This window comes from Pleurodeles waltl, chromosome 2_2, assembly GCF_031143425.1.
Source record: "Pleurodeles waltl isolate 20211129_DDA chromosome 2_2, aPleWal1.hap1.20221129, whole genome shotgun sequence".
NCBI classification, from domain to species: domain Eukaryota; kingdom Metazoa; phylum Chordata; class Amphibia; order Caudata; family Salamandridae; genus Pleurodeles; species Pleurodeles waltl.
The window spans coordinates 788397104-788458051 of NC_090439.1; the positions used below are offsets into that span (position 1 = coordinate 788397104).

General features: G+C 43.5%; 1 protein-coding gene across 1 annotated transcript; it reads right to left on the bottom strand.

Annotated features, from left to right (window-relative positions):
* Positions 1-13421: 13421 nt before the first annotated feature.
* Positions 13422-51469, bottom strand: LOC138282626 (aquaporin-4-like). The gene is made up of 4 exons (XM_069220415.1): positions 50814-51469; positions 50105-50269; positions 15752-15832; positions 13422-14939 (listed from the first exon to the last, which is right to left on the bottom strand). The coding sequence occupies exons 1-4, from the start codon at positions 51180-51182 to the stop codon at positions 14745-14747; spliced, it is 810 nt and encodes a 269-aa protein (XP_069076516.1). The 5' UTR covers positions 51183-51469; the 3' UTR covers positions 13422-14744.
* Between the last annotated feature and the right edge of the window lie 9479 nt (positions 51470-60948).

Consider the following 60948-nt stretch of genomic DNA (forward strand, 5'->3'; position numbering starts at 1 on the left):
ATAGAGGGGGCAATTCCATGATCATAGACATGTTACATGGCCATATTCGGAGTTACCATGGTGAAGCTACATATAGGTAGTGACCTATATGTAGTGCACGCGTGTAATGGTGTCCCCGCACTCACAAAGTTCAGTGAATTGGCTCTGAACAATGTGGGGGCACCTTGGCTAGTGCCAGGGTGCCCACACACTAAGTAACTTTGCACCTAACCTTTACCAGGTAAAGGTTAGACATATAGGTGACTTATAAGTTACTTAAGTGCAGTGTAAAATGGCTGTGAAATAACGTGGACGTTATTTCACTCAGGCTGCAGTGGCAGGCCTGTGTAAGAATTGTCAGAGCTCCCTATGGGTGGCAAAAGAAATGCTGCAGCCCATAGGGATCTCCTGGAACCCCAATACCCTGGGTACCTCAGTACCATATACTAGGGAATTATAAGGGTGTTCCAGTAAGCCAATGTAAATTGGTAAAATTGGTCACTAGCCTGTTAGTGACAATTTGAAAGTAATGAGAGAGCATAACCACTGAGGTTCTGGTTAGCAGAGCCTCAGTGAGACAGTTAGGCACCACACAGGGAACATATACATGCACACCTATGAGCACTGGGGCCCTGTGTGACAGGGTCCCAGTGACACATACATATAGGCCACAAACCTATGAGCACTGGGGTCCTGACTAGCAGGATCCCAGTGACACATAACAACCATACTGAAAACATGGTGTTTTCACTATGAGCACTGAGGCCTGGCTATCAGGATCCCAGTGAGACAGTGAAAACAGTGACAAACACCCTGACATACACTCACAAACAGGCCAAAAGTGGGGGTAACAAGGCTAGAAAGTGGCTACCTTCTCACACAAGCACATCTAACCGCAGTGGCCCATTTTTGCAAATTAATAACAGGCAGAGATCCCACCAACTCCCATTACATAAGGGCAGCGATGAAGGGGTGCCACAGGCTAGAAGGGCCTATTGGGGACCGGCAGCGCCCAATTGAATTCAACACACTAAAACAGCTGGTGGGGGTGCTAAAAAACCTTTGCCTGAACAATTTTGAAAGCACTCTCTTCAAAGTGGCCTTCACGCTGGCATTTTTTGGGGCATTTAGGGTAAGTGAGCTAGTGGCCCCTTCCAAAGCGGGGAACACTAGTGCGTGCATACAAAGACAAGACATACAGATAGGCCAAAGGCGCATGCAGATACTGCTATGGAGGTAAAAAAACGACCAATTTGGAAAAGGGGTGAAAGTGGAACTAAGATACCTGGAGGACCGCAAAGTATGCCCAGTGTGCAGCGTGCAGAAGTTTTTAGAGCTGAGGCCGGAGGGGCACGGGGCACTTTTCAAACACGAGAACAGAGAATGCTTGAGCTTATTCCAATTCAAGGTAGTGCTCAAAAGGGCACTGACCAGGGCAGGGCTCACGTCAGGCAAATTTGGCACCCACTCATTCCGGATAGGGGAGGCGACATCAGCGGCACAACACGGCGTGTCAGCGGCAGGTATAAAAGCAATTGGGAGGTGGAGTTCAAACACCTACAAAAGCTACATAAGAAGGCAACATACAAGCAAGCAGAAATAACTACCCCCCACACCCCACCTCACCTCCCCCCACAAACTGAACAAATAACAATGGCGGGGCGAACAAGCGAGAACCTCACTGTCCCCTCCCACATACAGGTTCAGAGCACAGAACGGCATGGGTGATCAGTCACTCCTTTGTGCAGAGAGCCCAAGATTGGTGGGAGTCGAGAGGTCCCACAAAGGAGCAACGCCCAAAACAGACAAGGGTGGAATGGTTCGGTTTCCCAGGCATGAAAATGGAGCACCTCCAAGACAAACTAGGCGAGCTCATAGCCACACAGCACGAGGGGCCCGACGTGGTAATAATACATCTAGGGGGCAACAATCTAGCCCAGCTAGGTAGGAGAGGCCTACTAGAAAGCATCAGGGGGAACCTCCTGAGGGCCGCAAGGCGGCTGCGCAACACAATGTTGATCTGGTCAGAAATCATCCCCAGACGGAAATGGAGGGGGGCAATTTCAGCAGGGGCTATAGACAAATCAAGGAAAAAGCTAAACGTGTCAGTGAAAAAACTTTGCGTCCAAAATGGCTGGAAAAGCATCAGACAAGGGCTAATCAACTTGCAGAGACCAGAATACTTTGCAGAAGACGGGATACACCTGTCTTCCCTAGGGACAGAAGTGTTTTGAAAAAATGTATGGGCAGCATTGCAGCTAGCGGGCTGCAAATAAATGGAGCATGACGGGGGAGCTGCCCATTGAGCGTCAACCCAAAGTCGGCATGGCGGACAAGGAGAGCGAAAGAACAACGAAGGCCACACCCAACACAGCGGGGTGGCAGGGCTACTTACATTAGGATGCCTCACGGCAGGGTAAGGCAGTCGGGGGAGGTACACGAATTACCGCACTCGTAGCCTGGGTCCGCCGGAGAGCTGGACACAAGGACTAAACAAGGTAGCGAGTTAAGCCTAAAAGAAAATGAGTACCCTCCTACATAGAAAAGGAATAACGCCAATGCCAAGGGGCAAGATACACAAAGGACTAAACACGAGAGTGATTTGTGGCAAATTGATTGATGGACGTGTTACATGCAGATATCAAAATTTATGAGGGTTGTTAAGATGCAAAGTGTTTATGACAAAGTGTAACAATGTAAGCATAAACCCATGGGCTTTCAACCTTGGGGACGATAACGTGATTTATGACAACTCATGACCCCATTTGCATGTACATCTGATATGATGCAATGATTTATGGCCCTCATAAAAGCAGGGCAAACATGCTTTAAATCAACGTTAATAAACTGCAGCCAATATTTCCAAAAACAAGAAACAGAGTCATGTATTACTTATATATATATTATGTTACAGGAATGGGCCGTCTGGAGTGGTTTTGGGCGAAGGCCCGCACCCAAAGGGAACTCGAGGGGCTGGAGCGGAAACCCCGCCGAGGCCCTCAAGGAAAAAGTGTGCCAAAATGGTACACACAAACAAAGGAGGGGGACCAGAAGTGGTCTCCCCTAATGGCGATTCCTCCATCCCCCCTTCCGACACCCCAGTACAGGGCAGAAGCAGAAGGAGGGGACAGTAAACTTGGGCCCAATGGGGGCTATGGCATTTTTTTAATTCCCCCACCATGCCCCAAGGGCACTGTAGGGGATTTAAAAAGAGGCTGCCTGGACGGGAACCCCTCTTCGTTTCAGGGCAGCCGGGCAGCAACACTACAAAGACACCCACCCACACCTAACACTAAGTACCCAGATCATCGCAGGCTGGGTCAAAGGGTGAAACTGAAAAGGAGAGCGAAAGAACAATGAAGGCCACACCCAACACAGCGGGGTGGCAGGGCTACTTACCTTGGGATGGCTCACGGCAGGGTAAGGCAAGTCGGGGGAGGTACAAGAAACACAGCACTCGCAGCCCAGGTCTGCTGGAGAGCTGGATACAAGGACTAAACAAGGTAGCAAGTTAAGCCTAAAAGTAAATGAGTATCCTCCTGCATAGAAAAGGAATAACGCCAACACCAAGGGGCTAGATACACAAAGGACTAAACGTGAGAGTGATTTGTGGCAAATTGATTAATGGACATGTTACATGCAGATATCAAAATTTATGGGGATTTCAATCTCATGGACGATAACGTGATTTATGACAACTCATGACCCCATTTGCATGTACATCTGATATGACGCAGTGATTTATGGCCCTCATAAAAGCGGGGCAAACATGCTTTAAATCAACATTAATAAACTGCGGCCAATATTTCCCAAAACAAGAAACAGAGTCATGTACTACATATATTATGTTACGGGAATGGGCCGTCTGGAGGGGTTTAGAGGGTAAGCAGCACACACAGGAGAGATCGGAAAAACTCATGCACTCTATGGTGTTTTAAAAAAAGAAAGAAGCATTTGCAATGCAATAGGTCTTGAGTTAGAGCTATTAGCATTGTAAATTCATAACAGGACTTTTCTTGCCACATAAATTCGTCAACCCTGCCCCATAATTTCATCTTTTCCTGCCATATAATTCCAGTGGCCCTGCTTATAACTAATGCACTTCCATTTACCTTCTTCCTCTATCTGAAGCAAAACATTAAAATGTTGATATTGAACACCAAATTTAAATCTAATTCCAATAGAATACCACTTTCACCACCCCACCATTAGAGTTGCTGGCTGGCTAACAGTTACAATGTTATCATCCAGGGACTGGCCACTGAACACAAAGAGGATGTCCAGCTGTCTCATTTTATTCACCAGCAACTGTGACGTTATCAAATTATTTCAACCTAGGGAGACATGTAAATAAACAGCCGGCTCTGTTTTTTAACCCTGAAGACATCACAAGCCTGGAAACTTCTTCTGCCTTTAGACCCTCAACAGCTTCTTATTTGTAGGCAAAGGGCTAAAAAGGTCAAGGGGTGTAAAATGTACAGAGTAATCAGGGTTCACAACACCCTTGTTGAATTTGCTCCACCTGCTGCCTTTATAGCCTCTGAGCTCAAGGGTACTGAGGCCCATATTTATACTTTTTGACGCACAACTGCGCCAACGCAGTTGTGCGTCAAAAATGTTACCGCCAGCTAACGCCATTCCAACGCGCCATGCTGACCGCCTTATTAATGGAATGACGTTAGCCGGCGCTGCGGACTGGTGTGCGTTAAAAAAAATGACTCACACCAGGCAGCGCCGGCGTATGGGAAAATGGGGGTTGTGCGTCAAAAAATGGTCAGGTCTGAGGCAAAATTCAGGCCTCAAACCGGATTTGCGCCATCTTTTTTGACGCCCAACCTCCATTGACATGACTCCTGTCTTAGCAAAGACAGGAGTCATGCCCCCTTGCCCAATGGCCATGCCCAAGGGACTTATGTCCCCTGAGCATGGTCATTGGGCATAGTGGCATGTAGGGGGGCCCAAATCAGGCCCCCCTATGCCAGAAAAAAAAACGGAAAAAAATACTTAACCGAACTTACCTTTACTTCCCTGGGATGGGTCCCTCCATCCTTGGGTGTCCTCCTGGGGTGGGCAAGGGTGGCAGGGGTGTCCCTGGAGGCAGGGGAGGGCACCTCTGGGCTCCTTCAGAGCCCACAGGTCTCTTAACGCCTGCCCTGACCCAGGCGTTAAAAAAACAGCGCACATCAAGCTGTGCGCCGTTTTTTAAGGCCCACCCCATCCTGTGCGTCAAAATGACGCCAGAGTATAAATAAGGGGCACAGGCTTTAAAGTCATTTTGTGGAAGGGAACGCCTATCTTGCATATAATTAACGCAAGGCTGGTTCCCCCTTCCAAAAAATGACGCACATGGTGGAATTTTGACGCCCGCGGGGTCGGGCGTCAAAGTATAAATATGGGGCAGGGTTTGCGCCAATTGTGCGTCAAAATTTTTGATGCACATTCGGCGCAAACAAAGTATAAATATGCCCCTAAGTGTAGTGCTGCAAGGTAGCAGCTACTAACTCTAGCGACCCCTAAATGATGCCCATGGGGAGATTCACACTGGGTGTAAAGCTTTGACCCTATTATTTCTTACCAGATGCAACATGCCTAAAGTAACTCGGATTAAAATTGAGGTATCTTCTCAAAGTCTGAAAGAGCTGGAATAGGCAATAAAACCAACTTTGTCTCTCCTGTCTATTGCAGATTAGTGCTGTAATTGGAGAACACAGCACAGCTTCATTAAACTTCACGCTGCAGTCTTTTGCATGCAGAGTAACCCAAAAGCAGTGAAAGGGGGAAGGGAAAAATCAGAGTTACGACAGGGACAGGATATCTCCAGCCCCCTGGTTCAAATCATCCCTGCCCCCCCCCCAAAAAAAAATCGAACACTCCAAGCACTGCTCAAGGCCTTTGCCTACCGTCAAGATATAGTAGTAACACCCAACCCCCACCTCTGTAAGGGCAGATACAAATAGGACCTCTGCACCTTAATCCTTCTCAGTGCGTGTGCTAAATCATCTGACCGAGGTCCATGGAGGCTGTCGTCTGCCCCCAGCTTGGTAAAATGTAGAAACAAGTAAAAATATTTGCTGCCAATGAAAGGGCCGTGCGGGGCCCCAGAGCACAGTACCTGTGCTCTCTTCAGTCTGCAAGGTGAGGCAGGGAGGTCTGTTGTCAGGTTAGAGGATTGGTCGGGAAAGGGTGTTCGGCGGGGGGGCTGAGATCTAAAGCCCTGATCTCTCTTGGTGCAACTCTGGGGGAGAAACAGATTTTTTTTTTAAACAAACCTAAGCATTTCTGCTCTGCCGCCGCCATGGAGCATGAACTTGAGAGACAAAGCAAATAAGATGATGCAATTGGTGCTTTTCCAATACCCAGTGGAGTTCAAGCCGTATGAAATTTTAAAGCGCCATGGAGTGCGATGGGGTCAGACTAAAGAAATAAGCGGGCCTCCACCTTTGCTGCCCGCAAAGACCAAATGTGACCAAGATAACAACCTGATTTATAGTCTTGTTTACATCTAAGCTAAACTCAGAGCAAGAATGCTCTGCAAATGAGAAGGGGAGCTTCCCTGGACATGAGCAGTAAATTAAGTAAAAAAAGAAATTCCCTTACAGACCAGATAAACAGGACAAAGCGTAATTATACAGTAGTTGGTCCCTGCTCCCAAACAGAAGAAGGAGGAACAAAGAGACATGACTGACCACTAGCAAGCAAGGATTTTTAAATGACACTTAAACTAACAAATGGAATAGCTAGAAGCCCATAGAAGTATACTTAAGTATACAAAAGGTTGTATGCTTAGGCTCAACCTAAAAAGTAGTTCCAAGTAGCAAGCCATCAAAAAGATGGAAAAGGTGCTATGCTCCAAGGGTGGGAAATACACAAGAAAAGGAAGGTAAGCCATCAAATATGAGGTAAGTATGAGAGTGACAATAAAGCCAACCAATGATTAGCTTAAAGGACAATGTCAGTTCAAAATAGGTCTTTTGTAGAAACACAGCTTTCACTGTCTGGGAGGCAAGACCTAAAAATTAACCGACCTTTAATGATCTGAGTGAACTGTACTTCTGAAATAAATTTATCTGGCAGGTGTTCGTATATTACAAATATGTGCTGTTATTACCGACTACTGGACTTGCCAAACTACATGATGGTAAAAGATAAAAATATAACATAGTGGCTTTGTAATATCAGTCCCTAGGTTGTATATATTGTAAATAAGCTCTTGCGGACTTTTAATCACAATTGTCACTGTTCTGTGCACCGTTTTATGGAATACCTACATTATGAATTGTTTACCTTGATTGTTTGATACACGATTCTGTCATTACATTGGTTTTGTATAGTCTACCGATTTCTGAATGTACGTTTCTCATTCACCAAAGGAGAATAGGCATATTCCTCAGTTCAAGGGGATCATTGTGTTGTACTGTTGAACCATTACACAGATCCCCTGGATTACAGGTTGCCACATAACTTGTTGTATATCTAGCCAGGACTAGAGCATTATTTAGGGTTTATCCGCCTTCCTTTTAACCCTGCTTTTTCCTACTGTGGGATTACTATTGTAACTTAACGTGGGGAACAAGAAGAAGAAGCAAGCACTGGCAAAGCCAATAGGTTTCGCCAAAGGGAGACCTACTAGAGTTGTCAATGTTTTTTTAAGATGTTGTACAGCAATGTGAGCTGCCGTGCAACGTGAGTCAAAGTAAAAATAAAAAGCGCTGTGGCACGGCCAGTGTTGACCGTGTCATAGCAATTTTTTGTTTGCTTTTAGTCATATTGCACAGCAGCTTGCCCTTCGGTGCAACATCTTTAAAAAACATTAACAAAGCCAAATAGCTCTGCAGGAATGTGAACTATTTGCCTTTCTTAATGCTTTTTTAAAGGGGCTGTGGCGTTACAGCCACAACTGCTGCCTTTAGACCTGAGGAATTAGGTTTGAGTATCGGCGTCGGTACAACATCCAGAGATTCTGGCCAAATCACTTAACCTGCCCATGCCTACCTAAAAAATAAAAATGAATGTGTTCTTGTGTAAAATAAATGATGCTCATGAAAAGCTCTCCAATACCTTCTGGTCGAGGTAACGCTATATAATTCTTCCTAAAATAACATTTAAAGAAAGCAACAAGAGGGAGGAGGGTGAGAAGCAATGGTGGCGGGGTGAGTGAGTTAAACAGAATGACGGGTTGACAAAAAGTAAATAAAAAGAACTACTTTAAGGGGCATGTGACCAGTGAAAGGACATTGTCCACAGGAAGCAGTACGTGACCCATGCATTGTTGAAGACCAAAAGGAAGCAGAGAAACAAGAGTGATCTGGGAACCAACCAATGGTAAGTAAAGGTAATCCAAGGTTTAAGCCCTTATAAGTTTTTTTTTTAAAGAACAATAGCTTTTGCTGACAGCACATGCATTCTGTAGGCAAAACCCTCAAATGAAGCAAGCACACCTGGTTTGCAATGGTGTAGTATCTTGTTCCCTGACCCATTGTGGGATAACAATACACCCATGACTAATAATACCCTCCTTTGGAGGTAGGAGGAAAATTGTTTGTACCTAATGTAATAAAGGCAGTAATTAGGGTCGAGCCTGCAAGTGCATGCACTAGCACATGCGCCTTGCTTGCAAGACTCTCCTGTCACTCACCATTTGTTGGCTGGTGTGACACTCTTCTTTACATCCTTGTAATTTGAGACTGTATGTCTGACATCGTTTCCATTCCTCTCTGTGGAGCAGGGACCAAGCACTGATGAACTCAACTTAATCGGTGCCCTTCCACTGCTCCCCACGTGACTGAGGTACTATTTTGTTCTTTTTGAACATCTAGGGCCCTGCAAACAGAAGGCTTGTGACTGGCAAAAATGTGCCTAGCAGGACAAATTTTTTATTGCTAACTTTCTTTTATTTTGCCAAATTGTCTTTTCTCACTTTCCACTCATGTTTTCTTTTATTTTTGCTCTTGGGCTCTCTTCTGAAAAGATGATGTTTATCTTGTTCAAAATATTGCAAAGCAACATTGTTTCCTTATTATGTGTAATTTCTGAAATGATGCTTCAACACGTAATTGTATAGTACTCCCTAATCTACCCCTCTCCAATTCGCCCCACCCCACTTTATCTCACACCAATCCACCAAATTCCAATCAAACCACTCACCTCCATCCAATCCACTCCAATCTACCCCTCTACAATCCTCCCAACCCACCCCAATGTAATATGCCCCACTGCAATCCAAACCAATCTGCCCCACTCCAGTCCGCCTTACTCCAATCTTCCCCACTTTAATCCAGAACAATCTGTCCCACTCCGATCCAGAATAATGTGTCCTACTTGAATCTGCCCCACTCAAATCCAAAACAATCTGCCCACTCCAATCTGCCCCTCTCCAGTCCAAAACAATCTGCTTCAGTCCAATCTGCCCCACTCCAATCCAAAATAATAGGCCCCACTCCATTCCAATCCACTTCACCCAAATCCAATCCACCACACTTCATCCCAATTCATCCCTCTCCAATCCACCCCACGCCCATGCAATCCACCTACACAACCCAATCCACCCCACTCCTATCCAATTCATCCCACTTCAGTCCACCCTAATACAATCTGCCTGACTCCAACCCAAAACAAATTGTCCCACTCCAGTCTGCACCATTCCAATCCAAAACAATCTGCCCCACCCAATCCAAACAAATCTGCCCCACTCCAACCTGTCCCACTCTAATCTGCCCCACTTCAATCCAAAACAACCTGCCCCACTCCAATCCATTTCAATCTGACCAACGTTTATCCAAAACAACCTGTCACACTCCAATCCCAAACAACCCACTCCAATCAAAAACAATCTGGCCCAATCCAATCCAATCCACCTCACCTCACCTCACATCACATTACTCCAATCCAATCCCAATCCACCCCACTCCATTCCAATTCACCCCACTTCAATCCATCAAAATCCACCAACTACAATCCAGTCTACCTCACACCAATCCAATCCACCACAATCCAGCCCAGTCCAATCTACCCCACTCCAATCCAACACACCTTACCCCAATTCAATCCACCCCACCCCAGTCCACACCAGTCCAATTCACCCCACTCCAGACTAATCCACCCCACTCCAATCCATCCCACTCTAATCAATCCAACCCACCCCACTCCAGTCCATCCAATCCCATGCCACCCCAATCCAATCCAAACCACTCCAATTCAGTCCATTCCAATCCACCCCACTCAAGGCCACTGCTACCCAATCCACCTCACTCCAGTCCAATACACCCACACCACCCCAGTCCTTCCCACTCCAACACAATCCGCTTTAGTCCATCCTATCCAGGTCAATCCAGTCCACATTAATCCACCCTACTCCAGACCAATCCACCCCCTCCAAACCACCTTAATCTACCCCACTTCAATATAGTCCACCCCTCTCCAATCAATCAACCCCACACTAATCCAATTAACCCCACTCCAATCCAATCCAACACCCTCCAAACCAGTCCACCACACTCCAGTCCACTGCACTCCAATCCAATCCAGCACAATCCACTCCACTCCAACATAATACAGTCCACCCCACCCCAATCCAGCCCATCACAGTCCAATCCACCCCAGTCCAGTTGGGTGGATCAATTGATCCACCCAACCCCACCCCAATCCATCCCACTCTAATCCACCCCACTCAATCCAATCCACCTCACTTCAATCTATCCCACCCTAATCCAATCCACCCCAGTCCGATCCACCCCACTCCAAACCACCCCACTTCAATCCAGTTCACCCCATGCCAATCCAGTCCACCTCACCTCAGTGCAATCCACCCCAGGCGAATCCATCCTCTCCAGTCCACCCCACCCCACCCCAATCCACACCATCCCATTTCAGTCCAATCCACCACACTCCAATCCACACCAAAACACTCTAATCCACCCCACTCCAATCCAATCGAATTCTGGATAAAGAAACAATTTGGCAGTCACCTCTCGCTCTGTTGAATGTTTAGACACAAATCGAGACATACTGTAAACATGGCAGAAAGTGCCCAAGTACATGTCAGGTCAGGGGGTATGCGGTGTGCTCTGGTGCATGCCTGCTATGTCCAAAGGCCCCTGAGTTGAGCTGCTTTCATCTTGAGCTATGTAAGGCAAGCCGCTGCCACTGTTGTGTAGCCATTTTAGTTATAGCTTCATACACATTATTTTAGCAAACTAGGCCTGCCGCTGTGCACTTTAACCTAGACATAGTTTATTCAGCTTTGTTTTATTATTTTAACAATAGCCACATTTGCGGTCTTATTTTATTTTCTCTATCTAGCTGTTCTTTGCCTAGGCCAGCACTGCATTCTTAAACAAGACATTTCTTTCACTCTGTGCTTTTCTCAAGGCTGCAGTAAAGATAGGTTGCAGGCAAAAATGGTACGCTTTGTCTTTAATGTTCACAGAAACATACACACTCTTACATGAGGATCCTTTCTTGGAACATCAGCTGTTTTATTATAAAAACACTACTTTGACCCATGGACATTAGAGGAAGATTCCAGCCAGATGAACATGACTGAATGCTGGTTGCTGAGTGTTTTGCTGCAGCTGCTTCTGTAGACTACAGGCCTCTTGCTCAGGTATGAGGGATGATGTCTTCCCAGGGGATCCTGAAGGGCAGAATTAGAGTTTAACATGCTATGCTCTAACATAGCATAGGTAGGAGCTATTTTTAACTATCTTAGTGACAATATGACAGCGTTATTTTTATGTTTCACTCTCCTTGTCACAATTTTAATCCTGTCATGCTTCATCGTGCTAGTTATTGCAATTCATGCTTTATTATCTAAGATGCAATTACTGCAATAAAACCTTATTGAACTATGTTCTGCCTCTGATTGCCCTTGAATATGTGAGACTAATGTAACTGAGAGAAACGGATGAGATCTAAATGACCACGATTTCCCTGAGGAGTCAATTGTGTCATGCGCTTGGTTGCCCAATCATCCCTGTTCTTGGGTGGAGATGAGGCACTGCTAGTTAGACGGAACAAAACCCGGATTAGGCCGACTGGTGTCACATGTAGTGGGTTCAGACTCAGTCCCCCACAGTGTAAGTGATTCAGCCACCCAAATCCAGTAGTCTCATTAGGATACCACCAATCACAGCAGAGCCTGTGGGTGGCAGAAGACGGGAAGAGCTGTAAAAAACATAACTGGAGCCCTAGCTGCGGATCGGGTGTCGGGCCTTAAAGCTAGGAGAAATGGAAGATATGGGGAGGAGGACCACGCGTGAGCAATGGATAAGTGAGGACGGCAACGAGGCCCCCTATGGGAAATCTGGCGTGGGGATAAGGGAATTTTATTGTGGTGTACGGTGACCTACATGGTTTCGGCTCACCTGGGATCTGGTTGCTTCTTTGTTTTGCCTGTTCGCTCTGTGAGCACCATGGCCGCCATGCAGCACGAAGGGGAGAGACAAAAGAAAAAAAGAAAAGAAAAGTTCACCCACGCTAAAGTATATGGGCAATCCTGCAATAGTCTGTGTAACAGGGCCAGTCTGCAAAGTGGTAACAAACCCACTGCAAAGAGAGACAAACGTAAAGCATTTACCAATGACATGAAAGGAATTTTGAAAGGCAAGCCCATGAACGAATGAAAGTGACGGGTGTGAGATGGGTGTTGTTAAAAACCCACAATACTTACAACAGGTCAAAGCGCTTGCGTGCTTGACCTAAAAATGCCATGATGTTAATGGTTAAAGAATATGATAAACCTTTTTAGATTAACAACATCCTTCAACATGTGTCTGGTAATAGATGAGAGCCATTTTGATCTCCACTCTATTTTGGAAGAATGCACAATGAACATGCCTGGGCATCCTTAAAAAAATAACCTCTGGAGGGTGAAGTGAGAGGTTAATTTTCCAGGGTGACAATGGCGTTTGAACCAGGCATTTTATAAGCACATAGAGGAGAATGAAACAGTGCTACCACAATTTAGAACTCCATCATTAAAGATTGTAGTAGAATGAAGGTGGGTGTCCATCTATGTGACAATACATTACGTTGGAAATGGACACAGTTCCCATTTACAGCCCCGCTACTACACATATATGCGCTCCCATTCTCTCTTGTACTTCTACTCCCCTTTTTACCCCATTCCCATGAACCTCAATCTAGTGTCCTGCTGTGTTTGGCATCCCTCTATATACAAGTATTCTGACTATCGGAACTTGGAAGGTTCCCTTGTGGTGATCCAGAGGAAAGCACTAAAAATCTCAAATGAACCTTAGCCAATCTTTTGCAAAAGGAGAGAGATAAATTAATATCCAGCAGCCAGAGAAGTATTCAGAGAAGAACGTATGCTCTCATTATTGGTTCATGATGGAGTGGCGTTGTGCCCAGTTCAACGCACTTACTCGTTGGAGGCAATTTTACCCTCTACTTTGTTTTCTCGAAAGAAATTAAACTCGGCTCACTTTAGACTCTCCACATAATGGAGGAATTAAATCATTTACATTTATTGTAATGCACATAGACTTTACAAGCATTCTTAAGCAATATTACATAAATACAAACACTTCAAGACAATAGTTCATCTATACAATTTACAGAAGGCAAGGAAATTTGTACCAACCCCGTTAATTGAGTTTGTGTCCATTTTTAGTACTTTTTTCCATTCCCTAATCTCCATTTCTAGGCATGGCATTTGCAGACAAAATGAATGGTGGTATTCCGAACTGGTTCACACTAGGGCTTTGTACAGGAGGGCAATTATCATTCAATCACTTTATTCCACTTGCTCTTTAAAGCAGGATAGCACATTGCCAGCAGCACGCTTAAACTGTGGACTCATTACCTAGGAGCAGTTTAGATGTTTTTCCCAGCTAGCCTACATGACCTTCTCTCTCGCTACTAGGCCTGCGCATTAATACAACCTCAATATATCACTAGATGTGTCGTCATTGCACCAAGTAATCTATTATGCTTCTCATCCAGCTAGGGTATCCATATGATCCTGAGCATTGCACACCCCATGTTTAGCGGAATCTGAGGAATATGTCTGTGCAAAAAAACTCCAAAATGATATTAGACATTGACGATATTAGAGTTTGCATCAGTGCAATGCTAAAATGTTACCCCTTTAAGTAAATTTTACACTGTAATATATTGTATTCCTTATTCATGATCACAGACGTTGGTGCAAATTCTGTGTGATTTGTTAGCGCCATGAAAAACACTCTATACAACAAGGTGAGCATGTTTTAGCAGATGGGTGATGAAATATTGGTACAATATTTACACCACCTGATAATAGTCTGCCACTTATACAGAACATGGAGGGTCACATGACATTATCAATGGCTGCTAGGAATGTCTTCTGAATGTTCCTGAGTTAAAGCTTATTCGTATGGCTTGGGAATTTTCAAATGTGACTTCAATGCACACTGGCAGTGATATAACGTATGCTATTGTAGAAATATACCACAGGGTTTCCTTTTCCTTTTTGTATGAGTAATGAAAGTTTATCCTGCCCGTTTTATACATTCTATTCTAATTTTATAAGTTACTTTTCCCCAAAGATTTATAAGCACAATTTCCCAAGAACCCTGTGAAATAAAATGGGACATGTGCACCCCCCAAACTCACTGAAGCGTGTCCCTTTCATTCTTAGGCAGTCTTGTATTTTGGACCTTGGCTATTTTAAGGTTCATCTTCAAGTGTGCAGTCAAAAGAATTCTGAAAATTGAATGGCCACTCAATAGGCCTTTAAGTTAGGAAAGTGATCTCTCTGGTCCGAACTATGCGACTGACTCCAGCTTGCTGTATTCACCCCCAGGCTGCACAGTTAGTTGAGCAGAGTCTTCTTGATCATCGTTTTGAGGTTTTCTAAAACTAGCTTGAAACCTTAATTTACGTTCTGGATCCGGGCAAAACAAGTACTCGTAAACAAAGGCAGCAAGGACACCGCCCATGAATGGGCCAATCCAGTAGACCTGTTGGAGAAAAGAGACAGCGTTGAAAACTATTTAACAAGGATTCCAGATCAATCATGAAGTCTCTATAGCTGCTACTACGAAATTGTTAATGGAGGTTCTTCAAAAAGTAATCTTAGCAGCAAGCTCCCACTAGCCATATCTGAAGCCATGGGACTGCATTCATTGCCCACTGGAGGGAAGAAAATTGTTCCTGTAACTCGGGCAAACAGCGAAGCCATTTAGCCGTTCATGACATCCAACTGTGGGGAGATGCCTCCTGCAATCTAGACATTATGTCAGATCTGAAAACCTCTTCACCACGGTTACCCGAGTAATATACCAGGCCTCATGGAAATATTTGTTGGGGACCATCAAAGACTCTTCCTCATGGTAAACTTCTAAGTGTGAGAAATGTGCATAATAAGCTTTTATGTAATTATGCAAAAATCTACAAGAATTATGTGAAATTGCAAGAAATACCCAAAACCAGATTTTAGCCCTATGTTTTATAAATGGGTTTGAGGATTCATTTTGTGCTAAAACAATAGTGCAAAAAGTGACAGGAACAGCAGCAACTTGCATTGCTCTTTTACTCCTATGCTAAATTGTTCCGTTATTGCAGCAATATTACGGTACGGCAACGGACATAATTTTGGGATTTTGGCGTACCAAGCAAAACACAAAGTTTATTAAATTTTGCAGGCATAAAGCAAATTCCTCACAGGCCTAATTCTAAGCCTGCTGAAAACTTTATTCTTAATATAAAAACTCCCGGCCCTTTCTATAAAGTAAATGTAAAACATATTCAAGGTATAAAGCGTAATAGTTACCCAGTGGCTGTGCCAGTCATTAAAGACCAGACTTGTTCCGAAGGACCTTGCAGGATTCATGCTTGCACCTGTGTATGGTATCTGAGGGGTACAATATAAACATATCAAAAAGAAGCTGTCATAAAGCAGAAATCACACCTGAGAAATAGTTTAACACACATCTGTTAAAAATATTATAACCATACAAGAATCAGAGTTCTCTAGTTAAGAACAGTAGCTGGAGTCTGTGCCTGCCTTTCCTTTATTGCTTGCCTAAAAATGGACGTGATAATACTCCCACCTTTAACTAACACCTATTAAGGGGTGACAGAAAAACAAATAAATAGTGCTTTTTTTTCTGAGCTGTCACTAAATATATTTAATATGTGCTATGATACTTAAAATAAGTAGCCTTATTGCATTTACTAAATAACTGATGATTTTAGGTCCCTAAATGTATATTGTGTTCCAAACTTACATAGAAGAACATTGATTCCAAGAAGTGCCTTCTGTTGTATACGGTGGGGGACTAATTTGTCTCATTAGTGATATATTAGTTAACATGTTTTAGTGTACAAAAGATTAGTGATTGTAAACTTCATGAACAAAGTTGCTCTTTAAATGTAGTGACACACAGACCAAACTGTAGCGTGCGAAATATACTGTATGAAACACAGTCTTCAAAAATAAAATGAAAAGTGTAGACTGTTCAATTAAAGATCATGCGACAGTTGACTGCCATAATATTGACATGCACCGAATGTAAACAACAAACATCTGCCCCTAAATATGTTAAAATTGGAGTTACAACAGTAGTTTAGCCCATTCCTACAATAGGTGTGAGGGAGCGTATATGTTAATTAAGGACATTTACTAATGATTAATGTGTGATTATTATTGAGAAAAACGTGAAGAGAAATTAATATTAGGAAATAACATGAAAAATCGAAAATGTGCCCACAGGGGGGTGGTCACCATGTGTATTAACAGATGTTCAATAATGAGAAGGCTTAGATAAAACTTATTAATATATCATAACTGGATGTATAACCTATGTTTTATGTTAACCCATGTTCTTACATTAGCTCGACCAAAGGCCTGGTTTCGCTGGGCCCTGCTTGCTCGCAACGTGGAGACTTCGAAAAACCTTGCGAGGACTGGTAACTGGGAGAAAGGGCCTTGAACTGTGCCGAGTTCAGTCTGCTCTGCTAGAACGTTCTGCAATGTACCAGCGGACAGGAGATGATGAAGACAATTTGATACAATTATGTGTAGTGTAGGCTAAATGTACTTTCCCAAGGCTTGAACAATAGAGGCACTGACTAAAGACTATGGCCCCTATGTATACTTTTTTATCGCCGAATTTGCGCCATTATTTACGCAAAAGCGATGCAAACTTACAAAATACAACTGTATTTTGTAAGTTTGCACCGCTTTTGCATCAAAAAGCAGCGCAAATGCGGCGCTAAACAAATATAAATATGGGCCTATGTATGCAACAATTTTGTTACCTGAAAAGCCAGATGATGTTCTCATCACAAGAAGGACCAATCAAATTTAGGGGGCTTGAAGCCCAAACAGAAATAGAGATTTGGTAAATAAAAACTATAGGTTTGAGTCATAACTTCCGACGAGACTGACCAATTAGCAATTAGTGGGACGGACTGGGAGACCCTAATAAAAAGTCATGACAAGAGGAGCGGAATCAGAACTGCGAGGAGAAAGTTGATGACGTCAGGAGACGCTGTTCGAAGTGCCGATAATTGGGCTGACTTGTTGCTGATCCATTCTGGATAGGTAGCTATGAAAATGTGACTGACTAATTTTGTTCCTTTTCTTCTAGGTACCAACTGTGCTGTTTTGTAGAAATTCTCTCTTAGGTAGATTTTTCCAAATTAATGTTTTTCTCTAAATTGTTATCACATGAAGATCCACATGCTAATACTAATCTTGGTTAGGTAGGCTGTTAGGGGTGACGTTGACGGTGACAAATGACTGACAAACTTAATTGCTGAATTACATTATAAATGCTGATACTCATAGCTTATGGTGTTGCATTGCTGCATATGTTTTCTTTAAGAGATAATGGGCCAGATGTATGAAAAAGGCCTTTTGCGAATCGGAAATAGTGTTTTTTAAGAAATCGCTATTTCTGATTCGCAAAATACAATGTATCACATTTGCAATTCGGTAATAGTGATTTCTTAAAAATCGCAAATGATAATACCGAATCGCAAATTGCGATACTGGCCCCCATTTGCACCTATGGGCCTGTAGGCCCATATATGCAAATTTTTAGCATTTCCAAAATTGCGAATTCCTAACTGGAATTCGCAATTTTTGGAAATGCAAAGTCCAGGGGGCTGGGGGCCTTAGGCCCCCTCTGCTGCACCCCCAAATATTTTTTTTACAACATATAAGGTGCACACATGCCAAAAGGGCATGTGTGCTTTACATGTAAATTTAAAAAATTCATTTTAAATGCATTTTTAAAATTTGCACATGGTTACCACCAAGTTCAACTTGGTGGTAAATAGCGATTCCTTAATGCCCAATTCGCATTTAGGAATTGCTTGTTACATGTGCTTTAGAAATCGCAAATAAGGATTCCTTATTTGCAATTCCTTATTTAGAGAGTCGCAATTTGTGACTCTCTAAACAGGGTCGCAATTTTAAAAAATCGCTATTTTAGCGATTCCTTAAAATTGCATTCACAATGCCATTGATACATTCTGAAATGGCTTTTTGCATTTGCAAACGGGCATTTGCACCGTTTGCGAATGCAAAAAGCTTTGATACGTCTGGCCCATTGTTCTTTAACTAATTAATTAATAAAGAGTTGATCTGAATAAAGTTTAAACTAACATATGACTTAGAATTGTAAGTAATAGGGAATAAAACTTGTTAACCCTTCTTTTGAGTAGTGGTTATTTTGATTAATATGGTTTAGTATTGTGGTTTCATAGAGAGTTTTCCTTAATTATTGATGTTAGTTGTTGATTTCAATAGTCACTGCATGACTAGGATACTCCATGATATTCAAAAGGTTCCTTGACCTATACACGTCCCCTTGTCAGTTTACTTACTAAGGACCAGGCGCGCTAGCAGTTTTTGTAAGCAGCTTGATGGTTAGGTTCCTTGGAGAACTGGTAAAGTGGTGATTATTGGTTATGGTACTAGTTTAAGTTAGGATTAGTTGTTTGTATTTTATGAGATTTGAATTTTATTTTTCTGAAATGGCAATTGTAGCAAAGATGATGTCCCCTTAAGCCCAGAAATGACTTTCCCAGATCCTGGATCCTGTTAGTAAAGTTGGGTATGTTCTCGGTGTCTTTTTGAGATAGTGTGAGAGTGGTAGGTCGCGCTTGCACAGGCTTAAGCAAATCGCAGGTGAATTGTGAAGTATATAAGGTATCGTAGGGAGTCTCAGAGCTCCAATTGAGGTTAGTAGGAATGTGCGTACTCCATAGTATGAGATTATGGAAGTCGTCGAACTTCACATGTGTGTGGTGCTTTGTACTCAAAAATTGTCCACGTGGTTGTAGGTGATGTACAGACCCTGCATGGTCTAAGACTCCGGAGTATAATGACAAGTGTAGGAGACACTTGGTTATATGTTGTAAGCTGTCTGGTTTAGTAGGTTGATCGGGCGTGGCCAACAAGTCAGTGTGTATGATAATTGGGTGAGAGAAAAATTTCGACTGAGATTTGGCAAGTCCTATGTGCACCAGAACAGACCCATTGATCAGTTGAGAGTAAAATTTGCGGGTTGAATTTTGCTTGCGATTGTGGGGGACTGAGAAAGAGGAATAGCTATACGAGCCAAAGGAGCCGTTAGTGAAAATCCATAAGGTCTCTGGAGCGGTTGTGTCCCTTCCTGTAGTAAACCAGCAGGTTTGTTTTAGTTATTGGGTTTTTGGTAAGTGCTCGCAATAATTTGCATTAGTTGAGTGAATCGAGTTAAGGAGGACGAGCCACAAGACTTTGTCAGCCGCTGTGTGTGAATGTCGTGTCAGATTGTGCCGCACTGGGATAGGTTGTTTGTGAAGGAGAGGCGCGACCGGATTGGCAGCTGTCCGTGAGAGGCAATTGGTTGAGTAAGCAGGTGAAGGGAATCTTGGGAGTAAAAGTAATTTCAATATTGAATCAAAAGTAAACAGAATAGACAAAATGAAGTTTTTCAAGGCATTTAGGAGTGCGATGAAGGGTGATACTTACATTAAGGCATCAGTGGGGGAGCCGACCCCACCGGAAAATACTCCGGCTTATATTGTGATGGAGGAGCAAGGTGTAGTACAGCGTTTGTGGTTGAAGCAATGGTACAAGTTAACTAAAAATCAAGGGTCTTTAGCGTTTCCGGAGCATGGAATGTTCAATTTGAGAATTTTGGATCAATTGGGGATGTCATTATGTGACATGAAGCCATTACCGAGACCAGCACAGTTTGAAGCTTTAGCGGTTTGGGAGTTAGTGGCTAGACAGCAACAAGAGATGAAGTTCAAAAGGAGAATGAAGCGAGTAGAAAAATCATTAGCTGAGCTAGATGGAATTGGGAGCAAAAGAGATGGAGAGCAGCGACATTACAGGATATCAAATTGTTCCCTGCCATTGCAGAAGGAGATGAGGAAGAAGGGGAAAATAGTGTAAAAGAGGAAGAGAATGGAGGAAGAAAGAAAAAGAGAAAGTCCTATGTAGATGATGATGATTCTGATGTTGAGGGTTTCATTATGCAGTTGTTGAGAGATAGACCTCCACCTTCAACGATGTATGCGGAGGGTCCAGGCACTAATGCTACTGCTCCTACAGCTGCTCTGGCACAAGCACAGGGAGCCAAGGGAGCTGTTCAAGCAGACGGCGGACAATTACCAGGGGTAGTACAGAGTACACCTAATGCTGGAATTAGTACTGTAGTTCAGGGGCAGATACATCCACCTTCAGTGCAGAGAATCTATCCAGATGTGCCAGTTCTTGAGACTGTCTCGAACATCATGGTGCCGAGGGAGCAGGTGCTCCCGAAGCCAATGCTGATTCAGACAGATCCGACCCCAATGTTGTTGCCTTCAACTCAAGCACAGGGTCTACCGAAGTTTACACCACTGACAGGAGCGCAGTCAGATCTCACACCAGTTATGAATCAGGCAATGAAGGTAACATTTCCGCATGGTGCAAGTGCTAGGGCAGCTCCAGATGCAATATTGCTACCAATTATTGTTATTACAGCTGTACCCTTATTTGCTCAAAAGAAGTCAGATATAGGAGAGCAGAATGAAGTATCACAGAGCCTCGTAAGGGGGGGGAATGATCTTGCACAGCTAATGTCATCTGCAGGACAAACTTTCAATGGATCTAGACCGCTAATGGATCTTAGTCCACTTGTAGCACTTCCAGATGCAGTGAATGGCCCGAATGCGAGTCAGAGACTTCTGACAGCACAAACTTCAGGTGCAGTGATACCACAACTACTAGTGCCGAATGCAAATAACATTTCATTGCAGGGACTATCAGCTCAGCAGTTGAGTGAATGGTTAGATAGTTTAAACACTCCTCAGAATGCATCCAAGGGTGAGGATCAGATAAATCGTGTTAGACTGAACATAGAAGCCACTGAATTAGTTGAGGGGACGATAGGTGTGAACAGACTAGAATCTTACACAGAAGAGGAGCTGAGTTATTTATGCCCAAAGATTACAAGAGAAGTGAGTAAAATACATCAGAAGCTAGCAGAATTAGTAGAAAAACATGACATTGACATTGAGAAGACAAATCATTTGGAACACAGCTACAGATTAGATTTTGAAGCAAAGGATTTCGAACACATGAGATCAGCCGGAATGAAAGCACACTTGAGAGAATTGTTGCAGAGTGCCCAGGTTTGGGTATCATTAGAGAAGTGGGAAAGGTAGATGGACAAAGAAAAAAGATAAACGAAAGCGGGATTCCCAAGAAGGGGCGGAAGGTGCTGACGAAGAGGAATCAGTTAAGATGCTTCCAATGAGAGAAAGTCCAGGAGGACAGTTTGTTCATGTCCCGTGGCACAGGAGTGATATATTGTAATTCACAAATGATTATCCAAAATTGAGAGAGAAGCCAGTCAAGTGGTATCAACAGACAGAAAGATTTGTGAAACTTTCCAAATGTTTGTGGGAAGACTTGAACACGTTACTGGAAATAGTGGTACCAGCAGACTTGTGGGTTGAGTGCAAGAGAGCAGTAGACTGGCCAACAAGTGAACCGGAAAGGGATAAGGTAACAGGGACGCCTTCACCCGAGGTAATGAAAATTATTATAAGGTGATCGAGTTTATGAAGACGAGGATTTCTCCTAAAAACATTGATTGTCAGCGGATTGATAGAACGGTACAAGAATCTAAAGAATCAATACGCACTTATTACGAGAGATTGTTGAAAGCATTCAAAGAGTACAGTGGTAAAGAAGCAATTGAGCCGAAAGACATGTTGCATTTTGTGTTCAGATTTGTCGAAGGTCTAAGACCAGAGGTGGGACACATGATTAAGAATCACTTGATTTGCTGGCAGGCAAAACCAATTGATGAGGTGTTGCAATATGTAAAATACTGTAGTGACGAGATTGAGTTGAAACAAAAGAAATTTAAAGAAAAGGCGATGGTGATGCGAATTAAAGCAGCTCAAACAGGAGCGCAGGGAGATTTAGTATCGCCTATGCCGCCGCAACATAGAGCTGTTATGTTTCAACCTCAAATGAGGGGTAGAGGGCGTGGAATGGATATGATGCGCAGTCTGGATTTGGTAACTGTGGTTGTTCAGAATAACATGCAAGGTATGAAAAGGATGTTACCGTGTCATTTGTGCAGAAACGTGGGACACTGGAAGCGGGAGTGTCCATTGATGGTGCAGGATGGTGTGGTTCAGCAAGGTGCCGTCAGTACATTTCAAACTATGAAAGTCCTGCGAATGAAGGGATTTATTCCTAATGCTCAGAATCGAGGACAGAATTTCCTACCAGTGCAGCAAATGCTGGTGCTGCATGCACAATTTGCTTCATTACCACCAGTACAGCAGCAGGTTCCCATGGTACCTAGACAGCAAATGCAGATACCTCAAGCCCCGATGGAGCAGCAACAGATGATGCTTACTCAGCAGGTCACAGGTCAAAGACAAAATAATAGTAATAACACAGTGCACCAGTTTCCATTTCACAGTGAGGATGAAATAAACGAAGAATGGATGAGTGATAGTTCGGATGAGGGAGCCTGTATGCTTGCCGCGTCCTTAGAAGTGGATCAGAGAGGTCCTTTTGTGAAGGGAAAGGTGATGGGTTACAAGGTCTCATTCTTGGTTGATACAGGAGCTATGCGCTCTACAGTAAGAAGCATAGAAGTCCCAAATTTACCTCTTTCAGGCAGAACAGTGCAAGTTGTGGGAGTGGAAAACAGACAGCTGACAAATCCAATCCCGGAGCCAGTGCAGGTTGAAATTGGAAATTATTTGAGAATGCATAGATTTGTGGTGTGTGATTCGAGTCCCGTATCCTTACTGGGTAGAGACTTATTGTGCAAGACCAAATGTTCCATCAACTGTTCAGACACAGGGATAGAAGTCCAGACAAATAGTGATGATGAAGAAGAGCAGGCATCTGCCATGATAGTTAGCAATGCCTATGAAGAGTATCCATTGATTGAATTTTTCCCAATGTTTACTGTGAAAGAATTGCATGCAGATTTACAGGGAACTGTAAAGGAGGAAGTCTGGGACTTGACAGGAAAGGAAGTAGGTCTGATTAAGGGAGTGGAGCTGAATAAAATCACTTTGAAGCCGAATGCAGTATTCCCGCAGCTTGCACAGTATAACGTGCCACAAGATGTTTTGATGAAGGTGGCACAAATAATCGGAGACTTTTTAAAACAAGGAGTTTTGAAACGTGCTGAGCAGCCCATATAATTCACCGATAATGGGTTTGAAAAAGCTATGTAGGAAGGTACAAGTAGTACAGGATTTGCAGAAAGTGAATGACATGGTGGTTAAATGCTGTCCGATTGTGCCCTATCCAGCAGTGATACTGTTTCAGATTCCTTGCGATGCGGAGTGGTTCACAGTGGTGGATCTGTCACAAGCTTTCTTTTCTGTGCCACTTCATGAGGATAGTCAGTTTCTTTTTAGTTTCAAATTCCTAGACAGAGTCTACAGCTGGTGCAGGCTTCCACAAGGGTATACGGAGTCACCATCACTGTTTAATCAGATCCTGAAAAAGAATCTGGAGTCGTTGGAATTACCATGCCAATCGACTCTTGTACAGTACATTGATGATCTGCTAATTGCATCCAGAACAAGGGACGAGTGTAAGCATGACTCGATTGTCCTGTTGAATCATTTGGGAGAGTTTGGACATAAAGTCTCACCTGTGAAATTACAGTATTGTCAAAATTCAGTGAAATATTTGGGACATCAGATTGAGAAGGGATTGAGAAGCATTTCCAGAGAGAGGATTACTATGATCCTACAGAGAAATCCCACGACTTCACAGAGGGATGTCAGAATGTTTCTGGGAATGGTTGGGTACTGTAGACAGTGGATTCCAAATTTTGCTGAAATAGCCACACCCTTACAGTAGCTGATGCATAAGGGAATTACAGATCCTATTAGCTTAGATGAGGACCAGATGAGAGCTTTCACCGAATTGAGAGAGAGTTTGTGCAGAGCTCCAGCATTGAGAATGCCTGTTTACACAAAGCCTTTCACATTGTTTTGTCATGAACGTGATGCTTGTTCTTTGTCTGTCTTGGCACAGGTCCATGGAGGTGCTTATCGCCCAGTAGCTTATTTTTCAGCTACCTTTGACCCAGTAGCAGCAGCTTTACCAGGTTGTCTGCACGCAGTAGCAGCAGTTGGTCAAAGTCTTTCCCAATGTGAGGGGGTAGTCATGGGATACCCTTTGACGGTAATGGTACCACATTCTGTTGAGATTTTACTGACAAGGAGGAAAACACATTATTTGACGGGAGCCAGACTGACAAGGTATGAGACGAGCATATTGGGTGCTCCGAATGTAACATTGAAAAGATGTACAGTGCTGAATCCAGCAACATTACTTCCAAGTGATACTGTTGAAATTGAAAAGGAGGAAGATATTGAACATGATTGCCTTGAGGTAACTGAGCTGTGTACAAAACCGAGGCCCGATATTAGAGACACGCGTTTAGAGGAAAATGACCAAATTGTTTTTGTTGCTGGCTCGTGTCTCAGAGATGGAACAGGCACACTGAGAGCAGGATATGCTGTGTGCACAATTACAGGCACATTAGAAGCTTTATGGATTCCGGGTGTGTATTCTTCACAAGTGGCCGAACTAGTAGCTCTTACTAGAGCTTGCTATGTCTCTGCAAGATTAAGAGTCACAATCTACACTGATGGTCAATATGGATTCGGAATTGTTCATGATTTTGGCCAATTGTGGCCGCAACAAGGTTTTATGACCTCAACTGGAACTCCAGTGAAAAATGGCGACCGGATAAAAGAGTTGTTGTATGCAATTCAGTTACCTGAAGAGATTGCTGTGGTGAAATGCAGTGCACACCAAAAGACACAGGATTACATTTCTTTGGGAAATGGATATGCAGATCAAGTCGCAAGGTTTTGCGCATTGAACTGTATATCGTTCAAAGACAAGTGGGAACTAATGCCTGAAGAAGAAACTAATTGTGCAAGTTTTGCTTTAAAAATAATTGACACTTTAGAAGAATTTAAAATGTTGCAGGAAAATGCAAACAAGGAAGAGAAAATACTATGGTTGAAGTTTAAGTGTATTCAAAGACCAGATGAGATTTTGGTTTCTGAGGAGGGCCAGATGGTACTGCCAAATAGTTTACTGACTCAGATGGCCCAGTACTATCATGGCCAAGCACATATTGAAAGAGATGCCATGGTTAGATTGTTCAAAGTTGACTGGTTTAATCCAAAATTCAGACAAGCAGCAGAGGCAGCATGTCATAGATGCGTAATCTGTCAGCAACTAAATGTGGGCAAAGGGACAGTGGTGAATTTGAGCCACATTGGAAGAGCAGGAGGACCATTCAGCAGAATGCAGTTGGAGTCCATTGAAATGCCTGCATGTGGTGGACTGAAGTATGTGTTGGTAATTGTGTGTGTGTTCAGCCATTGGATTGAAGCATACCCCACACGTAGGAATGATAGTCTCCCGGTTGCAAAGCTGTTGCTTAGAGAGTTAGTATCACGGTTCGGGTTCCCGATCTCGTTAGAATCAGATAGGGGAACACACTTAAATAACAAAGTTATCAAACTCTTATGTGCAGCATTAAACATTGAGCAGAAACTGCATTGCAGCTATCGTCCAGAAGCATCAGGATTTGTAGAGCAAATGAATGGTACGTTGAAATCAAGAATTGCCAAAATGTGTGCCACAACAAATCTGAAATGGCCAGGCGCATTATCTTTGGTGTTGATGTCAATGCGAAATATTGGCGACAGAAAGACAGGACTGTCACCACATGAGATACTCATGGGCAGAGCAATGACACTGCCAGCAATTCCAGCAAATGCTTTTGTCAATATTACAGATGAAATGGTGTTGGACTACTGCAAGGGTCTGGCTGATGTGGTTCGATCTTTCTCTCAGCAGGTGCAGGCCATTACCCTGCCACCCATCCATGACCCAGGTCACAATCTAAGAGCTGGAGATTGGATCGTCATCAAAAAGCATGTGCGAAAGACTTGCCTAGAGCCGTGTTGGAAGGGCCCATACCAGGTGGTGCTGACAACTACAACAGCTGTGAAGTGTGCTGGACTACCTAACTGGATACATGCGAGCCATACTAAGAGAGTGGTGAGTCCACAAGAACATGAAGAAGTGTTGTTGAGAGCACCAACAGCAGCAAATCAAGTGACTCCTCCTGAGCCAGAGCCAGAGCAAGTTGAACCTGAAGTTGACCCAGAGCTGCTGGAAGATGGGTCAATTACCCCAGTAAGAGACAAAGGTGCAGGAGCACAAGAAGCAAAGCAAGAGCCTATCCCAACAGAAGCGACTGGAGAATCAAGCACAGTAGGGGTTCTCCTAGAAGTAGATGGTGCTGAAGCACAAGCAGACCAAGTGCCTGACCTAGAAGGGGAAAGAGTCGAGATGGATCAAAGTCAAAGTGATCCGACTCCTCCTGAACCTGTTGCAGGTCCATCAAGAGAAAACACCACAGATAGAGAGAAAGAGAAGAGTCCAGTCTTAAAAAGGTTACTAACAGAAGGAACAAGGAAATGAGACAATTGGCCTGAATCACAAGTAGGCAAGAAGAAGGAGTTGGTTATAAACTAACCAATAGAGGAAGAAGTAGACACTACAAGAAAATTTGGACTAAGTGAAGGAGAACTAGCAGGAGAACAAAGGTTGAAGAGAAAGAGAGTAGCAAGTCGAAGATACGCAGGTCCTGAGTGGGCATATGCAGCAACAAGTGAATGGCAAAACAAGTTCATGTCCTTTTGCTTTGAAAGAGAAGTTCAGAATCAGTACTTTGATGCAACCTGAAGGGAGGCAATAGACTGAGTTGTTGAACTAATCTGAAGGAAAATTAAAAAGAGACTGTTGAAATAAACCCAGAAAAGACATTGATAACCTGAGATGACATTTGAAAACCTGATGTGACAAGCTGCTAACCGATTTTGACAAAGGAGTAAAGGGTTCCCGTGTATGAAACTGAATCGCAAGAAAGAAGCATATTTGTATTTTTATTTTTCCTGTTGCACCTTATCTAAGAGTATTTCTACTCTCTGATTCTTTACAGATTATGGATGAGTTAAATAATAGCATTAGAAATATTAGATATTGTAGATATTTGAATGTTGGAGTGGCAATTATGTGTGGAATAATGTTTATAATAATGATTGTGGGTATGTCTATTCATGGGATGAGAGAAGCTCCTGTTGATGAGACTACACTAACTGCTTTAGAGAGGTTTAAGCAAGATGAAAAATATTTGCATGATTATACTAATGCACGAGGAGAGCTTTCTTCTAATGTTTTCTATCGGTTGTTGAGAGAGTATGTAGAAACGATGGATGCAAAGAATTGTCTTGTGTGTACGCAAATTCCTTCCTCTGTGGAAGAAGGGGTTACAAATCATAGTCTGCCATTAGCATACGGCACAACTTGTAGTTTGCTACTAACCAGATTCTATAATCAATAGTATATACAGTATTTTTACTCCAACCATGATCTATCAAAATAGATCAAATAGCATGATATAGCATTAGTTAGAGGATTCTTTGAGCCAACACTAACTTTTGGAACTGCTTATGCTCACTGTAATAATTTGACCTGCTTACTAACTCCGTTGGAAAAGAGCTTTATAGAGCATGCTGATGATAGAAGAAAAGCATTAAAAGAGAAATTAGAAAAAGGGCTAGAGAAAAAAAACTATAAAAATGACTATGCTTACACTGCCATTAAAACACAAGGGAGATTAGCTTTAGATGCATTACACGTGCTGAAGCTTTGTATATATAGGCTAAAATCACGCACTGACACTTTATTTGTGGGAACGAGTGAATGTAGGCATGTGTTTTTGTTCCAGAGCAAATTGACTTTTATGTTGAATGGTGCGGACCCTGTGATTCCTGGGATTTACTACATTTGTGGACTTAATGCTTACTACCGTCTTCCTAGAGGGTGGTATGGGAAATGCTATTTAGGGATAGTTTTCCCTAAGATTTATCAGATAGATGATTTAAAGAAAATACCAAAAGTGACTGAATTACATCATGTGCGACAGAGGAGGGAAACCGCTTCTGCAATTGTGGGAGTTATTTTTGGGACAATAATTCCATCTGTAGGGGTTATTTTGAATGCAAACAAGATACGAAAATTGTCTACTATTGTGGATAATATGCTAACAAACTTTACAGGGGAAATACTCCTGTTAAATACAGAACTGGCTGCGGATAGAGCTATGACGCTTCAAAATAGGCTTGCTCTAGACATCATTTTAGCAAAAGACGGTGAAGTCTGTAAAATGATTAATGCTAGGCATTGTTGTTCATTTATACCTGAAAGTGAGAAAGAGATAAGAGACTTACTTACAAACTTAACTAATTCAAGCACAATTTGAAAGAAATGAAGGAACCAGAAGTTTGGGAGAAGGTTGGAAATGGATTTGCCTCTGTGGGAAATTGGTTTAGTCAAATTTGGAATGGGGTATTATGGAAAATTGTGCAGGGAATATTAATTGTGATTGTTTCCATATTGAGGTCATGGGGTACATGCAAATTATGGCAAAGGGTAAAATTAAGGAAGGGTAAAAATGATCAAAGGAGGGAAGAACCATCTAGGAGATAAATTTATACGGAAAATTCGAGAAGAAGACAAAATACATCTGAGACAAATTTGTAGTGTTAACAAGAAGGGTGTGATGATATATTTAGTCATCAGAGGAGAGACTGAGGGAGCATATATGTTAATTAAGGACATTTACTAATTAATGTGTGATTATTATTGAGAAAAACGTGTAGAGAAATTAATATTAGAAAATAACATGAATAATCGAAAATGTGCCCACGGGGGTGGTCACCATGTGTATTAACAGATGTTCAATAATGAGAAGACTTAGATAAAATGTATTAATATATCATAACTGGATGTATAACCTATGTTTTATGTTAACCCATGTTCTTAAATTAGCTTGACCAAAGGCCTGTTTTCGCTGGGCCCTGCTTGCTCATTACGTGGAGACTTTGAAAAACCTTGGAGGACTGGTACCCGGAAGAAAGGACCTTGAACTGTGCCGAGTTCAGTCGGCTCTGCTTTAACATTCTGCAATGTGCCAGCGGACAGGAGATGATGAAGACAATTTGATACAATTATGTATAGTGTAGGCTAAATGTACTTTCCCAGGACTTGAACAATAGAGGCATTGACTAAAGACTATGTATGCAGCAATTTCGTTACCTGGAGAGCCGGATGATGTTCTCATCACAAGAAGGACCAATCAAATTTAGGGGGCTTGAAGCCCATACAGAAATAGAGATTTGGTCAATAAAAACTAGAGTCATAACTTCCGACGAGACTGACCAATTAGCAATTAGTGGGACAGACTGGGAGACCCTAATAAAAAGTCATGACAAGGGGAGCGGAATCAGAACTGTGGGGAGAAAGTTGATGATGTCAGGAGACGCTGTCCGAAGTGCTGATAATTGGGCTTATACTCTGTGAGCCTGATCCGTAGACTGACCACTGATGACCTGAAGATGAAGACTGACTTGTTGCTGATCCATCCTGGGTAGGTAGCTATGAAAATGTGACTGACTAATTTTGTGCCTTTTCTTCTAGCTACCAACTGCGCTGTTCTGTAGAAATTCTCTCTTAGGCAGATTTTTCCAAATTAATGTTTTTCTCTAAATTGTTTTTGCATGAAGAGCCACATGCTAATCTTGGTTAGGTAGGCTGTTAGGGGTGACGTTGACGGTGACAAATGACTGATGAACTTAATTGCTGAATTACATTATTAATGCTGATATTCATAGCTTATGGTGTTGCGTTGTTGCATATGTTTTCTTTAAGAGATAATGTTATTTAACTAATGAATTAATAAAGAGTTGATCTGAATAAAGTTTGAACTAACATATGTCTTAGAAATGTAAGCAATAGGGAATGAAACTTGTTAACCCTTTTCTTGTGTAGTGGTTATTTTGATTAACATGGCTTAGTATTGTGGTTTCATAGAGTGCTTTCCTCAATTATTGATGTTAGTTGTTGATTTCAATAGTCACTGCATGACTAGGATACTCCATGCGATTCAAAAGGTTCATCGATCTATAAGCTTCCCCTTGTAAGTTTAATTACTAAGGACCAGGCGCGCTAGCAGGTGCGAACTCTGTTTAACCTGATTTTTTATTTATTCAGAAAATCATTTTAGTTAGATATTTTTGCCTGTTCAGTGTTTTTTGCAGCCTATGTTTCTGAAAATTAATTTTTGTAGTCTATATTTGAAACCTACATATGCAGATAACCCTAAAATGTAAACAAGTAATTAGAAAAAGTTCAATTTCAGAAAGGAAGGGTCGAACTAGCTGGGAGTCTCGATCGTTAGATGAACTTCTTAGGCTGACTTCAGACTTTCCACTTGAGCATTGTGCACTAGCCTTATTGTATCACGTCGTCAGGTGGTCAACTGCGCGATTCTTTAGTGTTTCTGTACATGACAGAACTTACCTTGATAAAAAATAAGTACACGTACTGGGAAAGAAACTGATTAAGGCCTAGATTTCCAAAACACTAGATAACTTTGATTTTACAAAACAACTTTGTGTCTGTTAAAAAAAATGTTTACTCATAAACCACATGTAATAAAAATAAAACAAAGGAATATAGAAACTAAACCAGGTGTACAGTGTCTTCATATTTAACTTTACACCATCCTTGTGTAATGATTCTGGATGTTTGTCAGGTTCTTCTCGTTGCACGCACATTCCTTTTACACAGTTTGACTGAGGTGCTTGTGTCTACAAAGAGGCTGCAACCAGGCAGAGCCAGTTGTCTTCCGACGTTTAATTTAATTCTTGCATCACGGGAGAAATCAACGCCAGTTTTAGTACCCAAAGAAGCAGTATCTTGCAGAACATGTGAGTTCCGCTACAGGCCACTCTTCAGTCTTTATCACCGGGTTTACCATGCAGTATGCAATGGCATTTTAGTCACTGCTGCCACTTCCATAAGTCGAGGAAAAGCAGCTGCTTTATGGCCCTCCTAGTTAAGATGTCAGTTTAGGCCCGTAAACAATACAAGTAGTTCTTTGCATCGTGAAACCAGAGAGGGTTGCAGAGGGGCAGGTTACCTCGACACTAGCAAGGGACAATCTGCAAACATCTTTGAGAACCTCGAAACAGGGGAGCCCTGATCTGGGCTCTGAGAGTTCCTAGGACATACTGAAAACTGCATCAGGGGATTAGAAAGTCAACTGAGGTGAGAGAAGATGACAGACTAGTGATGGTTCTGAGATAAGGACACAAAGGCAAACCATTAACTGGACAGTGGGGGATCTGCGTCGAAGACAAAATGGTAAAACAAATAGCTGGGCAGTGAGTGATCTGAGACGAAGACATGAGGGCAAACCATTACATGTTATGCGTTTCTGTATTTTGATGGGAAGCTCTTTTGTGTTTAAAAATAATGTGCCATAAAACAGGGAATTGTCTGCTGAATGTGCTCCTTAGTTTGGCCCAATATGGACGAGTTCACTACAAATATTGCCACAGCTTTGAGTGCCAAGGAAAACTGTCACTGAAAGGAAGTTGCCACCCGCAATATGAGCGGTAGATCTGATGGAAAACGTAAGCAGCTTCTGCATCAAACAAGTGATGATATACACCAGAGGGTACTGCAGCTATCACTCAGAGGTATAGTGCTCGGATGTGAAGATTATGTGAGGATCAATATTTTCTAATTTCTCTTTTTTTACGTACAGGGCCATTACCATTATGGGGCATATTTATGGGGCTAGCCACCTGGCTGCGCTGCACTGCGTGACAAGGAAAGGGCAGGAATGTGCCGTATTTAAAAGAATATGGTGCATTCCTGCAGTTTCCCCTGCGTTGGCACCCTTTTGGCTGCTGAGCGCCAATGCAAGCCCACGTGCACCATGGAGCAAGGGTGCCTGCGTTGCATGCAACAATCCTGAGACTTTTTCCTCTTTCTATGTGTGATGCAGAATGCTGCACACATAGAAAGAGGAAAAAACAAGGAGAACTAAAGATATTTCACCTCATTATGCCTCACCTGAGGAAGCATAGGTTTTTTGTGCATTTCCAGGTCTATCACTTCTGGTACATCTGGAAATGTGTCCAAATCCATGGTTGGTGCGTGGGAACACGCACGCAACACCTATGGAAACGCCTACCTGGCTCACAGGAATGCCACGCAGCGATTTGTGCAGAGTTACGTTACTCAAGATTCATGAAGCCACTCAGGGCCTTGTTTGGCTTCATAAATCTCACTCAAGGCTTGTGTTGAGCATGTACCACATTGTGTGGTGTAATCATGATGCAAACCGGGTCATAAATATGGCCCCTATAAGATTTGCACTCTTTCACAAGTTTTATTACTCAAGCACTACTGTTGTCTTGAGTAGGACACAGTGTCTGTAATTGTTGGCCGTCATTAGAAGAGGCTTCTCTCCGGTTGAGAACGTTATGTTAAATGTTCTTCTGCTCATATTTTATGGCATGATTCTCCTCTTTTAGATGGAAAGTTGGAGTCGTGCTAGCTGAAAAATTGACACTTCTCCAGAGATACAAGGAGATGATGATCTGGTCTGGGATCCATTGTCACGCTCCTGCTGAAACTTAGTAAGGTAGATGGATGGGGTGCCTTCTGACCTTTGAAGACTGAAAACAGTTTGTTCCTTTGGTGATTTTCCCTATGTCTGGTCTTGTAACTCATCCTGGTAAATGTTCAGGTTAGAACCAAAAGGGCAAGACTATTGCCACCTTTACCACATCCTTTGGAGAACAGCCCATGAGTGTTACTGAATTCAGGAGGTAGCACTACAAAGTTTGTGCCTATGTTAGCTATATAGCACTCACCAGGAACAGCACTCCCTCCACTCACGATGTTATGGCCATATGTATGGCCAGGATGAAAATCTTAGCCCCTCTCCTCTTTATCAATCTCTTTATGGCAAAATGCATGGGATGGCAGCGGAGTTCTCTTTTGCTGTCCGTGCTCTGAGATGCCCACACCGTCTTTGCACCACACCGAGAGGCGTGGCCTACAAGTGTGGCCCCTGGCTTCTCAACGTCCTGATCACCTGGCCAGTTTCCACACGCACTGCATGCGGGAGCTCCGCAACCACAGCGCTGGCCCAGATCGGGGAAGGGAAAGACGGGCCACAAAGCATTTTCCCCTGAAACCACCAAAATTCACAGAGGCCCACTTCGCTTGCCTGACTTGTTTGCCTGACTTTAAGATGGTGGCAGAGCCATACCACCACTGATTTAGAGATAACATTGTGTTGGGGCCATCCAGCACTACAGCAGTGGCCTGAGTTCTGCCCTGGAGGGGCCATGTGAGAAGCCTCAAGCACACTCCTCTCTTAAATCAGTAAGCAGGAGTTTGCACAAATTTTCATAGTGGCCTACACGTGACCAGACAACTCCCACATGGTGTCTTGTCTCATAAACACTCCCTCTCCATCTGGACTCCACACAAATCATCTGCGGGGGCGCCCTCCACCAAGATTACAACAATACCCTTCATAGCAGAAAGGGACTTGGAGAGCATCAAGGGGGGCACCGATATATTCATTCTCTACAGTGCTAACAGCGCACAAGGGCAGAACTATTACTAAAAAGCAGGGGGCCAGCTTGTAGAACTAGACTCATCGAGCAGACTTATTGGAAACTAACATCTTTGGCCTTACCACTACAATCCCCGAAAAACCCACTGAATGGGTGACGCCACTTGAAATAGGCAAAGCCTCTATCTCTCCTTTCTGGGACTCTAACTGATCAAACTTTAGCACTCTTGGGCGGTCTCATTCCCTCTGGGGCTCATCTCATGGACTACCCATATGCCTCTTAAAAAAAATTCAGGCTAAGACAGTGTCCAGCTATTTTCAACCAACCTAAACACGAAGGTCTCCTGAATGCACGCCGGTAAACAAAGAGATGGCATTTACAAAGGAGGACCTGCTCTCCTCACTACAAGACTTTAAGAGAGAACTGCAAGAAGAACTCAAAGCAGACCTCACCACCTCCCTAGATACATTTCACTCAGAACTCAATACTGAACTAACACAACTACAACATTATGTGGACTCAGTGGGTACTCGTACACTGGATCTCAAAACCAAATGACAAACTCTCGAACAATCAGTTGCCAAAGCAGAGAGGGCCTCCGCTAACATGAAGAATCACCTCCACACTACAATGTTGAGAAGTGAAGACCTGGAGAATAGATTGCGTCATGATAATTTTTGCATATGCAATCCGGAGGAGGGAGCAGAAGGCCCTGATCTTGATGCCTTTGAGGTGGAAATGTTTTCCAAATTGTTGGGAGACAGCGCAGGTGAGGTCAGGCTAGACCAGGTCCATCAGGTTTGCCAAAGGATACAGGGTGGAGGGAAGAGGTCCTAGAGATGCCATGGCAAAACTGCACCCATATTGAGTAAAATAAGTGATCCTCCATGTGGCAAGAGGGTTGGAAGAGGTTACTTTTCCACGGACCACATGCTGTCTTTTTTAAGATATAACTACAGCAACCCTAGCTCGTCAGCAACAATTCCGACCAATTACCAGCAACCTCCACCAATAACACATCAGGTATAGATCGACATACCCCTTTGGACTGGCCTTTGAATGTCAGAATGCAATTTACAATTTCAATGTGGTGGAAGATGCAGCACAACTATTGGAGGTGTCCCTACCTACTCCAGCCCATTCTGGATCTCTCAATGACAATACTTGGAACAATGCACCCAATGTAGACAAAGGACAATGGCTCCCACAAGGATGTCCCAAGCATCCCGGAAGGAAAGGATCACTCTGCTGAGAGCTTGAGAACTCTGCTCAGGTTTTAGAAAGTCTCAGAATGCCCACTCTTGCAAATCTCAGACCCTGTCATGGCCCTAAACTATTTCTCTCAAGCCTTACTCAGTGTTAGAGACATACATCTGTAAAAGAATATCTTTTCACTCTCCCTCAGTAGACCCTCAGTTTGAACTCTATGTGTACCAAAACTGGGGAACAAGATATGCACATGGTGACTAGGGGGTCTTTTGTCTTTTTCTTTTCTCTATCCTGATGGTCAGTTATACCATGCCCATAATCTTCTAAGGCCTGAAGGCAATAGTTGATGATGAATACAATGAACAAGGTTCCACCTCCATTCTATTATGTTACATGTGGTTGGGGTCTCAGACCCCCAATGGATCTGTTATTTTACTGTTTACTACTTGTTATTCTGGGAATGTCAAAAAATTACAAAGTATGATGAGTGCTGGAGGTGGAGTGGGGGAGGGGAGATTCATGGAGCGGAGACACTACAGTTAGTGGAGGAGACAGTGAAGCCCATCTTAACACATATCAGTAGATTTGAGACATGGTGTAAATTGCATTAACATGGAACAGCAAAGGTCTTATCTTCCCAGCCAAATGCCACAAAATGTGGCAATATCTACTAGAAAGATGATACGACATGGAAGCCATACAAGAAGCACAACTCAAATGCGGGGAGGGTCATCAGCCGAACCACAAATCCTGTCCTTCGTCTATCGCTCCTCTACACAAACAAAACACATTGGAGTGGCACTCCTTTTCTACTCCTCCCTGAAGTTTCACTTTAACGATAAATGGACAGACAAAGAGGGTAGGATATTATTGGTCAAGGGGGAGATATTAGGCATAACATGCACCATAGAGTCATACATGCCCCTAACACACCACAGACCTCCTTTCTATGCTCATTCTTTACCCTCTTAAGTTGCTTTGCAAAAGGTGAGGTCATCCTTATGGGAGAGTTTAACCTAGTTTGGGACTCCATCCTAAACACCAGTTCACTACATAGATCAATGATGAACAGTTTTCCCAAATCGACTAAACAATCCATAAATTCACTAGTCTTGGTAGACGCCTGGTGAGTACCTCACCCCCACTGTAGGGATTATACCTTCTCTCATGCCCACAATCATATTTGTGACTAGACTATGGGGGTTATTACAACTTTGGAGGAGGTGTTAATCCGTCCCAAATGTGACGGATATACCACCAGCCGTATTACGAGTTCCATAGGATATAATGGACCCCTAATACGGCTGGTGGTATATCCGTCACTTTACTGTCACTTTTGGGACGGATTAACACCTCCTCCAAAGTTGTAATAACCCCCTATATCTTTATAAGCCAAGTTCTAGACTACTCCATTTAGACATCAACAATCCACCCCGTATCGATCTCAGACCATGCCTCAGTGGAGCTTGTGCTGGACTGGGCCCCTCCTACTCCTAAACTTCACAGGTGTTTTTTTCCAGCCTCTCTCATGAGAGATCGCCTCCTGCGTGATGAACTCTGCACTACCATTAAAGAATCCTTTAAACTAAACAGCCCTCAGGACACTGATTTCTATAATAATTGTGACACTTTCAAGGCGGTCATCAGAAGAAAATGTATTTCTTTATTGGCCTCACTCACTAAACAGAAAACCCAAGAGCTACTCACTCTCGAGACGGAACTCCAGAAAGCCAAACGAGAACATAAAGACAATCCCATACTCACATTACAGAGAACGATAACTGCCTGCAGAGGGAAATTAAAAGCCTTTTACACTAATAGAGTGGAATACACTTTACTCTGCCTAAAACATGCCACATACGATCGAGGAAACAAAGTGGACACACAGCACGACAACTACGAGTCAAACACAAAAAAGACTACGTTGGCCACTTAATTAAGGACTCTGGAAATCAGATCACGACTGAAAGAGACAAAATAAAAACCTTTCACGACTTCTATAAAAATCTTTATACATTCGACACACCCGATGATTTGTTACATTCCGATTACTTAGGAGGAGTCCAGCTGCCTCAAGTTCTTGACAACCAAAATGACGAAGTAAGTAGTCACACCAGGGAAGAGGAAGTCCATTTAGCAATTGCATCTCTTAAATTGCATAAATCTCCCGGTCCCGATGGACTGACTGCTCAGTTCTATAAGACGGTCTGCTCTGACATAATCCTGCACTTCACAAAACCTTTTAATCACATAGCATCCAATCTCACAGTCGCCCCATCTATGAGTGAAGCCCTAATCATGATTATTCCAAAACAGGGGAAAGACCCCCACTATTGTGCATTATAAAGATCAATAGCACTGCTAAATCTGAATGGCAAATTATACTAAAAAATCCTTGCACCTCTATTGGAAACTATTCTACCCGATCTTATCCATCCATATCAATCTGGTTTTATAAAAGAAAGGCAGACACATGATAATCTATGCAGAGTATTCCACCTGATCGAAAAAGCAACTAAAAAGAAAATTCCAGCCCTTCTTTTGGCGCTTGACACTGAAAAGGACTTCGACCACAATAATCTCTTCCGCACTAAATTTGGATTCAGAAAACAAATTATACAAATGATTCACACCAACTATGCACCCACCTCTTGCGAGTGGTAGTTAACATCATAGGCTCTGATTTTTTCAAACTGGATAAGGGCACTCTGCAGGGCTGCCAACTGTTCCTGCTGCTATTCACCCTCAGTATAGAACCATTCCCAGCTAGAATTAGAGTAGCACCCGAGATTCAGGGGATCCCTTTTGGCCAAGAAACCCATAAGATCTCCCTTTTTGCAGGCAATGACTTGCTCTCCCTTTTGCCTCAGTTCCTCCTTAGGAGCCCTCCAACAGAGCTGACTCAGTATGAACACATTTCAGGTTATTGTGTGAATCTTCACAAATAATATTGCCTAAATCTGACCCTCCCCTTGTCCGAAATGAGTAAACGTACGAACGCTGTTCCCTTTACCTGGGTGAAAAATCAACTTTTCTACCTAGGAATCAAGATGACCCCTAAAATTCCTGATCTATATTGCACAAATTTCCCTCCGTTCCTAAGACAACTGCAAGATGATCTCAAGAGATGGGCACCCCTATACCTATCCTGGTTAGGCAGGATCAATGCAATCAAGATGACAGTCCTGTCCTGCATTTTGTATCTATTTGAGGGACTCCTATGGAGCTTACTTGCAAATTCTTCTCGACCTTACGCTCCCTCATAATACACTTCATGTGGCAAAGACAATAGGCTAGCCTCCCCCTATAAGCTGCTAAGACTTTTCAAATAAGCAGGTAGACTAGTCCTCCCTGACTTTCTTTTATATTATAGGGTGGCACAACTAAGAGTGATAGCAGAGTAGTTATTGAAAGAATCTAACAAGCACTGGCTACACCTGGATAGAGCAGTGATGGGTCGGTACATATAGGACTTGTTATGGAAACCAAAGGCAGATAGACCTCCAAACGCATCCCTTTGCACTCCCACAAGAACCACTCTCAAAATATGGGACACTGCTAATTGCACTCAGGGATGGGTAACCTCCCCTTCCCCATACACTCCTATCCACTTCAATCTTGTCTTTCCTCCGGCGCTCAAGCCAGGTCCCTTTGATTGTTGGAGGGTGGGAGGGTACCTCACTATTTCTAATCTGTTCCATGGCTAGGGCCTTCTTAACTTTGAACATTGTCAATGAGATTTTGGCTTTCCAACCTCTGAACAATACCACTACAACCAACTTCAACACTGGGTCCTTCACCCAGACATTTGGCAGGCTGGCACCAAAGAATTGTCCCTGATCAAAAAGCTTGTTAGACAGGCAAACAGAACTAAATGGGGTCATTTCCTTTCTTTATACTCACCTGCTGCCCACCCTTTCCACCTCACCACAGCTCCACACCATTTTCTGGAACACGGTTTTAAATGATCAGGTCTTCACTAAACAATGGCAGGAGTTTTGGGGAGACATAGCCAGATACAGCCATTCTCTTGGAACGTGAGAAGCCCACTACAAATTGCTATATGAAGTATTTATAGCCCACCAAACTTAAAGTAATCTATACCAACTTGTCAGACCTATGTTGTAGAGGCTGCGGACCCTTAGGAGACTTTAAACTGATTTGGTGGGACTGTCCCCCTATCCGACCCTTCTGGTCTGAAATTCTTGCACAAATTAAAACAATTATAGGATATCCAGTCCCTACCGCGTTTGGCTGTACTCTTCTAGGTATAAGCGATGAGACCCTAAAACACTAAACTTCAAGCAACCGCTCCATACTATGGCTATGCCTTGGAGCAGCTAAAACCGCACTAACAGCCCATTAGAAAAAACTCACAGCCCAGTCTCTCACAAAATGGCGCGCCCGACTGTGGCAGGCTCTTATGATGGGAAGAAAAGCCAACGTCTAAACAGACACCCACAAGGATTTTGAGCACAAATAGGGTCCACTTATACAATTCCTGTCTTTAGGTCTCCCTCTCAAAGCATGCCCCACTTGAACAAGAACACTCCATCTCTTCCAGATCTGATTCCATCCTCCCTCACCTACTTCCCTTTACCCAGTCTCCTTCTACCAACGGCCTTCCACTACCATACGTCCAACACCCACTCTTTTTAAGTTTATCAGAATAGACCTGCATTCCCAGAAATGCAGAAAATATTTTGTTTTTTGTTAATTGTTTAGAGTTTTAACCCTCCTGTTTAGGAATTTAGGGGGGTTAAAACTCTGCATATTAACCAGATCGGGACTTTTGGAATTGTATTTAGAGAATCAATATTATCTTTTTGACTGCAGAACTCTGTACCCGGACTATGTATCTGGTCATTGTATTAGCTGTAAAATTTGCAGGATCACTAATGGGAGATCTTTGTTTGTTTTATAGCTGTTTAACCCCAATTAAAACAGTTTAGCAAAAGAATTAAAAAGATAAATAGAACCTGGGAAGATACCAATGAATCTCAGGTTCAAAAAGACTTCAACATGTTTCTTGCCTAAGTCTGCTCACGAAAGAGTCAACAGCAATTCATCAGACCAATTAACAAAGCCATAAACTACCTAATTAGCAGTGCTAGTAATGTAGATAATGAATTCTGTTTTAGGTGAAACAAAGAAATTTAAAGAGTAGGTCTCACAATGGGGATCTTCTCTGTATGACCCGTTATCAAAAGTGAGCAGGCCCCGTGAAATGCCATTGAAACACTATCGGAGCTCCTAGTTGAGGTCATTGGATAGCGTGGTTGAAAACCTAACCGCTTGCCAGCATTCTAAATATGTGAGACCTATTCTTTAAACTTCTTTATTTAAGCTATTGTAACTGTAATTTAGCACTCTGAAATTCCCAAAGGGCACAAGTATATGGCATTTTAGCAATAAGAACAAATAAATAAATCAGTCCATAAATAAATATAACTGCTGAGTAAGATGTAAACCACATATGTGTTAGACAGGCAAAGTTTTAAAGACATCTCCCCCTACCTTTTCCCTTCCAGCTCTGTAATAATCCATCGAGTCACTGCCTTATAGTCATTTCTTTGATTCTTCTCCTTATTCTGAAGCATAATTTTTTCTGAATATTGTGCTTTGTCGGCCTCATCTAGACAGTGCATGTGCTGTGTCTTCAAGACCTTTCGTTTTCTGACACTGGGCTTAGAAACCACCCATTTTCTTGTGTTTGGCCTTCTGTGGAGCACAAACGCATTTTTTTCCTTCCTCTGCTCATTTTTTTAGGTGATACTATTTTTCTTACTGTTTAAGCACTCTACCAGATTGCATCTTTTTCAGCTGGTTTCCTCGTGTACTTTCCCCCTCTGAGTTCTCCCCTCCCTCATTCATGTTGCTTGCTTCCATCATTCATGTTACTTGCCCCCACCCGCCCTCCCTCATCAGTGTTGCTTGCTCCCACCTGCCCTTCCTCCTGTGGTTGTTGCCCATGTTCTTGCTTACTCCCAGCCCTCTCACGCTCTGTTGTCCATCCGCTTGCCCCGCCACTCTCCAATGCCTATGTGATTACTCACACTCTCTCCCTCCTACCCTTTGTTGTACGTGTGCTTGATCCCAGCACCTCCTCCTTGTTGCCCCCTGTCTTTCCCCCCTGCTTGTGGCCTCCAGCCACCACTAAGTCTGTATTGTTTCCTGCCACCCACCCCACAATAAAGAAAACCAGGTCTATGATGCGGCAAGTTCTTAGCCATCATAACAAGTGTCCCCCCACACCCTCCATTGCATGTCTTGGCCTTCCCATTCTACTTGTTGCCTCCCATCCCACCAGCAATAAACAAATTGCTATGACACAGTCAGTGCTGGCCACGTCATAGTGCTTTTTTGTTTTGTTTCAGCCATGCTGCACAGCAGCTGCACTGCTGTACAACGTGGCTAAAAGGGATTGACAAATCCAAAAACTGTCTCATAGGTGAGACCTATTGGCTTTGTCATTGCTTGTTAGTATGTATGCAGAGAGTATTCCATTTGTGAAATGCTGTATCAGAAGAACTACCCTCAGAGCGTAAAGCGAGCACTGCTAAAAAGCTGTGAGATATGGGGCAATACATGTTGTTGTACACACACCCCCACGCCCAGGTGAGGTTTTGACTTGCAGTTAGTAGCTGTGCAGGGATAGCATGAGCCCACAAGAAAAGCCACATATTTATCAAATAGGAAATATTCACATGCACAGAAAAAAATCTTTCGCGGCATCAGCGTATTGGGAGCTAGGGAGGAGTACTTAGTCATATTGGCGACAAAATGCCTGAGAAACATTTAGGGTTTCTAGTAGAGGTGGAGGAGCCAGCAAATTTAAAGGGAGGGCTGTGTCAGAGCTGAGCCAAGGGTCTGGCTTCGCCCTAAAGGCCCATGCATAAGCTGTGCTATGAAAATATTCTGCACGTAAATCACGCAACAAATATCATGTAAGATTATGCAAGTGCCTCCTAAAAACTCCAAAAAAAACATATTTCATTGACACAGGGAAGCATTTCACCTTAGTAGATCAGATTATATCACTCCATTGAGCAGGTATTTATTAAAAGTGATAGTGTTTAAACATGAACTTATAAACATTCCTGTTTCCCTGTCCTGACAACAATGTCATTAGTGAACAAGTCAATTGTCATATGTACCCTATAACCCTATATGTGAGCTAAATTCTGATTATACTGTACATGGAGCAACATGATATCCTGTTAATGAAAACATGAGGTTTTGTACAGCACACGTCCTTAAGTCACATATTTGAAGGTGCGCTTATATGTGAAAATAATGAAGAAAAAGGAGACTCAGTGAAAACAATATTGCCTAGGAACACACAATTTGCTCAAACTGGGAGGCCAAGATTGATCCTAGGTTTTCTTGTTTCACATTGTGCAATTCATCCACTAGATGGGTATCCCTTTCTCCTTTTTTACATCAAAGGTTAATGCTGGACAGATTTACATATATTTCATGCAACACAGTGTACCATTAAGGGGTGCCAGACATTGTTGGGCTGTGTTGCATGAAAGGAAAAGTGGCATATTTACAAACATATGGCACTGCTGCTCTCTTCCCAGATGCTGGTGAACAATTAGACTGCCTAGCATCACGTACACACCATTGCTCCACAGTGCATGATGTCTAGCTTACGTTCTGAACAAGAAAGGTACTACTCTAGTACAAAACACTATAATTAGGCTAACTTTAAATTGTTTCCAGTGTTGTATGTGTGTTGAACAGTGCAGCACACAAACAAAGTTAGGAGAAATTAAACATTTCTCAGCACTTGCCTAGAGGAAGAGTAATACTTTTGCCACAAAGCCCTATCTACCATCATTAAAAAGACTTACGTAAAAAAACATATGTAGTAGCATAAAATGCCCATGTTCCACCCATGAAAGCGCTACCTTGCTTTACTTTTATGCAACTTTCCAGTGCAAAGCAAGTTTTGTGCTGGAAAGTAAATAGTTTTTGCAGACTTTTTATTGCTTTGACCACCTTTTATGACTTTGCACCATACAAAACGTTACTAACTCTACCCATTTATCATTAATTCTTGGTGCATAAGATTAGAGCACTGGTGGCAAGTAGGAGTCACATGAAAGTTCTGCTTGTTTTGAGCTTTAGATTCCAAGATGACCTCAAGCTGAGCCAGAGCAAAGCACCTGAGTGTGAGCTGTGTGGATGTAAGAAGTGTCATCTATGCGATGTGCCATTCTACAAAAGTTAGTACGAGCAACTGTACCAAGACATGATCTGCACTGAGGCGGGGCCTACAGTTCTCTTTGGAACACTGTACAGGTAATCTGGAAGGGAGTAGTGCCAGGTTTGAGAGTACCAACATAGGTGTAGGCAATTGATATATATTGTTGTGCACATTGATATATATTCTTGTGCACATTGTGCTGTCGCTGATGTCTGGCTCGTGGACCTTGTAGACAGACATTCAAGTGTGAATGTGATAAGGGTGGTTTTCGTGAAAGACTTGAACCGGATCTGTGTCATATAAAAAAAAGAAGATATGTCTTCTCGCAAGGACTCCTCCCTACTCCTGGCCTTAAATGTTTACAGGACATAGCCAAAGGTGTTCTCTGATTTCAGGTTCTTGGTGCTTTCTGGCTCAAGAGTTCTTTCTTGGTACGAGTATGAACATGGAAATGTTCCATCCTACTTGGAGACTCTGGCCGCTGCTGTGTACAGTGCAGTGGTGTAGATGGCACTATAATTTGCTCAGAGGAAAACCGACCTGCTACCAGCTCCCTCTAAATGATCGTATTTATGAGACCCCAAGAACAGCTCGGTTCTGAAGCCACTGGGACAGGATACTGGTGTTAGAGCCTAGTTATCATTACTATGTGTTTGAAATTGGAGACTAGTCAGTAATATGGATGGTAACTTCAAAAAATGTCCATTGGTTTTTATAGGGGTCACTTTACTCTAAACAAAAGGTCTGATTGTGATCAGACCGAAATACATTTTCTGTTACTTGCTAGCTGAGGAAGTTCTCAATGAAGACACAACCTTGAATTGAAAACACCATTAGTATAGCAGGGAGTAGAAAATATTTCTCCCTCACCTCTTACAAACAGGTTTTTTATAATTACTTTGATCAACAGTCCTCTTTATATCAACCTTAGAATTATGAAAGACCGACTCAGCATCATAGCAATGCAAACTTGTGACCTCTCCTCTCTCCTTTGAGTAATGTACTTTCTCAATCCTGGTGTTCAGCCATAGGCACCTGTTAGAATTTGGGTGTCTGGTTGACAGAGATATGTACCCTGTCCAAGCAGGAACTACAATCCTAGTCAGGGTAAGGCAGGTACACACCATAAATTAACTTGTGTTCACCCTCTGGTAGCTTGGCACAGAGCAGGCAGGCTTAACTTAGGAGGGAATGTGTAAAGTATTTGTGCAACACTTCAAAAAGCAACACAGCAAAAACACTCCACACCAGGTTACAAAAATAGAGCTTAATTTTATGAAAAAAGAAACAACAAAAATACAATAAATAGATGTTGAGATATTAATTTTTAAAGAATAAATGTGCAAATACAAAGCACCGGGACAAAGTCAAGAGTTCAGGCCACCAGCGATGGAGTGCAGCCGGCTACAGGACTGCAGGGTGCTCTTTGAGCAACAGTACCTTAATCCTTGTCACAGCACGAGCTGCACCTATGATCCCCACACAGTTGGGTTTTTGCACTGAATTTCTCCATGCAACTGTGGTGATGTGTCAGTCGTGAGTGCAATGTGCTGGTTCTGAGTACAGCAGTTCTGACTGCAATGCGCTGGGTTAATCAATGCTGGAGGGGCGATGTGTCGATCTTTTCCACACTGTGGTGACAATGCATTGATTCCGAAGCAGTATTTCCAGAGGCGATGTGGTGGTTCTGAGTGCAATGTGCCGGTCCCTATAACAGTGGTGAAGCATTGATCCCGACCTTGCAGCAGGTGGTGTGTCAATTTCAATCGGCGCAATGGTGTCGATGTGCAGGTTCTGGCAGATGCAGCACTTTATACTCACTTCCAAGGGTGCTGGATTGGCACTACAAGGCAGAACAAGACTTGCAGCAAGCAAAATCCAGGTGCTGTTTGTAGATGGAAGAGAAGTCTTTGATATCCCTAAGACTTCAGAACAGGAGGCAAGCCAGCAAGCACTTGGAGTCACTTTGGTTCTGGGATGTAGAGATCCAAGTCCAGTCCTTCTCACTCCCAGACAAGAGGGCAGCAGGTAGCAAGTCAACTCAGCAAATCAGGAGTTTAGGAGAGTTTCAGCTTAACAGAGTGGCAGGCCTTGTGGCAGCAGCACAGTCTTTCTTCCTGACAGTGTATCCACAGCGAAGTGTACTGAGTTAGTGTTGTCAGAGGACCAGAACTTATACCCAGTTGTGACTTTGAATTGGGGGGCTTCAAAGAAGGATCTCTGAAGTGCACAGAACCCCCTCCTCATTCCTGCCCTAGCTCCAGACTCACTATAGGGAGGTATGCAGCTCTTTGTGTGTGGCAGGACACTGCCCGTTCAGGTGTAAGTGTCAGCCCCGTCCACCCATCCTGCCTAGGATGGCCCATCAGGATGTTGGTGGCTTATCAGACACCCCAATGACCCCTTTGTGTGTGTGGTGGTCTAGAGGGAATGCACAAACTCAGCTGTCACCTCACCTCAGACGTATACTGGAGACAGGTAGTAGGCACCAAATGGCTAAAGTAAGAAAATGACAACTTTCTAAAAAACTGGCATTTTCAAAATTGCAGTTTAAAATCCGACTTCACCATAAGTTTTAATTTTAAATTGTGAGTTAACAGACATCAAACTTGACAAACAAATGTCTTCCAGATTGGGAATTACACTTAGAAGATGTAATAAGGTAATCCCAATGTTATCCTATGGGAGAGATAGACCTTGCTGTAGTGAAACCCGATTTTGGGAGTTTTTTTGCTGTAGTGAAAACCGATTTTGGGAGTTTTTGATCACTAGAGCATGTAAAATTTAAAAGTACATGCCCTGTCTTTTAAATACATTGCACCCTGCCTTGTGGATCTCACAAGGCCTACCTTAGGGGTAACTTTTATGTTTAAAAATTGAAGTGTTAGGCCTGGCAATAGGTTTATCCTGTATGTATCGTGCTATTATGCACTCAGACTTATAATGTTGAACAAGAACTTATAGTTCTTAACATATTGAAACAATTTGGTGTGCAGTGTTGGAACGGATACTACCCGTATCCGTGAAAAATTACAATACAGCTAGTACACCAGCTGTAAGAGGTTTATCTTGCCAGGCCAAAGTGGCAGTGTAAACTTCACAGAGGCTCTGCAATGGCAGGTCTGAGAAATGGCTAAGGGGCTAATTAAGTAGGTGGCACAATCAGTGCTGCAAGCCCACTAGTAGCATTTACTCTACAGGCCCTGGGCACGTCGTGCACTTTACAAGGGACCTATAAGTAAAGAAATATGACAATTGGGTATGACCCAAGGTTATCATGTTTTAGGGGAGAGAGAAAAAGCACCAGGACCCTACTGTAAATTTACCACTTCAATCAAGATAATAGCACAAGAAGTAAATAACCAGACAACCTCACTCTCAACTGGCTGCTTACCAGTTTGTTCAGATCGTATTCTAGTTCATGTGTTGAAGCTACCATATTCTGAGTCCCATTAGAACTACAAAACAATTGAGGTCAGCCATGTTGACTACCCTTGCTCTGCCTGACTTCTGTAATGCTTTTTCATAGCATTGTTGACCTTGACATAACAGTCCAGTAACTGGCCTTGGTGCCAACGTTATCTGGCATGGCTCAGTTATGTGTTTGTGTCCAGCTAACTAAATTGGCTTATCTTTATGCATCAATGTGTGAACCAGTTGTAATATTTTCTACTGTAACCTCAATGTTTTGCACTTGATATCAGGCAGGGCCGGACTGAGAAGCCAAAGCAGCCCTGGCAATTTGCTCTTACCAGCCCCAGGGAGGGGTGAGGGCGGTATGGGGTGTGCAAGTGCGAGCTTGCTACTGCTTTCGGTACTGGGCTCACAAAAAACGGCACTCGTTTCAAATACCGGCATCTGTCGGATACTTGCGTCAGGTTTTCCTCTCTAATGCCAGTCAGCACAAGTTAGCGGATCCTTTGTGATCGGACGATGTTCGAACGCTGCTCCTACTCTATCATGAGTCACGGCTTTTTCGCGGTATTTGAAACGAGTGCCGTTAGCAAATAGCAGCACTCGGGAACTGAGTAATCAAGTGCGGATTCTTACTTTACAGATGCAAAGTGTTGCCAGCGTCCTCCGACAGTCCTGATGAGGCCTTGAGTTGTTAGGCCGAAACGCGTCGACATATTTTTTGGGTCCAAGGCGTCTGGGCAAATAATGAATTGATCCCCAATAAATTGGTTCATAGCACTACTTACTACCTTCTACAAAAAATTCAAGGCAGTATACAGCTGGGTGCGAGACCCTTGGTCACCATATGTTTATTGATCACTATGTTTATTGTTTTGTTGTGACTTTCTTATAAAATGTTGGAGTAGGGCACATGTTTTTAGACATTGTACGTATTGTCCGTCCCACATGCCTGTTATTAATGTAAATGTGTATATATAAGTGTATATAGGTTCACCTGAGTGTCATTAGTTTATATACAGGCAGTTTGCCTTTGACTCTGTTGCTGTTGCGTATTATTAAATGGAATAAATAAGGGAAATAGTCTTACCCTTTTGAACCAAGAGTTATTATTGGTTCTGTGCAATAACTATTGAATTTGTCCCTTTCCTGCTGATAATTTTTTGTGAGTATTGTTAAGTTGGTATCCTAAGCAGGCAAGAGTTATAGGATACTCCCCTTTTTTTCGGTTAGGCTTTCGGTACTGGGGGCTGATACTGCAGCACCTCTGCAAAACCAGTCCCCAGTCACAAAACCGGCTCCCACTGCTGCAAAACCAGCCCCATCCTTCCAGCCCACCGGGAAAAAGCCTGATGCCCACTATGACCAGTCCTGCCCTGCTATCAGGTACTAGCACTGATTTTATGTTCATATGGTGGACATTTGAGTTCCCTCAAAGCTGCAAGTTGCTATGGATGTCAGCCCAATCCAGCAGCCCCCCTCTACAAATGGGATGGATGCAGAGACATTTTTTGTCTAAGTTACCCAATAATGAACTTAAGAGTGCCTCTATTACCAAATAATGAACTCTAAGTGCAAGTATGGATGCCTCTATATATTCTATAGAATCTGGCCTGCTCGGACGCACATATTCTGGCCACAACATTTGTTATAGTTTTTTACTTCAAGGCATTATTTGGCCTATTGGTCAAATAACACTCAAAATGTGCCGGGCTTCATATGTAAGTCTTTTATACTGTTTGGCATTGCTTTTCATGTAAGAACATACAGATACATTATTCAAGCTACTTTTGTAAATAGAACAGACTTTGTAACATCCCACCAGATCTTACAGAACAATCTATCTGAAGATCACCGGTGTTCTAGAATCCATCCACCAGTCTTGTAATTGGTTTGAGTTGCTGCAATTGTCATCACAGAACAGCTCTAGATGACAAGTTTTTAAATGCAATGATGTCAAGTAGCTCCAAGACTGCCTTAGCTTTACTTAAGTCTAGATGTAGAAGCCCAACTGGGAATGTACCAAGACAAAGTTTCTCTTCATAACAGAAAGCTCCAAACATTCCAGGTTGACAAATGGCTTGAAGATATAAACGTGGCCAAAATCATCGTGAGATCCAATCCACAATAAAATAGAACAAGAGTTACTAAGCCATAAGTCACCAACAAGGCACCTTTTATGCTAAACAACACCCACTAGAATTACAGCAACATAATAGATTAATTAGTGGAATAGATGAGTTTTCAGAGCTTTCCTAAGTAAGCAGGGCAAATGATAGACTTGAACCCAAGCGAAGATCGTTCCATAGTTTTGGACCAAGCAGGAAGAGAGCTCTCTCTCTGAATTGAGCTTTCCTAATATGTTGTATCATAAAATGTAACTGGGCATTGTAACGAAGACCACCATGAGCAACACTCTCTCGTTGCTTCAGAATCCTGATATCCGAGTACCAGCTATAACTGACTGCAGAGCAGACTACAGACCCTCCACAAAAGTATTGGTTGTTTTTCACCTGCCTAGAGAAAACACATTACTAGCAGGTAACCCCTACTCCCTCATGTCTCCGCTGAAAAGTACCCTGCACGCTATAGCTCGAGTGATGACAGACTAAAGAAATATGAGCACATCACGCCGACAATGAAGGAAGCATTTTGTCTCTCTCGTAGGCCCACATCATCCTCAACCCTTGCTATGTTACTTCCTGGGTGATAACAATCACCACCCAACCTGACAAAAAAGTCCATTGCAGCACACAGTGCCATACATCAGACTAAGTTGCTCTTCCCTACATTTCCAAAATGAGCTAAAAACACATTTCTTGAAGGAACAAACTATCTGCCGTCAAGGAACCTCCCAACTCTTCTTGTTGCCTGAAGCTAAATCTGAGGCGAACCTCCAGCAATACCCCATTATTATGTGTAGGATTATTATGTATAGGATTTTGAATCTCTGTATCATCCCAGACTATGTATACATGTTGCTTGCCTGATAGCTTAATGAATTTTAAGTTCCAAAACACATCAAAACCATTACTAGACAAGAACCATCTGCTGTTTCTTCTACTCTCATATCCGTATATTTTGACAAAGCTGTAAATAAAACGAAGTTTGTCCTTTTTCCTTCATCTGCTTCAAATCTATAGCGATTTAGCTTCTTCGACATCTTATTCACTTTTGATTCTTATTTTTTTAGCACCATGGATTTGTATCATTGCGCTGATTATGTATTTTTTAAAACACTTCAGACGTGTTTCCTGCAATACTTACTGCAAAAAGATGCCCGATTGTGACCGAAAATCCAATAATCATCGGCACTGGGACTTTGATGTCTTTTCTTTTTTTGTCGCAGGAAGCAAAGATTGTAAACACCAGTTGGAAGGTGATGAGAGTTTCAATCAGAAGGGCCTGTCCGTGCGAAATGTTCTTATTCACCTGTGAGACAGAAGAAAATGAAAAAACAGAAGTGAAATCACCTTTTTTTTAGACTTAAACATAAATCCGATTTTAGAAAGACAATAAATGATTCAATTATGAAAGAGAAACTTAAATATAAAAGGTGCTCCGCGTCCTTCCCTGCCAAAGGGCAAACCTAAACATCAAAACACCTCAGGAAATAAAAACCGCTAAAACAACCCAGGGCAAGATTGAAATAGACGATCCCAACGAGCAGGGCTTCGAAAAACAAAATGAACTAATGCCGGACGTGAAACTTAATCTTAAGGTATCACGTGTATATGTCCATTCAGCGGTAGTTTAAATTAAATGGGGAAAAACGAGTTCACAGTTCTCAATGTGCCAAGTAGTTGTCCCTACCACAGATTCAATCAACTGACACACCACGTTGGGAACAAAAATTATGAAAAGCTCAGATAATTACTTTTTGATAATTTTAATTAACACATGCGTAAGAGCTACGTGTAATTTAAAAAGTCCCTGGAAAAGGAAACGTCCAAAGCCTCATCTTTCATATACTTACTGTGGTAAGTCCAACGGGGTGGTTGTCCGTGGGGGTGACGAGAAAAACCACCCCGGAGGCAGCGACGGCTGCCAGGCATTGGATGATGATATAGAAGAAACCTTTGGCAAAGGAGATCTTCCTAGTGCACATCATGGCCAGCGCCACGGCAGGGTTCAAGAAGGCTTCGCAGATGTGTCCGAAACAGTGCACCAAAATGGCGATGCTGAGTCCAAAGCAGAAGGCGATGTGAGTGTTGCTGGGTCCGGGGGTGGGGGGAAAGCTCACCGTAGACCCCAAACTCACAATAAGGAACAAAAAGACAGCCAAAAATTCACCTCCCATAGATGTCCAAAACTGCCTGGTCCACACTCCTTTGAAGGCCGTCATTTCCAAACCCCACTGTGCAGGCGTGGCGTGCTGCAGGCCTGCTCTGGTTCTCACCAAGAGTGCTCCTAGCCGACAGTGACTCGCAGCAAAGATATGGGGTGGGGGAGAAGGTATTTATACTGTGCAGCCAAGGAACAAGTTCAGCAAGTGGCGGCGTGTAGTCGAAACAGTGCCTTACCTTGAATCCAGAAACACCCACCCACAGTGGATTCTTTGTCCAGGGCCCCAAGGTGTTTTTCTACATAACAGCGTCCCTGTCGAAGAAAATGCTTTTACAGGTCCAAGTAGCTCTATGTGGCATGTGACGTAAACCACAATGTACTCACCGCTGTGCTTATGAGAGCTCTCTGTGCTTATCAAGCCTGGTTTAACAATACACCATCCATTAAGGGTGCCAGACATTGACTTTCTTGATGCAAACACCTACACCTGGTGCCAAAATCAACACCCAGCTGTCATCATCAGACGGGCGACCATTGCCCGAACATGCTCTAGTGCTAGTCCCCAGGCCACAGAAGGTTCTGTGACTCAAAAGTCTGCGTTGAACAAAACAGAACAGCAAATAGAAGGGGAACTCTTTGTAAAATGCGTCGGTACTGCTGTAGTTTTTACAGGGAAAGTAAACTCAGTGAGGAAAAATGTGTTTTCATTTCCGGGGACAGAGAGTACAAGTCTTTCTGACAACTTCCAGCATTCGGAATGTGTGTGTCTGTCAAAAACTCTATAGAGGGGAACACGTTCTGTTTGTAGTTTTCTTTTAGACACTTCCAACCTATTTATTAACAGAGTGACAGAGTGATTTGATCAGAGGTAACAAAAAGTGTTTGCATGGAGCAGGTAGGAAAAGAACTCAGGCATGGCTGGGCTGGCCATACCGCACACAGGGAACCCCGAGCAGGCCCGACTGCAGGAGTATGCTGCTAGGGAGGAGGAAGGGCTAAGACATCATCATATCATCCAGCGCTGAAAGTGGCCATGTAGGCAGCTCCCTGGTTTGATGCTGGAGGTTATGCTCTTGGATGATGTACCAGGGTCCAGGTATTAGAATATCTCATGTGATTATCTTCCAAACTGCTTGAAAACTGATGGCATTTTTTCAAGCGCACTTGCTGTGGGAAAAGCCGGGGCTTTAATGCTTTTCAAAATGGTCGTAATTGGTGGATCATACGTAAGGAGGGAGTAAGGAGTTCCAGAGTTGAGCAGCTTTAACGCAACAACCACTAGCAAAGCCACTAGGTTCGCCTATGCCAGATCTATTTGCTTTGGCAATTTTGTTTATACATGGTACACAGCAGCATGGGCTGCTGCGCAACATGGGGTAAGGTAAAGAAAAATGTGTCATAGCGCTTTTTTTGTTTACGGGTGGGGTACAAGCAACACGGGGAAGGTGTGGGGGAGGAGGGAGCCATGGATGTCATTTAGGGCTACCAGGGGTCACAGCTACGACCCGTGGCTTGCTCATTGCGACCCCTGGCACTGCCTTTGCAACCACTGGTCACAGAGGTGGTACAATCAGCGCCCTGCTTCTCTCTTCAGCTCATTTTGAAATTACACAGGCAACAAATAGTTTGATATTATTCACTTTTGGTGTAATAAAAACTGTAGCATCAGGTAAGTAAAAACATGTTTTAAAATGTATGTTGTGTGCACGCTTGCGGGTGAGTGTGTGAGAGAGAGGGAGCGTTTTGTGCAAGTGTGTGTCCAGGTGGCCATGTGTGTCTAAGTGAAAGTGGCAGTCAGTGATAGGAGTGGCAATAAATTATAACTGTTATCATTTTGGATTGCAAAGTTAATAGCATATAAAACTGATGAAATTAATCGATTTGAGAAACGTTTCTTACGTTGTATGAAATTGGAGGACATCTATTAGAATGCTTTTTCTGTTGACATAAGTAATTTGAGGGTTCCTGAAATAACACAAAGTCACCACATTACACAAATTTTGATTGCATATATAATTTCAGGCGGGGCACGGGTGGAAGGCAGAGCTGTAACATAATTTGCCCTGATTGACAAGTGTGGCTAAAGCCTGATTATAACCAGGTTCTCAAAGTCTTCAGGTTAGTCAATAAACCATGCCTCCTCCACCTTCGTGAGCTGTGATTTAGCTTCGTGCATTCTGGGGGTTGTAGTCTTGGCTCACAGCAAATATATTATTGTACCAGAATAAAATGGCGTGTAATAGAAAAGGAGGTGTGAGTGGCCGGGAGGCATCTAGTTAATCCTTCCAGCACTTGATACAATAAGCACCAAATATACCATGGATTGCATGGAATATCATAAAGTGTCCCATTCCAGGATAGAATGACTGACTTAGGCCCTCATTAGTGCTTTGGGTTATAAGATCCACAGGAATACTTTGAGTCCAGTGTTTTTCTGCTGCACATTTCTCCTGCTGAAAGTGTTCAAGTGACACTGCGAAAAATCGTGAAAAACATAGATAAAGCAGTGCAATTCCCTGTGTTCCCTCAAAGAATATGGAACCAGTAGTATTACTGCCATTGGGAATTACCAATGCCTGCTATATTGCCAACTTATTGGGGGCAGGGTGGCAGAGACAGAATCCCAGACCGTTTTCTGGGCCACTAATAACGGAACCTTTTACTTTGTTTGCATTCTGGGATTTTGTAGTTTTCCTTTATCCCCAGAGACAAAGGAATCTCATAGGGCTTGAAACAGAAGCCGTCCCTTCCTCTCATCCCCAACCAGCACCCTCGGGCACACAGCAAGGATCCCTGGCAGACTGCCTTTTACCTCTTGTTTGGGGGCGGTTGTGAGAATAAGGAGGAGACTATGGGCCAGATGTAGCAAAGGTTTTTACCCATTCTGTGTCTATGGGAAAAAGTGTTCGTACATATGGCCCTATGCATCCAGCTACAGATGTCATTCCAGCAATGGAGAGGATGTGGGTAATGGAAAGAGCTTCCATCTTTGAAGCTGAGAAACCATGTTCGAGTTTCTGCATCAGCTCATCTGCCTGTGATACTAGGCAAATCACATAATTAATGTTTAAAAAAAGGCAATTACTGAAATCTTTGAGTGTGTGAGTTGAAAATGAATAAACATAATGAGCAATAAAACACAATGATGTGTTCATAAAAAGTCACGTTTGCACAAATGAAAATTATTTGGCAAATAAGCTTAATGTTTTTTAAAAACGACAAATATTGAAATTTGTGAGTATTTCCTCGTAAAATATAATTAAGTCTGTACCCATTCAAAAACAATAGATGTGTTCCAAAAAAAATAATGAAGTCCGTGTGCAATGTACACGATAAATGATTCTGAAAAACAAGCTTGATTAGTTAAAAAACAATCCATGTATTCCAAAAAAGTCATAGCTCCCAAAAATACACAAAGATGACAATCGAGCTGGATTACAAAGCCAACAGTAGCTCCAATAAGGCAGCTGAAAACTTCAAAAGGAAGGAGTACTTGGTAAAGGCTCCATGGAAAAGATAAATACACAAAAAAACAGAAACCAGCAGATAATGACACGCCAAAACCAATGAAAAGCAAGGAAAACCGAGTGACAAGCAGGAAAACAAATGGTAACTAGGGGCAGGCTGTAAGCCCCTTCTAAGATTTTTTTTTTTACTTACAATATGTTTTCACAAGCACAGCACAAGCGTTTTGCAGACAAAACCTAAAAAGACCTGCCTCCCAATCTTACCCAGTTGAACTCAGGTGCTGCAACCAACTGGACATGTGAGGATCAAAGCTTACAACAAGGTGACTAATGGGAGAATTTGCATTGTAGATATGGAGCATGCAAAAGATTTGGAGCTGACTCTTTGAAACATTGGGAGCCATTGTACAGTACACAAAGCTGCAAATGCATAAGATAGCTGAGGCCACTGTAAGACCAGTCTTGCAGCGAGTTCTAAATACACCGAAGCAGTTTTAAAGCCTGGAAGGTGAACCAAGTAATAGGAAATTACAGTAATCCAGGCGACTGGAATTGTTGCCTGCCCTACTAAGGGCTGTACATAGGATGGTAAAAAAGGAAGAAGTTTGTGCAGCAGCCTTAAAAAAAGAAACATTTGTTAGACAGATGGTTGATCTGGTGGGTCAGCAACAACTTATCAAAATAACAACCTAAATTTTGTACAGTGCCGACAGAGGTGGTGTAGATCCAAAGGATGTTGGCCAAAAGCTATTGACTAGGGCTGATGGAGAACCATACCCAGGGATGAACAGGAATTCAATCTTGCCCACATTAAATTTTAAGGATGTGTCTGCTGTGGAAGCAGAATCCAGTACCCCAATATTTAGAACACCCCAAAATTCAGATCACCCCAAACTTCTACCTCAGGTGGTTAGAATCCAGGTTGATCTTGCATTAAAAGGCACACTCCCCAACATCAATTTAGCAGAGTAATAACCATAAATAAGTGGGATCTCTCTATAACTCAGATCTAGGTCAGGAGAAAGAAAAGGGTATTAGGACTAATCTCAAAATCAAGCAGTACAGAATAAATACCATGAAGTCTCAAATGCAAAGTTATGTAGAGTAGTAAAGATTCAGAATTATTCTAAGTTTCAAACAGCACCAGAATCATAGAGAAATCAGGCAGCATCCCTATTTGAAAAGTAAAGCCATCTGGCTCACCCCCAAAACCAAAGGTTTCTTGTACACAATTTGTGCATAACAAATGAGAGAAAACACAGTCTCATAGTGGAATCATTACAAGTAACAAACATATTTTTTTTACAATTCTTTTTATTAAACACAGTGTGACATACTATGAGCAATTTGGACATATGAAACATCATCCTGTAGCCGTGTGCAACAGGGCGCAGAGATCACTGTGGATTGATACAAGGTGGATCAACATTTACACATTCTCTTTCCCTTACTCTTGCCTAGATTTTCTGGTCCAGTCTCGCCATCCTCCCCATGAGGGCACTGCCTACCTCCCTTCTTTCCCCACCTCTCATCAAATTACTTGGGCGGCATTCCACTGGCCCCATTCCTTCTCCCAATTTTTGGGGCAGCCCCGGCTTTGGTAGACCACCCTCTCTGCCCCACTACACCAGTCCATGTCTGAAACCCATTCCTCCACTCCTGGTCGCTGGAGGCCCCCATGTCCTGGCCAAGTTTCTCTTGGCCAACCTAGCTGCCAAGTACAGCCGTTTTCGTGGATATTTTGTCCATGAAGAATCCCCGGTTATTGACAGGAGGAGCCTCTTGGAGTCCGGGGGGGACTGATTCTCCTCTGACCAGAGACATTTTACTCACCACCTCGCCCCAGAGCAACTGAATTGGAGAGCAGTCCCAGAGAATGAGTTAGAATGTCCCCATCATCCCACAACCCCACAGGCATATGTCCGACATGGAACGTCCCATCTGCTGTAGAGTACACTGGAGAGGTATGACCTGTGTACTATCCAAAGCTGCACTAGGTGGAAGCAAGCTTGTATTGCGATTTCCCTGGCACTTTTAAGGGCATCTGCCCAGTTGTTATCCAAGCTGCCCACATCCTCCTCCCATGAAACTCTCAGCCTCCCGTTGGGATCAGGGACTTGTTTATCAGTTTCTTGTAGATTGTTGAGATTGCCTGCTCCAACAGAGGCGCTGTGAGTACCTTATCTTCGAGCAATGTTGTTTTCCCAAGTTGCTCTTCCACCAGAAGGTGTCTCCGGAGCGCACTGCCCAGCCGCAGGTACCTATAGTGCTCTTTCTCTTGCATATCAAATTCCATCTGCAAGCCCTCAAAGGGTATAAAGGCATTGACTCTCAAAATGTCTCCCAGGTGTTCTATCCCTATTAGTGCCCACCTGGAGAAGCCCGTCAGTTCTCTCACTTCCCTCAAGTGGTCACTGGTCCAGAGTAGGATATGCATGGACAGGGTCCCCTCTCACCCAGATGGTGATTAGCAGCCCTCCAAGTCTGCACCACTGTCAGTGTGTGCGTCAGCAGATGTCAGACTCCCCGCTGGCTGTATAGGATGCCCTTGTAACCCCTGGTACCCATTGCTGCTCTGTCGACCCAGTAGGCCGGCTCCGTTGGCCTTGCAAAGGCAAACTTGTTAATCACCACCAATTGTGTTGCCCAGTAATACAACCTTAAAGATGGGATTGCTAGCCCCCTCTTTGTAAATCCCCCTCTGGAGCTTGCTCAACCCAATACGTGGAAGTTCTCCTGCCCATAGCAGTGCTCTACGTCCCTATTAAGCTTGTTTAGTTGTGGAGACAAGTTTCGGCAGAGGAATTCTTGCGGGTCTCGTGTAATATATATCCGAAGGTTTTTACATCCGGTGGATACAACCGGGATAGTAATACGGGGAAGTAGGTTTGGGAGTTCCCCTACTAGCGGGTAGAGCAGGGACTTGTCCCAGTTTATGCTATACCGCAAATGTTCTCTAAAGATGCAGAAGATTTGCAGGAGCCTATCTATGGAGAAGGCTCAGTCCGTGACATATAGTAACACATTATCTGCATATAAGGAGATGCGCTCTTTCCAGCCCTCTATTCCTGGAATGCCCCGGTCTAAGGGGGCTTGGCAGATCCCAGCCGCCAGCGGCTCTACAGCCAGTGTGAAAAGCATTGGGGAAAACAGACAGCCCTGTCTCGTTCCCCTCTGCAACCTGAAGGTCCGTCTCGTTCCCCTCTGCAACCTGAAGGTCCTGTAAGCCGTCCCATTTACCCTCGCCAGGAGTTTCTGGTAGAGCAATCTGACCCCTTTGCAAAATCGCAGGCCAAATCCCATCCTCCGTAGAGTTGCAAACATATATAACACTCCAAACTATCAATTGCCATCTTGGTATCTAGTGCCAGCAAGGCTGCCGGAGCACCCCTCCGGAGGTTGGGTCATGTGGAGCACTCCGCATAAGCGTCGGATATTAAGTGGTGTGCTTCTACGAGGCATGAAGTCCGATTGATCAGGGTGGACTACAGAGGAAATAACTTTCTGCAACTAATTTGCCAGTACCTTAGCTAGTACCTTCACCTCCACATTTAGCAAGGATATGGGTCTGTAAGATTCACACGCCATCTCCGGCTTCCCTGCCTTGCGGATGACTACAACTGTTGCTGTTCGCTGATCAACAGGGAGTTGGCGGTCCGTTAGTACCTCCTGAAACATGGCAGTGAGGTGCAAGGTCAGCTTGCTTGCAAGCCCTTTATAGAGTTCCACTGAGAGCCCGTTAGGCCCTGCAGCCTTGCCAGATTGCTAAGTTCCGATCTCCCGTCCTACCTTCTCAGCCGTCAGATCCCCTTCCAGAGTCTCCTGTTCGTCTTCTGTGAGGGACACAAGGGCAACATCTTTCAGGAAGTCGTCACAGTCTTCTTCCGTCATAGGAGACCTAGAAGCGTAGTAGGAGGCAAAGGCCTCAGCTATATCTGCTCTGGTCCATCTTATCACTCCTGTGTCATCCACTATCTGCCCTCTGCTCTTGGGGGCATATTTATACTCCGTTTGCGCCGGAATTGCGTCGTTTTTTTTTTACGCAATTCCGACGCAAAAGTAACTCCATATTTATACTTTGGCGTTAGACGCGTCTAGCGCCAAAGTCCATGGAGTTTGCGTCCTTTTATATGCAAGGTAGGTGTTCCCGTCTAAAAAAGTGACTCCACGGCATGTGCGCCGTATTTACACTCCCGGGCAAAATTCACGCCCGGGAGTGGGCGGGTCAAAAAAAATGACGTACGGCCGCTTTTGCGCCATTTTTTAGCGCCTGGAAAGGCAGGCGTTAAGGGACCTGTGGGCTCGGAAGGAGCCCAGAGGTGCCCTCCCATGCCCCCAGGGACCCCCCCTGTCACCCTTGCCCACCCCAGGAGGACACCCAAGGCTGGAGGGACCCATCCCAGGGACAATAAGGTAAGTTCTGCTAAGTTTTTATTTTTTATTTTTTTTGTGGCATGGGGGGCCTGATTCGTGCCCCCCTACATGCCACTATGCCCAATGACCATGCCCAGGGGACAGAAGTCCCCTGGGCATGGCCATTGGGCAAGGGGGCATGACTCCTGTCTTTGCTAAGACAGGAGTCATTTCTATGGGGGTTGGGAGTGGAAAAAAATGGCGCAAATCGGGTTGAGGCGAAAAATTTGCCTCAGCCTGACTTGCCCCATTTTTTCACGCCCAAGCTCCATATCCCCCTACGCCGGCGCTGCCTGGTGTACGTCGTTTTTTTCAACGCACACCAGGCAGCGCCGGCGGCTAACGCCGGCTAACGTTATTGCTTAAATATGGCGCCCGCATTGGGCTTCAGAATGGCGTTAGCCGACGCTAATTTTTTTGACGCAAAACTGCGTCAGCGCAGTTTTGCGTCAAAAAGTATAAATATGGGCCTTGGTCTCTTCTGTGCAACCACACCAAGAGCTTGCTTGTCATGTCTCCTATATCATACAGCCTTTTCAGTGTGGCCAAGGCATACTTACGGGCACTATTTTCAGCCAGGTCACGGAGTTCCGCTTGCGTGGTTTGCAACTTTCGGCATACCTCCTCTGAGTTTTCTGCCCGGCAGGTGGTCTGCAAGGGCCCCCACCGCCCTCTCCAGCATCTCGATTTGTAGCTTTCTCTCCTTTTTCTTTTACCCTGATCAACGCCTGGGCCTGGCCTCGGAGTACTGCCTTAAAGGCCTCCCATAATACACAGCTAGAGGCTACTGTACTTGTGTTCTCCCGGAAATAAAGGTCCTCCTCCTAATGTCCGGGTCTTTCAAATACCATGTATCAAGTCTGGGTGTGAGTGCCTGGCTTCATGTCTGCCCCTTCAGCGTTACCCTCACTGGCAAGTAGTCTGAGATTCCCCGTGCCCTGTGGCTGGCCTCGCCAAAGTGGTCGGCGTGAATGTGTTATATGTATATTTGATCTAGCTGGGAACAACTGCCATAGGGAGTGGAGTAGTATGTATATTCCGGACCTTGTGCGTGTTGTGTCCGCCATGTCTAGCGCCTCTACAAATGATCTCAGCCGACCCCCTCCCCTCCCCTGGTGATGGATGTCCACTCAATCTATCAGCCATGGGGTTACACACTGCATTCATGTCGCATCCCATGACAAGCACCCCAGGCCGCAACTCCAGCAGGAAGGCACCGATTTCCGGCAGAGTCGTTCTGTTCAGGTATGGGGGGATATATAAGGAGCATATGTTAAGAGTGAGGCCTTCCCATTGTCCTGTGATTGCCTCATATTGGCTAAGCAGAATACCTGTTCCCCTTGCATCAGACGAGTTGCACGCGTGGGCCACTAAAGTGTACCCAAATCTATCTAGGGCTTTATAATAGTTCCCACGAAGGTGGGTTTCCTGCAAGAGGATGATGTCCGGAGCCATCCGGTGGAGGTATTGCATGACAATTGTCCTCTTAATCTTGTTCCCCAGCCTATTCACGTTTCAAGACACAATGCTTATTGCTGTATGTGACCGGGTATTCATCTTGTGGGCCTGGATTGAATTCTCTGCCATACCCCACTCAGAATCCCAACCCCCAAAGGTTTTAGGCTATATATTCTCTTTTACTTGCTCTGTGCTCTGCATGCACGCTTCCTTCAAACACTGCAAACTGCTCAATTTAACAAAGCCCCCCAACCTATCCCCCATACCCTGTTAGTCTGCTCCACGGGTCACAACTACCCACTTCTCAACCTGGCAGAGTGCTTGTCACCCCATAACTTTTAAACACATTTGTGGGTGAGCTAAAGATGCCAAAGCAAATGATCCTATCTATGTACACGGATGCTTTCATTCCTTTCATGTTTAAGATTGTACAACTAGTCTGTCGGTGGGAACCAGCTCTGTCTTTAGAGTGACTATTTGGGTCAG

Coding starts and splice junctions, on each gene's coding strand:
- LOC138282626 (XM_069220415.1), bottom strand. CDS start 51,182: ATGACGGCCTTCAAAGGAGTGTGGACCAGGCAGTTTTGGACATCTATG. Junction 50,270..50,813: donor ACCCCGTTGGACTTACCACA/GTAAGTATATGA, acceptor TCTGTCTCACAG/GTGAATAAGAACATTTCGCA. Junction 15,833..50,104: donor CAATCGGGCATCTTTTTGCA/GTAAGTATTGCA, acceptor TGTACCCCTCAG/ATACCATACACAGGTGCAAG.